Source organism: Mastomys coucha, unplaced genomic scaffold (genome assembly GCF_008632895.1).
Source record: "Mastomys coucha isolate ucsf_1 unplaced genomic scaffold, UCSF_Mcou_1 pScaffold20, whole genome shotgun sequence".
In the NCBI taxonomy this organism is placed as follows: Eukaryota; Metazoa; Chordata; class Mammalia; order Rodentia; family Muridae; genus Mastomys; species Mastomys coucha.
The window spans coordinates 106,185,244-106,237,478 of record NW_022196903.1 but is presented as its reverse complement, the minus strand read 5'-3'; the positions used below and the strand labels follow the sequence as shown (position 1 = coordinate 106,237,478).

At 41.6% G+C, this 52,235-nt stretch overlaps 1 protein-coding gene and 1 non-coding gene across 4 annotated transcripts; both read right to left on the bottom strand.

Moving 5' to 3' along the window:
- Window positions 1–6,891: 6,891 nt before the first annotated feature.
- Thumpd3 (THUMP domain containing 3) lies at window positions 6,892–29,480 on the bottom strand. Of its 3 annotated transcripts, none has more exons than XM_031382848.1 (10): window positions 29,414–29,480; window positions 28,101–28,385; window positions 26,375–26,452; window positions 18,354–18,830; window positions 14,804–14,934; window positions 11,733–11,802; window positions 9,174–9,289; window positions 8,210–8,320; window positions 7,686–7,809; window positions 6,892–7,403 (listed from the first exon to the last, which is right to left on the bottom strand). In XM_031382848.1, exons 2-10 carry the CDS (start codon window positions 28,353–28,355, stop codon window positions 7,254–7,256), a joined length of 1,512 nt encoding a protein of 503 aa, XP_031238708.1. In that variant the 5' UTR covers window positions 28,356–28,385; window positions 29,414–29,480; the 3' UTR covers window positions 6,892–7,253. The 3 variants fall into 3 exon arrangements, with proteins under 3 accessions (XP_031238708.1, XP_031238707.1, XP_031238709.1); XM_031382847.1 differs by having other exon boundaries at window positions 29,380–29,476; XM_031382849.1 differs by having other exon boundaries at window positions 29,397–29,437.
- Window positions 14,079–14,186, bottom strand: LOC116100104. Its single transcript, XR_004122466.1, has one exon. It is a non-coding gene; the product is annotated as a U6 spliceosomal RNA (small nuclear RNA).
- Window positions 29,481–52,235: the final 22,755 nt, after the last annotated feature.

The window sequence follows — 52,235 nt, the reverse complement described above, 5'->3', positions numbered from 1 at the left end:
CAAGTCAGATTGCAAGGGCAAGGCTGCAGGCGGCAAGAAAAGCAAAACTAAAGAGCAAATACCGGCGCCTGCCGAGCGAACCAAGTTTAGCAGACTGTATTAAAAACCTAAAAGAACTTAATGCCGCAGTCAGGACTTATGGGCCTAATGCCCCTTTCACCCTCTCTATTCTTGAGGCCATTCCAGGGGAAGGATATATGATACCTGGGGAATGGGTCAGAGTGGTCCAGTCCGTCCTGACACGTGGGCAATTCCTGTCATGGAAGGCTGACTTCTTTGATCGATGCGAGACCATCACAGCCATTAATCAAAAATCCCCCAGGTCACCCTCCGCGACCTGGACCTTTGAAAAACTTAGTGGCCAAGGCAAGTATGCGGCAGAGGCCCGCCAGCAGCGCTTTCCCATTGGTCTCTTGGCACAAACCGCTAGCGCTGCCCTCGGTGCTTGGTGAGCAATCCCTGCCAGAGGCTCGGTTATTACACCTCTAACCAAGATCATCCAGGGAGCTCAGGAAGAGTATAGCAAATTTTTGAGCCGCCTAATTGAGGCTGCAGAAAGATCCTTGGGCCCGGAAGAATCAGACAATAAGCTTATAAAACAGCTGGCTTATGAAAACACCAATTCCGCCTGCAAAGCTTAGCTATGCGGCAAGGTTAAGGACAAAAACCTTAATGAAATGATCCACCTCTGCTGTGATGTGGACACCTTTACCTATAAAGTATCACAAGCCGTCCACTCGCAGTTAGCACGGCTCTCCGACATGCCGGCCCTCAAAAGGGTTGCTTTAAATGCGGTCAACCTGGACACTACTTCACCCAACAGTGTCCCACTGTCTCCTCCTACTAATAACTTCTACCCCCCGCATCCCCCCCCCCACCCTGCCGCTCAGCAGGCCCATGATTTACATCATCTTAATGCCCATACCCTGTGACTTAAATTTTCCATTACCCGTGAACAGGCTCGACAAATTGTTTGTCAGTGCAAGGGTTGCTTGACCCTTTTACCCGAGCCACATGTAGAAGTCAGTCCCCACGGATTGATTCCGGGTGAATTATGGCAAATGGGTGTTACTCATTATGCCCACTTTGGGAAGCTAAAATATATTCATGTGTCCGTTGACACCTGCAGTGGCTTCACCTGTGCATTCTTACAAACAGGAAGAAGGCACCAAACATGTTATTGGCCATGTTCTCTCCTGTTTGGCGGTTACACCAAAACCCAAGATCCTTAAGAAAGATAATGGCCTAGGATATATTAGCTCCAGCTTTAAACAGTTTTGTGCTCAGATGAGTATCAGGCATATTACTGGCATCTCCAATAACCCCCAAGGCCAAGGTATTGTAGAAAGGACTCATCAAACCCTTAAAAATACGCTTTTTAAGTTACAGTCTGGCGGGGAAGAATTTTATATCCTCACTCTGGCAACTTTAGGATCCTCTTGAGTCATGCATTATTTGTTTTAAATTTTCTCACATACGATTCTGCAGGCAAATCTGCTGCAGATTGCCTTTGGTACCCTTCAACAGCTGATAATTATGTACAAGCCATGTAGAGAGATCCTTTGTCCAATAAATGGCAGGGTCCAGACCCGATCCTTATATGGGGCAAAGGACATGCTTGTATTTATGATTCAGAAGCACAAAATGCCAGATGGCCGCCAGAGCGTCTGATAAAACCATATAACCCACCCAGGGAAACCCCTGAGAAAAAAATCTCAATTGTACTGGCCCGCAGGAAAATGAAGTTGTTCCCGGTTTTCTGGGTCCTAACGCTGACGATTTCATCACAACCTGGGAAACACTGAGAGGGAGTGCCCTACCAACTTTACAACTACACCTGGCGGGTTATCAATGAGGCCGGTGATGTAGTCAGTGCCACATCATTAATCACATTTTCTATCCCTTGGACGCCCTTGGAGGTGGATCTATGCCAATTGGCTGTAGGGGCAGGGGAAGCCTGGGACACTCCCAACCACTATATGCCTCAAACTAAACTTGTCACCACTCAGACAAGGTATAGTACAGTCCCTGCATGTTATAATAAATGGGCCAGATCCTTTTTAAGTCTCACCTCAATTTATGTCTGCCCTGGTGATGATAGAGAACAATCCTTGGGGCAGAGGTGTGGATATAGACCCCAACACTTCTGTGCCTCTTGGGGCTATGAGACCACTGGAGACACTTACTGGAATCCCTCCTCGTCTTGGGACCTCATACAGGTCAAAAGACATGAACCACCTAGTGAGCAGACTTATTCTGGGCCCAGCGCTTATAATAAGTGTGATTCCTGGTGTAACACCTTAAAAATTACCTTTACTACTAAGGGACAAAGATATGATTGTGCGACTTCATGAGGGTGAGAGTGGGGCCTGCGCTTATGTATCAGGAAGAGACCCATTCCTCTCTTTTAAGATCCAGCTAATAAAGACCTTTCCAAATAGAAATTATGCAGCTATAGGGCCCAACCCCAGCCTTCACTGTCCAGCCGCCCCGGCCAAGTCTCCTGCACCACAGCCCTCCACTACCACCATGCCCTTGGTAACACAGTTCATTTTTCAGTCCACCCTCCCTGTACGACCCCCCCTAGCCTGTAGATTTGATTCTTACTATGATCAATGCCTCTATACGCACCCTTCATGAAGCCAATTCCTCCCAATATGAAGAATGCTGGCTATGCTATTCCCCACAACCCCCTTTTTATGACGGAATTGCCGTGTTTGGGACCATTGAGGTCACCAGTGATAGTAAGAAACCTAGATGGCATCCTGAATCCAATGAGGGACTGACCCTCAGTCGGTTGTAGGCATAGGCTTATGCCTCCTGGGACCCTCCATCCTTCCACCCGCCGCCCTACTTGAGGTTTGCATTCAGACCCTTATTGTTAATACCACATATCAATATTTTTTAGCACCTAACACCACTTATTTTGTCTGCTCCACTGGGCTTACCATTATGTAATTAGCAGCCCCTTCCTCGCTAACAAAGATTATTGTGTCCTAGTCTAGCTCCTCCCCAGGTTAAAGATTCACCTTCCGGTGGCCTTGCATACTGGGAGCGGGGCACAACCCTGCCCCGCAATAAGAGAGAACCTATTTCCGCCATTATTTTGGCAGTTATCCTGGGACTGGGGGCGGCCAGAGCCAGAACTTGCTCTGGTTATCTCCGGTCAACAGTACGCACAGCTAAGTCTAGCCATAGATAGGGATATCCAAGAGCTACAGTCCAGCCTACAAAATCTCAAAAGATTCAGTGTCCTCGCTGTCAGAAGTGGCCTTACAGAATCGAAGGGGCCTAGATTTAGTACTCCTCCAGGAAGTGGGGCTCTGTGTGGCCCTCAAAGAGGAGTGCTGCTTCTAGTCTGACAAGACAGGGCTCATACAAGATAGCCTAGACAAAGTCAGAGTCAGCCTGGAAGAGAGAAAAAGAAAACGTGAACAACAGGAATCTTGGTATCAAAATTGGTTCTCCACTTCCCCTTAGCTCTCCACCTTGCTTCCCAGCATTTTGGTACCCTTTGTGGGAATCTTGTTGCTTTTCTCCTTTGGCCCCTGGGCTTTTAATAAATTAACCAGTTTTGTTAAATCGCAGGTTGATTCTGCCTTACATAAGCCAGTTGCCGTCCATTACCATCAGCTAGACATCCGAGGCTCAGCCGAAGACCTCCCTTATGCCGACCTGGAAAGGGCAGCTGTTGGCCTTCAGTTCTCCACCCTTGCTACGGACATGGAGCCTTCACTTCATGATTCCATAAGCTGTGGAGAGGCCAATGACAGTGTCTTCTTAGCAGGTGTGCTCAGACACACTGCTGAGAAGTTTTTTTCTTTTTCTTTTCCTTTTCCTTTTTAGCTGACAGCCCTTTTCTGCCAGCTTTGAATGTGTTTTTTCCCATTTTACACGGAAAAACTGCTTATTCCCAGAGCAAAATGAACAATTCTATACATTGGCTCACGCCCAGAGCAAGGACGTTCTGGCAACCTCTACAATATTTGCATTCCAAAAGCCATCACCGCCTGCCTCTGCCTCCCAAGTGCTAGGATTGAAGGCATATGCCACCACCGCCCAGCGAGAAATAAAATTTTTGACCAGGTGTTGTTGAGCCATTGAGAATAATCTCAGAACGTCACTTCTTAAGGAACCTTCCCAGATTGCCCACAACCCTACACCACATTTGATCCCGCTTGAATATTATCATGGCTCTTAAAATCTTAATTAAGAATAATAATTGTTCCCGGGCAGTGGTGGCGCACGCCTTTAGTCTCAGCACTTGGGAGGCAGAGACAAGCAGATTTCTGAGTTCTAGGCCAGCCTGGTCTACAGAGTGAGTTCCAGGACAGCCAAGGCTACACAGAGAAACCCTGTCTCGGAAAAAAAAAAAAAAATTGTAATTGTATTTCCTCCTTTATATTGTTCCCTGAGGACAGGATAGTGCTTGTTCAAGGCTATATTCCTGCTGTCTGAGCAGCAACAGGTCTTCAAGGTCAACATGATTTTCATAATCCCAAGATGTTGTTGCCCTTTATGTTCTCAGAAGCAAGGAGAGGCATGATGGTCAGCGACAATACTGTCACTATGTTAAATGTTGCTGTGCAGTTTGGATTTTTCTAAGGTAGTTTAGGTAGGACATAAGTGTTTTGTATGAATTAAACTCTTCCTAAGTTACACCTTCCATAATCCATGCAGTGAGTTATGCAATCATCATTTTTAAGTCTTGTAGCTTTCTTCATACATGAGGATAAAGGTGTTTTATTGTCATAAAATGTTTTGAACATTTCCCAAAGTTCCAAATTATAAAACTACAACATTAGAACTTATTTATGAGTGATGGTTGTAGTTTTACTTTTTAAGGTGCTTAATTGTTCAGTTAACAGTTTTAAGATAATTTATAAAACTGATGTATGGAAGTGTTTGTCCAGAAACTTAGGAAATGTGTACTGTCTTTAGAGTGAGTTTAATAGAGCATGCCTTTTGCAACATACTTTAGTGTTGGCACCAGCAATATTGTGTAGTCATTTTGAAAGGAGTCATTCCAATGAGTGTCAGATTGTTTTGAATGCTATTGAGCATTTTAAATGCAGACTTGTCCATGTTTTATAAATCAAAACTGTCAGAAGCTTTGAACTAGAAATTAAAAAGCTTAAGTATTTCAGAAGGGAAACAAGCTACTTGCTGTATTAGTTGAAGAAAAATATAATAGCTAAAAAAATTTAAAACCATACAGTTGGGGCTGGTGAGATGGCTCAGCGGGTAAGAGCACTGACTGCTCTTCCGAAGGTCCTGAATTTGGATCCCAGCAACCACGTGGTGGCTCACAACCACCCATAATGAGATCTGACACCTTCTTCTGGTGTGTCTGAAAACAGCTGCAGTGAATTACACCGGAGCAAGCAGGCCGGCAGAGGTCCTGAGTTCAACAGCAGCCACACACATGATGATTCATGGCCATCTGTACAGCTACAGTGTAACTCATACACATAAAATAAATAAAATAAATCTTTAAAAAACAAAAAACCATACAGTTGACATCACATCACTGAATATCTGGCAGATGAAAAGAAATGCTCAGTGGTTCTTTTGAGCAATATAACAACTTGTTATATTAAAAATTTTCCCATAGATTAAAAACTAATCCATAACTCATAGATGTATGTCACAAATGGATGAAGCTTCCAAACCTGGCTGGACTTGTCACTGTGCTTGTATTTATTCATGTGAAAGCTTAGCAATAAACCTATGTCCTAAATAGTCAAAGTGTGGAATGACTTTTTAATCTATTGGTTTGTCCAGAACAGTTAATGTTGACATTTGTCCTAATGGTGAAAAACAAAGTGGGAATGCCTTGGCACTGTTCATTTGTGATGTGAATGGGGGGGGGGGGGCATGCACTCACACTTCAAAACATCCTTTTGAAAGACTGACAAGTCTGGGTATTCACAGTTGGAATTGGGCATCCCTTTGTCAGGGAGGTTAGCTTGTTACTCACTGACAAGTGTGATTAAATTCAGGCTTTGAAATAAGCCTTTCACCTGGCATAGTATTGCTTTTCTTTAATTCCCAACACTTGGGAGGCAGAGGCCAGCCAGGACTATGTGAGAAAACCTTGTCTAGAGGAAAAACTTCATGGCTTTTTTCCTATTTAACCAGATTAGCAAAATTTACCAACCAGACATGTTCAGTTAATATTAAATTCTTACTGGCAAAAATTATGTCAGGAACTTGGTAAATGGTGGTAAGACAATCATAGTTGTACATCTTGGTTCTGTGATCACCTTGGTTTGAAGTTTAAATGGTCTCTTTTGTTAAAGATGGAAATTTATGTTCAATCAATAATGTATTTTGCCAATTGCAAAATTGCCTATCTAGGGTATAAAACCTTTAAAATTTCATAATCCCAGTTCGTTCTCCAGTGAGTAGTTCCAAAAAGTCACTATGATGCCAATGTGGATTCTGTTCTCAAAGGAAGTACTGTCTGTGTCTAAATAGGAACATCACACTGAAAATCTAAGCTGAAAGAAGACAGACTCTCCTAAATAACTTTCTATAAAGTTCAAAAGGGATTGCTTTTGGAAGGCACTGTTAAGGAACTGATAAGTAATATTTCCCATAGGACTATCTAGAGAGGTGAGTGATTTTTAACTCTCCTGTGGTACCTTGGTAAAACATTTCTTGTCCTGAGTAAACAGTACTGCTTACATTTTCATTTAAAGATACATTAGCTGCCCCCACACCAAGACTGACAGGCACTTTAGAGGTGGGGAGGGCTTTGGAAAATAACACTTCCATATGCTAAAAGAGAAAGTCCTTTAATTAGGCTTGTTGGTCCCACACCTCAACTACTGGTGCTTCTACTCCTTTGTAGTATCTTATTACTAATAGTCACACAAAGCATCTTTGCCCTATTTAGGTTATATGCATTTATTTTAAGGCAGATGATAAACTGTAGGTCTTGAGGGATGCTTCTGTTTCTGAGATGATACAAAGAATTTTCACCATAGAACAGTAGGCTGCACAAGCAATAGAATATGGCCTAAAGTGTTCTAAAACTTAGAAGCCAAACAATGTAGGCTTCTTAAGAAATACCATTACAATCTCCTTGCTAAAAATAAAGCATTCTGGAGTAGTTAAGCAGTGTAACCTATAATACTTAGTTACTTTTCTGCTATTTTTCTCCCAAAGCAAGTTCTTTATGCTGACATTTCCAGTGTTAAGAACTACAAATCACAGTCTCTCTGGAAAATACTGTTGTCTTCATCTCTTTACCAAGGAGGGTCTCTTCCATCTTGATCTGAAGGATGAACAAAGGCTTGAGGAGTGCGTTTTAGAAGATAAACTGCAGCATGAAGGCCCCCGATGTTCACCCAGACTGTATGGACCTTTCGCCACACATGTCCCATTCCAGATAAGGCCTGGCACACACAAAAAGCATAAGTCATTAGGCTACCAGTCTGCTTCTAAAACAACCTGAAATCTTTCCACTTAAATGCTATAGGTGGTGGGGTGGAAAGTTGACTCAGAAGTTAAGAGCACTTGTTTTTGGAGAGGATCTGGATTCAGTTTCTAGGACATTGTGGCTTACAACTATAACTCCAGTTCTAGGGGGTCCAACAAGCTCTTCTGCTGAGGGCACCAAACATATGTATTGTGTACAAACAGGGAGGTGAGTGATTTTTAACTCTCATGTGTAGTACCTTGGTAAAACATTTCTTGTCCTGAGTAAGCAGTACAGCTCTACCTGTTCCTGGTCTACAGACTCGGCTCATTTCCCGAAGGCAAGCTGGATATAGATTCCAATTTCTCTTCTTGGAGCCCATCCTATAAAAGAAGGTCAAGTATAAACTACTGCAAAAGGTAAATATGTAGTTTCTTACATGAGAGGCAAACAAAGTCTAAGGTATGAAAAAGTCATCTTTTAGAGGCCAGAGCTTTAGTATTCTCTGGCAGTAAAAGAAACTGTTAGTCAAGTGTTTAGTTTTCTATCAGGATACTTTTTTTTTTATTATTATTTTTTAACAACTGTAACTTATTGAAAACAAACCACTGAGTAGAAATCTGTCCCAAGAAGCAAGTGCTCCTCAGGCTACAATGCGGAATAAGATCATGTAATAGCATAATGGATGAAATGAATTATGGTATGTTTTTCTGACTGAGAAGACAGTGTAATTAACAGGCAAACTCATGCTGTTTATTTAAAAAAGAAAAATCCAATTTCTACCTTTTTCCAAATGGCATATCTGTTACAATAATATCCACTGAAGCAGTTCGCAGTGGGAGGTTGCAGATATCCCACTGAACAGCATCAATGGGCAAACCCCAGGATGTTTTTCTGTGGAGACAAAGGTAAGATATTTTAATATATTCTCCCAGGCTAATGAAATGGCTCAGCAAATAAAGGTACTGGCCATTAAGTCATGACCTAACCTTGATACTCAGGGACCATGTGGTACAAGGAGAGACCTAAATCCTTCAGCTGGACCTCTAACCTCTACCCTCATGTCTACACACAAATAAATAAATGCAATAAAAAAATATTCTGTAGTCTGAATTTCTAAAGGTTGTTTTTCTAAAAAGAAATGGAGAGACCCAATTCCCACATGTCATCCTCTGACTTCCACACCATGACTCAGCTCCAGCACTCTCAGGCCCACACACATATACAGATATAAACAAGCCTTGTCCAACAGCCTTCAGAAGCAAAGCAATTTGAGGATTTAAAGAGGCCAGGCTACTAGTATAGATAACTGGTAATTTAGAAGTTATGGTAATGGCTTTCATGCTTCTTTCAACTCAATATTGTTCTAAATAATTAATTTGGTTTTTCAAGGCAGGGTTTCTCTGTGTAGTTCTGGCTGTCCTGGAACTCACTCTGTAGGCCAGGCTGACCTTGAACTCAGATCCATCTGCTTCTGCCTCTGGAATAAAGGCATACACCTTATCTAAATATCAAAACCTATACTATACTGTACCGTTTTGGGAAACGACACAAAATAATGAACAAAAAAGGAGAAATAAAATTGCAATGAAGTATAGAAATGGTAGTTAAATTAATTACAAATGTGACTTCTCACAGTGTCACTGGCTATAACAATGTCACAAAGCACTGGGGGTGAATGATAATTCCAAGTTAGTATGGAGAGAGACTTGAAAAGACAAAATGCAGTCTTTGAAGTTAAACTTACCCATCTTTAATCTGGCTCTTAGTCAATAGAGATGAGATGTTATTTGCTGCTCTGTTTACTGCCAGGGGGTTGTTGTCCCCAGCAATATGGTAACAGTGAGCCCACTCAGTAGCCCCCTACGAGACAGAAGTGTTGGTTAAACATGGTAAACATTGGTTAAATATGGTAAAAGTGAGCCCACTCAGTAGCCCCCTATGAGACAGGAGTGTTGGTTAAACATGCCACAAGAGAAAGGGGAAAGTCACTATGACCAACTCTCAGTAGCACAGCAATTTGTGCCATTCATTTCCTTGCCAGAAATGACCTCCCTCTTCTGCCTGCTGAACTTTCACCCACTAGAAATGTAGCTCCAATGCCACCCGCTATGACATCAATGTCAGCCCTAGATGCACTTTGTACACCTCTGTTGCTGACTTAGCCCATCTGAAACTATGTCTATCACCTCTGCCTTTGGTATTTTATTCTATCCCTACCCAGCAATGGCTGGCACATATAAGGGACTGCATTCTCTTAATTAACATGATTTTAAAAAATTTTACCAAACTAACCAGACCCATGCTGTCTTGGATTGTGAGTTTAGCTTTTAAAAGATAACCACTGTATTTCTGAAAAGATTTTGTAGTTAAGTAAAAAATGTCAGCAGCATATAAATGTGAAGTGACATACTATGGTACCGTTTCTGCCACAAAGACATGCATGCATGAATACAGCACTTCATAACTGTATTTTTGCCCAGACATTATGGTGTATTGTTCTACAATGACAGCAAACAAAAGGAATATTCAAGTATGTCAGAACCTGGGTGTGCAGGGATATAGAGAGAACCAACAGAGTCAAAGTCTCTCAGGAAATTTGTGCTTGCCAACATTTTTTTTATTATTATTTTAATGTTTAATCCAGTATGGATTTCCTACCTTGGGCTACATTTACAGTACTTCTAAATCTCAGTATATTCTAGGACAGGTATTAGATACTTTAGTGGAAACATCTGTATACAGACCCTTCACAGTTTCCGTCATGTCTCAGCTGAAGTTTCTACATTGGTACTCTCATGCCTACTTTTACATGGAAATGGCTTAGTCTGGTTTTCCCCCTCTTTTTATTCTGATGTCTACTTTGATTGCATGTTTCTTGATCCATGGTCACTTTACCTGCCATTTTGTAGATAAGTCATAGTTAAATGATAGAGAACTACAATTTTGTTTCCAGAATTCTTGACTATAATAACTCAGCTCCCTGTTCAGATCTCAAGAAGTAGTCACTCACTAGCCATCGATAGTTGAACATTCAAACTATTTGCATTTTCCTCTTGGATTTTAACTCCTGATCAAAGTCAGACCACAGATTTTCTAATTACATTCTAGATTATTTTTCCCTTTGTGGGTTGCTTTGGGCTTGCTCATTTGTCCAATTTTTGCCCACTCAACACAATCTGTGGAAATTTCTTTTCCCTGGATTTTGGTATAATCAGGAACATTTCACTGTGTTAAACACAAAAACTTGAAGTGACTTTACAGTGAGCTCCTGCATGGTCCCTTACACAGGTGTTGTGGTTCAACCTTGAAGGTTCTCTATCAGCTCCCTTTTCCACTGTGTATTGTGGCTCATGCTTAACACCAGCACTTGGGAGAGGCTCAGGTAAGAGGACTAACATGAATTCAAGGTAAGCCTGTGCTATATACCAAGACCCTGCCTAAAAAGGGTTTAAAAAAAAAGAAAAAGAAAACATCTTCCCATTTCATATTTTGCCTTCTGTAATGTTTTGTTTTTGTTTTGGTGACTAGCTTTCTCTGTGTAGCTCTGGCTGTTCTGGAACTCATAGAGAGATCTGCCTGCCTCTGCCTCTCAAGTACTTGGATAAAGGTATATGCCACCACCACCACCTTCTGTAGATTTTTATGAGTGTTGTAGCAATTCTGAAAATTGATAGTCACTGGGTATATAGCCTTGTCAGATTTCCTAAAATACGTTTAAAAAAAAAAGGTAAAATGGCCAGGTAGTTTGTGCCCTAGAGGAGATGAGTGATTCTCTGTAAGTTTGAGGACAGTCAGGGCTACATAATGAGACCCTGTCTCAAAACAAACAAACATAAAGAATACTTATAGGTATTCTCATGGGCTTGTTTCTGTTTTTGTTGTGCAGGACATCTGTTTTACATGCCAGGCAGGTACGCTAACACTGAGCTGCAATACTGTTGTTTCTCCTTTTCACTTGTTCACTCCAGTAACCTCTACTTATGTGGAGGTTTATGATCCCTCCAGTTATCCTCTGCTGTTCAATCTGGTGCCTCATCCATTTGTTACAGGAAAAAAAAGAGGGGGGAGGCTTATCAGTTTGTCATTCTCAGCTCCTCTGTGATCCAGAAAACAGATTTCACTATCTAATCATATGGTACTTGGCTGTTTGAAATAAATGGTTACAGTGCTTTGACAGAAGTTTTAACCTATGAGAATTTTTTTCAAACTGTTGTTTTTTTCTCATTGGATCCAATTTGCCCACTAGGTCTAGAACATTTTGAATAGATCACTTGCTTATGTAAAAATAAAAAGGTATTATTACCTCTATTGGTATTGCCCCTGTTCCACACATTGGATCCACTATTACATCAGTAAGTTTAGGTTCACAAAGCCTGGAGGGAGAAAACAATTCAGCACATGTGAAAACCAACCAAAAACTGAGGCTTCCACAATTGAAATTCCTAAAGGTTAAGATCAAGAGCCTAGTGGCATAGGATCAGCACACCATCATGAAGGACCAGCAGTTTATGGTTTGAAAGTCAGCCTGGCTGGCACTCAGTAGCAGCACTCAGCTATGTGGACAATGCTTCTAGGGGTCGGGGGAGAGAAAGAGAGAAAGATACTGATTTGTTGTCCAAGCACTGGGGAAGCTGAGGCAGGAACATTTTTAGTGGGCATTTGCTGACAAGCAGACATTTAGTATCCGTTCATTTTGGATTTAACTATGGAGATAGAGTCCTTGACATAAAATAACTGCTCTAACTTTATACACTTGTTATCTTACTAAATGCTTTAAGCAACCCTGTTACCATTTGACAGACAAAATAACCCAAAGAAACATTTTTCCTTGGACACAAAATAAGGAGAGTCAAGACTACAGGTGAATAGCTTTAAATGTTACTTACCAGTCCTCAGGTCACTAAGTTTCATCTAATCAAATCTTTTCTATTTTGTTTGAGACCTTGCACCATGCATGTTAATGATCTTCCTCATAAGACAGACTCTTGGGCAAGCCTGTAATGCCAGTCATTGTTAATGGGCCAGAATGGGCACTTGATCAAATTATGTCACTCAAATCCTCTTAGGAATGTGGAATAAAGAGCAAGTAACTCTGGGTTGTTTGAGCCAGTCATGTGCAACTGTAGGACAGGCAGCCACGTGCATAGGCGAGCTAAGCAGGAACACATAAGCTTTTAGGAGACAGGAAAGCATTCCTTTGCATTTTCTACCATCTAGTTTCTACACTTCTTGAGTTTTAGCCTTTAAGTACATGAATATTTTGCCGACATGTATATCTGCATCACACGAAGACGTCATCTGAACCGTTGAGGCAAGTTATTACCCACTGTGAGGCACCATGTCAGTGCTGGAATTGGCCCAGGTCCTCTGAAGGACAGCCATCTGCCCAGCCCCATTGCTCCTACCTTTCTTGAGATGCTTTCAAGGGTTTTGTGGATTTGGTGTAATCTTTGTTCATCTCTCCAATTACCCCAGTAATTATCACTTCATGTGTATGTGTATGTACATGTGTTTGCCACATGCATGTGAAGACCAGAAATCAGAAATCAACATTGGGCATCTTCACCCCTGTACCTCTCATTTTAGTTTTTTGAGAGAGGGTCTCTATAGAGCTCTGGCTGTCCTGGAACTCACTATGTAGGCAAAGCTGGCCTTGAATTCACAGAAATCTGAGATTAAAGGTATATGCCACCACACTCAGCGGGGCACCTTTCTCAATTGCTCTTTACCTCACAACTCGGAGCTCACAAGTTAGAGTGGCTGGCCAGAAACCCCAGGTATCCTCCTGTCTCAGCCTCCTCAGTGCTAGGATTACTGACAATAGTGATGCTGGGAGGTTGGGTTCAGGCTTGTGTGGAAATTGCACCAGGCTATCTCCTAAGCTCAACCATTATTTTTAATTCTATTTAGTTTTTTTAATGCCAGCACTCAAATAACTCTTTGTATGCTGGTTTCTATAATCATGGTTGGAGGCAGATAATATATGTTCAGTGAATGAAGCTTAGGAATGTTTCTCTTAAGTTTTCTGTTACTAACTTAATGTGTCCCAGTTGTGAGGAACTATGAAACCATACATGACCATGACAAAAGAGGAAGCAAAAATTGAAAAGGAAGAAAATATAATTATATAACTCACTAGAACATGCCAGGAACTGTACAGAGTAAGATAATCTATGTTTCTGCATTTAGTCCTTATGAACATAACTTTTAATAAATATTTTTATATTTTATTTATATATATGTGTTATTATCTGTGTGTGCATACACAAGTCGGAAGAGGATACTGGAAGAGGGTATGGAATTAAAGACGGTTGTAAGCTGCCAGACATGGGAGCCTAGAATTGAGCTCTGGTCATCTGGAAAAACAGCTTGAACTATTAACTGCTGAGCCATCTCTATAGCCCAAGTCAGTCACCACTTTTTTTTTAAGTATGTATATGTATGGGTGGAATTTTTAAAGTATGTATATGTGCTGGTGACTACAGAAGCCATGTGTTGAGTCCCCTGGAGCTGGAGCTGTTGCAGGCCGTCGTTGTTTACGAGCCTGAATGTTAGGAAGCACACTCAGGACCCCTGCCAGAGCAGCAGGCATTCTCCACCTCTGAGCCATCTCTCCAGCACGAGTAAGCCTTTTCTTTTTCTCCTTTTTGTTCATGTGGAACACGTCACAAATCTGTCTGTCATCTTTATGCAGGGGCCATACTAAATCTTCCCTGTATTGCTTTAGTTTTAGTGTATGTGCTGCCAAATTGAGCACATGAATAATCTTTGGCTTCCCATGCCAAGCCCATTTTGCGGTATTGAAATCTCAAGTGAAGGGGAGGAGGGGAAGACTTTTTTAAGAAAGAAAACACCAAGAATGGAAGATGTTGACAACAGTGGCAGGCTGCCTGCCTTGCACTTCTCAAAGTCCCAATAAAATCCCCAGGTTGCTGCCAGTGTAACATTTAAAAGTGTGAGTAAGTGGGGTGTGGTGCTATGTACCATGATCCCAGCACTCAGGCTACCAAGCTGCATGCCAGCACCGTCACTCAACATACAAGTTCTGTACTCACACATCTCATCTATTTCACTGCATAAAAATAAAGCACAGGAAAACTGACTCTGTTGCCTAAAGAAGTACATCCTTTCTCAACAGAAACAGGTCCTCACTGACACACACACAACCACCACTCTCACATTTATAATCAAGAATACTAATAAACCACCCACGTGGTATTTTCTGCATCAAAAGCTGACAACAGTGAATATTGAAGAGAAAACAGGTACTTTGTAATTCTAACCAAGAAATTTTTTTTAGTTTTAGAAAATGAGTGTTTGAATTCAGAGGAAAGTGTTCATTACAATATGGACAGCAAAATCCCCTTCTGTTACCTGAGCATCCCATAGGCAAGAGTTGACCTAAGAGTTGTAGGTCCAAAATGTGTAATATTTCTGCGATGGAGACTCTCTTCTGTCAGTGCAATAGCAACAATGACTTCATTATCATGGATGTTCAGGAGAACCTACATCAAATTAGAAACAACGAGAAAGTCAGAAAGTCACGGTCTTCAAACTGTACCTACTATCAAGACCCTTTTAAAAAAAAAAAAGCAGGGCCTTATCTGGCTGTGGTTCTACCTCCCAAGTACTCTAATCCCAGCACTTAGAGGGCAGAGGGAGGTGGGTCTTTATGGCCAGCCCAGACTACACAGTAAGTTTCAGGACAGCCAGGACTAGATAGAAAGACTAAGTAAAAGCCAAGTAAACGCCAGCCATGGCTTGTGCACACACCCATCACACAGAGAACTTTCTTTTTAGAAAATTTTTTAATTTTTATTTTAGGTACACAAATGTTTTGCCTGAATATATATACATATACATATATACATATATACATACATACACACATACACACACACACACACACACACACACACACACACACACACACACACACACATATATATATATCTGTGCACCACATGCATACTTGGTACCCATGGAAGAGGTGTGTGGTCCCTTGGAAATGGAGATACAGATGATTTCAAGCTACCTACCATATGGGTGCTGGGAATTAAACTTGTATCCTCTGAAAGAGCAGACAATTCTTTTAACTGCTAAGCCATCTTGCCAGTCCATAAAAACTTTCTGACTGAGTTATACTTTGCAAGTTTACTAAAACTTGCAAAGTTTTTTTGCAAGTTTTATTTTGATGGTATAGATTTAAAATATGTACGTGTGTGTGTGTTTTCCCTATCATTTTTTTTTTCTCAATACAGGGTTTCTCTGTATAACTCTGGCTGTCTTGGAACTCTCTCTGTAGACCAGGCTGGCCTCAGTTTGCAAGTACATAAAATTCACTTATTTATGTATTTATTTGTGTTGTGTATGGATTAGATGTGGGGATCAGAGGATAACTTCCACCACACATCCTAGGAATTGAACTCAGGTCAGCAGCCTTAGTGGTAAATCTAACTGCCATGATCCCAGAGGCATGTAAATCTTAAGTACATATACAGTTCAGTGAGCTCTGACCTATATTCAGTACCCTTTAGAAAGTTCCCTTGTCTCTCTCCTGGGGTGATCATTAATCTAACCACTACTATTATAAGTTAGTTATATCATTTTTAGGAGTTAACAAAAATGACATACTATGTATACTATTTTCATTTAATTTTAGAACTTTTTTTACACATTCTCTTTATATGTGTGTGTATATATATATGTATGTTTATGTATATACATACACACACATATGCTGACTATTAAGAAGTTATCTCCCAGTTTTTATTATATGAACATATTTTGATGGTATAGATTTAAAATATGTATGTGTGTGTGTTTTCCCTATCATTTTTTTTTTCTCAATACAGGGTTTCTCTGTATAACTCTGGCTGTCTTAGAACTCTCTCTGTAGACCAGGCTGGCCTCAAACTCAGAGATTCATCTGCCTCTGCCTCTCAAATGCTGGGATTAAAAGTGTGCATGCCTGGGGTTTTGTGTGTGTGTGTGTGTGTGTATTTTATTGTTGTTTTGTTTTAAGACAGTGTTTCACTGTGCCCTCTGGCTGGCATGGAACTCACTATGTAGACCAGGCTGGCCTTAAAATTAGAGATCTGATAGTCTCTGTCTTCTGAGAGTGGGATCCAAGGCATGTACCATCACACTTGGCCTCCATATATTTTTTAAATTACTACTTTTTTTGGAAAACACTCAAACACTTTTACAGTGGCCTCTCAAACATACCCTTTATCCAAAGCTGACACCATGTCATATTTGCTTTTACCTTGTTTTCCTAGTAGTTTTAAACAACATCTGATTATGACTACCTTTGTCCTAGTTTTCCTAACTCACAAATATTCTAAGAAGATAAAATGTTCCCCAGCCTTCCCCCTAGAATGTCCTCATCGTGGCCTTGCCAAAGGTAGAGGTCAAGAACTGACACATTCCAACATGCAAGGCCCTACCCTACACGTCTTATTCACATGGCCTCATTTCCTATGAAGCCCTCTGAGCCTGGGACACAGAGACATCAGTTCATATAGGATTTGTCTTCTATGCTACCTTGCAGACTTCTGGACATGGCCTTCGTTAGCCCCTTTGTTTTCACAGCTGTGTAAGAAAATATGGAATGGAGAATTGTTCTCATCTGACATTAAAGAAAAAAAAAAGTTACAAAGAGTGACATGCCCCAGATTTGAGTATCCCAAATGGAACAAAAATTACTTCTTGGTAAAAATGTCAACTGCCAAGAACCTACATAAACCACCCGAAATTTAAAGAACTCCAATTACCATTATCAATATAAGTCACCCAGTAGTCACAAGGACAATCAAGCTAACAGGAGGCATTTGGTTTTAAGAACCTAGCTGACTTTAAAAAGAGCAAAGCTGGCTCTGGGTGAACATTAGCCATAAAACCCTGGCACAAGTTTCTGAAAACTGTATTCTATTATTGTTTAGTAGCAGAACTCTCCAACTAAGATAGAAGTAAATTTATTTTAGGTAAAGTTACAATCTAGAAGTCCATATAATGTAGAAAAATACTAGATTAGAAATAAGACTGGGGATATAGCTTAGAAATACATTGCTTGTCCATTACGTGTAAGGCTGTGGGTATGAGTCCAGGACCAAAATTTGAAGAAAAAAAAAGGATTTACCTTTCTTCTGCTGGAAATGGTGACACCAAGATCAGAAACACACACAGAGACAGAGCATACCTGAGGGTTTTGCAAGACAGGGTCTTTACATAGCCCTGGCTGTTCTCGAACTCACTATGTAAGCCAGATTGCCTTGAAAACATCAGAGATCCTCTGCCTGTGAGTGCTAGGATTAAAGGTATGTACCACCAGTTCTGACAGCATCTATCCATTGAGCACTTACCATATACCAAGATACTATACCAAACACTTGAAACCATCTCATTTGCCTTCCATAGGCCTTAAAGATATACACTATTATTGGCTCCATTTGAAACAGAGGCTCAAAGAGACAATCTTGTCCAAGTCTAGAGAGTTACAGAGTAAAAATTTCAATCAATACCTATCCATCTATCTCCACAGGTCAGTGCTTTACTGCCACTGTTTAATGGCCCTTGTGCTAGGTTTGTCTGGAATTTTACAAATGTATGAGAACCCTTTTTTTCTTTTGTGGGAGACTGTGCATAAGTCAGAAGTTTACAGTGCCTTCCTACCATTCTACCTTATTTTTGAAACAGTCTCTCACTGAACCTGGGTCTTGCTGTTTCGGCTGGTCTGCTCCAGGGCACTCCCTGTCTCTATCAGTGCTAGGGTTAACATGCATACATCTGCTCTGGCTTTTATGTGGATACTAGGAATCCGAACTCAAGTACTCACGCTTGCTCAGCAAACACTTTACCCATTGAGCCATCTCTCCAGCCACATTACAGGTCTTTTTCATCATCAATAAAAGCTAATACCCACCTCTACATCAAAGTTGGTCATATCAGCCTTCCACTTAAAGTATTCTTGAATAGCACCCCCAAAATCTCTCGCAGCCTCATTGGAGGTAAAGCAATGTTTCTCTCCTGCTCTGTTGCAGGTGACTCGAAACTTGTGTACTTGTGGTTCAGTTTCTTCTCTTAAGCTTTGACCAGTTTCGTCTTTGCAAGATGCCAAGACATCACCTACTAAGGTTGATATCTCTTCTTTGATGGCTGGATTTTCATAATAGTCCAAGATATGTGAATCTGAAGTGCTGCTGGCATGCTTTTTCTTACCATCTTTCTCATCTGCTTTGTCTCCTTGTCCACAGTCAGCCTTCTCTTTACCTGCACTCTGATTCACCTTTCTGCGCTTTGCTTTCTTCTTCTTGAAGGTGGTGTTAATTTGCCAGACTTTTAAAGGGTCTGACCATGGGAGTTTTCCAGCCAGTTCTTCAAAGTCTCTTAGAACTTCTTCCTGCAAATGATGGAGAATGAAACCTTTTGTTTCTCACCATTTTAACTGAAAAACAAGTGCCTACTTTCCTTGTAGACAACTCTTGTCTTTATGATGGGGACGGTGGGAGAGTACAGATTAAAGGATAAACAAAATAATACCTGCAACAAAGGAAATTCCAGTTTCAACGTGAGGATATATAAACATTACGCTACTAAAGGGTAGGTCACATGCACAGCATTGGGGAACTACCTGTGAGGGGAAGCAGGTGAACAAAAGGTAGCAGACAGAAAGAAGACAACACATCTAAATGACTTCTTTTCAGACCTTCTGAATTTGGGCAAAAACTATAAGAAGTTTAAAAATGTCATCTGTCCAGATTTTAAATAGTATAAATAATTTTTTGTTTTGTTTTGTTTGAGACGGGATCTCTTCTTTATAGCTCCAACTGTGCTGGAACTCATCTATAGACCAGGCTTGCAAAGAACTCACCGAGATCCACCTGCCTCTGCCTCTTGAATGTCTGGATTAAAGGCATGTCCCACCACACCTGGCTCACATGACTATCTTTTTAAAAAGTAAATTTGGTGGTGTTCGCCTGTACAGTTCTTCTCTTCCACTTGGACTTTATTTACAGTACTAAGTACCATCTATGCTTACTACTAGGCTTATGCACTTGCTTACTAAAGGCCACTCCTTTAAGTCCACAGTGAAAACACCTTAACTACCTTGACCTTTGCTATAGACCACACATCTACAACAGCAGAAGCATAAAAAGGGTGGTTAATATATAGCTACCAGGCTGGGTTTTTTGGCACAGGTTTATAATCCCAGTTTCTAAGGAACCTAAGGCAAGGTGCAGTTGAGGCCTTCCTGAATTATAGAGTGGGTTCAGGGCCAATCGATAACATATTCACACCTATCTCAAAATAAAAAGTAAGAGAGCCAGGGACACAGCTCAGTAGGACAGTACTTGGGGCCCTAAACTCAACTACTCCAAGTACTAAATTCTAGTACTCCAAGAATAAACAACAAGAACAGTTACTGGATGGTGTGGTTAACTATTTAAATGTGAAGTATGAAGGACTGCTATCTACAGAACAAGCACTAGCCAAACAGAGTTATACAATCTATATAAACATCTACAGTACAGATGGTTAAATGACTTAAAGATCGAGAAGCCAGGTGTGGTGGTGCACAGCTTTAATTCCAAACAGAGACAAATGGATCTCTGTGAGCTGGAGGTCAGCTTGATCTACAAAGTGAGTTCCAGGCCAGGTGTGGAAGCAGTGAGACTGTTTCAAAACAAAACAAAAACTTTAGGAAATTAAAAACTCAGTTTCCCAGTCACTTCAGCCTCACTTTATTCTCTAACCCAGCATTAGCATGCTAGATAAATTCACTTTTTATGATGGGGAGCAGGGGGTAGCCACCGGTAAGTCCCAGATGCCAGAAAAGCAAGAGGCTTCCAGGACCCAACAGGGATGAGGTTATCTGCAATGCCCAACAAAGGGGAGGGAGAACCTGTAGAGACCATATCCAGAGGTTAGGCAAGGCCCCCGGTTAGTGGATAGGGCCACCCACTCATCTCAAGTGTGGACCAGAGACGGAAGGAAAGGTCATCTACTAGAAACTGCCCCACCTGGGGATCCATCCCATATACAGTCACCAAGTTCAGACACTACTGAGGATGCCAAGAAGTGCTTGCTGACAAGAGCCTGCTATAGCTGTCTTCTGAGAGGCTCTGCCAGAGTCTGACAAGTACAGAGGTGGATACTCACAGCCAACCACTGGACTGAGCACAGAGTCCCCAATGGAGGAGTTAAGAGAAGACTAAAGGAGCTGAAGGGGTTTGCAACCTCATAGGAAGGACAACAATATCAACCAACCCGACCCCCCAGAGCTCCTAGGGACTAAACCACCAACCAAAGAATACACGTGGAGGGATCCATGGCTCCAGCCACATATGTAGCAGAGTATGGCATCATCTGGCATCAGTAGGAGGAGAGGTCCTTGGTCCTGTGAAGGCTCAATGCCCCAGTGTAGGGGAATGCCAGGGTGGTGAGGTGGGAGTGGGTGGGAGGGAGGGGGAGTAACTTCACAGAAGCAGGGGGAGAGGGGATGGGATAGGGGGGTTCCAGAGAGGAGACCGGAAAGGGGATAACATTTGAAATGTAAATACATAAAATATCCAATATAAAAATCACTTTTTAAAAATATCTTTTGTCTATAGTTCATTTACAAAAGTGTGCTTTCCTCCATGACTAACTCCAAAGTCTCTGATGCCAAGTGGCCAGGGTGGAAGTAAAGATTATAACAATTCACTCAGTGGAATGAAAATTATACTTCAATAAAACAATAAAAAAAAAAGGACAAAGCAAGGAAGATAAGGCCTGATTATGCCCAGTCAGTCCAGGGAGAGCTCTTCCACATGGTCTCACCCTCAGGAGCCCAAGTTCCAAAGTTCAAAACTTTACCAACACAGAACTCACAAAATAAACAAAAGAATGCACAGGAAGGAAACACCTGCACAAAAGAATACTCACCAGAAAACTGGCCATAGAACACTGTTAAAAAAATATGATTTAGAGCCGGGCGGTGGTGGTGCACACCTTTAATCCCAGCCCTTGGGAGGCAGAGGCAGGCAGATTTCTGAGTTCAAGGCCAGCCTGGTCTGCTCCAGGCCAGGGCTATACAGAGAAACCCTGTCTCGGAAAAAAAACAAAACAAAACAAAAATATGATTTAGAGGCAAAACAAACAAAAGACGATGACATCAAAAATATGAGAAGATGTCTGGTAAATAAGACCTCAGAATAGACTTAGAAGCAGAAATGAAATGCAGTGAGTCACCAGAAGATGGAGTTTACAGAGTTTAAAGAAAATGTAAAATAAACAAGTAAGTACAGGGAGTTAGGCAGATGCTGCAGTTGGTAACACTACTGTTGCACAAGTATGAGGACCTGAGTTCAATTACTCAGTACTCATTTTAAAAAGCAGGAATGGAGGGTGGTGGTGGTGCACACTTTTTATCCCAGCACTTGGGAGGCAGAGGTGGGTGGATTTCTGAGTTTGAGGCCAGCCTGGTCTACAGAGTGAGTTCCAGGACAGCCAGGCTATACAGAGAAACCCTGTCTTGAAAAAAAAAAAAAAAAAAAGGCAAGAATGGTGCTTTGTGCCTCAGAGCCCAGTGTTGGGTCAGGGGAGACAGGAAAAAGGTCCCTGAAGTTTTCTCACCAACCAACCTAGGTGACTGTGAGTCCTAGTGTCACTGAGAAACCCTATCTTAAAACAATAAGGTGGAAGGGGCTAGAAAGTGATGCCGGGATTAAGGCTACTTATTGCTCCTGCAGGGGACCCCATTTTGGACCCCATCACCCACATAGTGGTTTACAATATCCGTAACTTCAGTTCTAGGAGATAGAGCTCTCTTAGTACACCAGGTACATGCACATATATACACACAGACAAAATACCCATACATTTAAAAAACAATCTAAAAATGAGAATAAAATGGGGTGTAAGTGCTCGAATATACAAGAATACCAGTGAAAACCACAGGGAGGCAAACCAGTATCTACAGATGCCTGTTGAAACACAGGGAAGGGTGTGGGAAAGCAAACGGCACGGCCGCAATGAGCAAAAAAGGTTAACTGGAAAGATAATGATAAATAAGGAAAATAGTTAACATGCACCTATTTACCTAAGAGATTTCAAATTTACAATAATTCAAGGTATTTTCCAGAAAACAACTGGACTGACATGTCCTGATAAGAAATTATCAACAATAAAAGACACTTGAACTTCAAAGACTTCCAAGAAAGCTGGAGATTTACTTGTTTTTTGGTCATCACACAGAAAAAAATCAGAAAGCAACAGTTAGCAAGATGAACTCAAATGAACAGAGTACTGTGCTCTTTCAGGCCGGGGACACTAGTTCTTTCCACTCCATCTACTAACAGCATACAAAAAGACAAACATCTCTCAACTCATGCCATTAAAAAAAAAATAACAAGAAATAGCCAGACATAATGGCTCATGCTCACAATCTCAGGAGGATCTCTTCAAACTTAAGCCCAGCCTGGGCTACAGAGTAACATAAGCAAAGTGCAAAGGACAAGAAGGACACCTTTTCCATTTGGCTTTAAGACTAAAATAAAAAGAAAGTGTAGGTCATGACTATAAAACAGAAGTAAAGTTACACATCAGCACATAATACGAAAGAGAATTTAAGAATACTTTAGTCTTTATCTCTTATAGTTACAGGTCCAAGGGTAGAAGCTGATAAAGAATATTTAAAGGGCCAAAACTAAAAAAGTCAGTATCAGAAGGCAGAGAGAAAATGAAGAAAAAATTGACAATTTCATCTACAATGATAGCAGAGATATAAAAAAATATGAAAATAGATTATGTAGGTAATACTAAGTTATATTTATAAAGCTAATAGCTATAGATATGTATATATGTAACATATGTATGTATATGTTACAAACACATATATAAAAGTTATAAACCATTAAAAAGCATAGCACAAGAGCCGGATGTGTTAGTTCACACCTTTAATCTCAGCATGCAGGAGACAGAGGCAGGTGAATTTCAGTGAATTCACCTTCTACGAAAGCGGATCTGTATAGGGTCTGCATAGTGAGATCCTGTCTCAAACAAAAAACTCTTAAAGCTCCAGAAGAGAAAACATCATGTATGAAAAATCGTTATATAAAGAGAAATATAGCCGGGCGGTAGTGGCGCACGCCTTTAATCCCAGCACTTGGGAGGCAGAGGCAGGCGGATTTCTGAGTTCGAGGCCAGCCTGGTCTACAGAGTGAGTTCCAAGACAGCCGGGGCTATACAGAGAAACCCTGTCTCGAAAAAAACAAAAACAAAAAAAAGAGAAGTATAAAAGAAAAAGAATGCATGATAGAAATATGACAAAACTAAGACCAAACAAACAGGAAACCATCCTGAAAACCCTTCCCTAAAACACAGCAAAAAACCAACAAATAAAATCACAAGACCAACCAAACTTTACCCTTTATTTTATATGCTAATTTAATAAGAAACAATTAAATTTTACTTGTATTATACATGTGCATACTTTAAAAAAAATAAGTAGAAATGAGATTTCACTGGGGGAGTGTGTGCAATTTACACTTATAACCTGAAGGGCTTAACAATTTTTCATAGTCAAGACGCAGAAATTTCCTCTGCATAGACTTGAAAATTGATCTTAGACCCTAGTCTTTCCTTTGAAATTTAGTATCAAAAATGTTGTGTGGGTGTGTGGTACACACACACTGCTGTGTACACATTTGTGTAAATGCATGTACAAGTGTGGTAGCAAGAGGTCAGAGTTAGCATCTTACTCTGCTTGCATCTCACTTTTTTTTTTTGACACAGAGTTTCTCTGTGTAGTGCTGCCTGTCCTAGAACTCACTCTGTAGTCAAGGCTGGCCCCTAACTCAGAGATCTTTCCTGCTTTTGCCTCCCTGTGCTGGGATCAAAGGTATGAACCACCATTGTCTGGCTGGACTCACTTTTTGAGCCAGGAATTCTGTCTGGTTGATGGTAGTGGCATCTGCCTTTAATCCCAGCACTGAAAGGCAGGCATAGATTTGATTTTGAGGATATCCCAGGCCACAAGACAGCCAAGGCTACACTGAAATTCATGTCTCAAACAAACAACAACAAAACAAAGAGATGAGACCTTTCATTCAATCTGAACCTCATTCAGCTAGGTTGGCTCTGCTATTCCCTTGGTGATGAAGTTACATCTTACATGCCTCCCTTAGTTTTTATGCAGATGCTAGGGACCGAACTCAGGTCCTGGTGCTTGTGGATCGGATACCTTACTAACAGTGATCTCCTTCCTCTGCCCTTCAAGAACCTGTTTTACAGTGATTTCTAAGAAACTCTAAAAGGTTAACTCATGTAGACTTGAATACATCAAATTCACCTCTTATTAGAGATCAGAACTGCCTCAACTATATGAATTTTTTTGTTTGTTTGTTTTTTTCGAGACAGGGTTTCTCTGTGTAGCTCTGGCTGTCCTGGAACTCACTCTGTAGACCAGGCTGGCCACGAACTCAGAAATCCGCCTGCCTCTGCCTCCCCCTCCCAAGTGCTGGGATTAAAGGCGTGTGCCACCACGTCCTGGCAACTATATGAATTTTAAGATGAACTGGGGGGTGGGGGTGGGTTACACACACCTTTAATCCCAGCACTCAGGAGGTAGAGACAGACAGAGCTCTGTGAGTTCAATGACAGCCTGGTTTACAGAGCAAGTTCCAGGACAGCTACATGAAGAAATCCAGTATCAAAAAAAAAAAAAAAAAAAAAAAAAAAAAACAAAAACAACAATAAAAAAATTAAAATGATAAAAATCCAAGAGTTTAATAATGTAATTTAAATGCAAGAGAATTTAAGATAGGATGCCCAGTAACATTTATTCATGTATAAAACTGACCTTCAAAATTCCCAAATACTAAGCAGTGTAGCTTTTCAAAAGACTTCCTCTAAAATTGTTTTAGGTATCATTCAGTTGGTAGTAACTATCAGAAATCTCGAGAATTAAGCCTGGGGATGTAGTTCGATCAGAGGGTTCACTTAGGATGCAAAGGTCAAGGGTTCAAACCACCATGACATTACTAAGGAAAAAAAAATGAGTCTGAAGAATTATAATACTGATGTTTCTACAGGCAATACAATTTTTAGCTATTTTCAATGGATATTCTTTTAGAGCCGTTTTGACTTTTTAGTATGCCATGGGTTCTATTAGCGTTTTAGTTACTGTTAATTGTTTTTACTAGGCTCTAATGACGAAAGTGCGCTATCATTAAGCCCCTGATCCCAGATCAGTTTGACTGATTTGGGGATACTTTGGCTTTCTAAAATAATCTGGAAAATTAATAAAGCACAGAGAATTAGACAGCATACCACAGTTCTTTTAAAAAGATTAGCTCTAAATTAGACATTAATTTAACATTGACAGGAAAAGTTTTAAGCACTTGATTCTGGAAACTTGGCCAGAAAGAATTATGGGGAAAAACCTAAAGTGTTACTGAGGACTGTTTGCAACCTTCAGATTAAATAGCAGCTGAATATTTAGGACTCGGATGATAAATACAGGCTGGAGAAAAAGCTGTTGCCCTAACAACTGACGGGGTATTAAGTGTTGCTTTGGCTTCATGTCAAAACACGAAGCTAAAACAGGACAAAAGCAGACCGGGAAGGGAACGCTATTTGTGTCCTCTGTCTTTTGTTCAAAGGCTGGAAGCAAGTCTAGTTTCAAACCATGTGTACTATCTGTTGAGCTAATCTAAGGCTTTTTCCCTATACCTCTGGGTTTTTCTGTAATAGTGACCTTTAAAAGCAGTTTCTGGGATGGGCTCTAAAGAGATTCCTGGATTTTAGTGAAAAGGTTTACTGTAGTCACATGCTTGGCTCTTGTTTTATTCTCAACACTGTAAACAAATAAACCAATAGCAAGGCTAAGTGACAGGGTGACAAGCAGGTAGTATACTGCAGAGAACAAGCTCTCTGGGAAAGACCATGCTTGGAAGAGCTCACCTTTGTAGCTTTGAACTGGTAATCTTTAAACTCCTGAACAACCACAAACAAGTTATCAACTGATCTCAGACAATGAACCTAGGGAAGAAAAACAAATGTTAGAAACAAACTTCTGAAAATACTTGTAAATAACACAAGCTATCTATAGTTAAACATTTAAAAGAATATAAGCACAAAATTGGTTCATTTTTATCTCTTTGAGATTGGGTCCTGCTATGTTGCTCTGGGTTGCCTCAAACTCACAATTCCTCTGACTCAGTGTCTCCAGTACTGACATTACAGGAGTAAGCTACCATGTTTAACTAAGTAAAATAGGTTTAAAGCAGCACCTCATGTCTGTATTTTATATTTAACATTTTTCCATCCCACGTGCTCCATTTCTTTGGTTACCGGCCACTTCCTTCTTTTCCCAGGAGAAGGGCCACTGAGGTAAAAGTATAACAGTTTGGTTTAGAGAGGGGAAAATACAAAGACAAAATTCTCCCATCCCGAGTGTTCCCTTTCTTTGGTAACCCACTCTTCTCCAGAGAAAGGGCCACTGAGATCAAAGTATATAGTCCAAAATGTCATGTAGGCAGTAACACTGGTCTGGGAAGGGAAAGAGGGAAACATAAGTGGGACTTTATCATTCTTCTCTCATTCCTTTTGGTTGTATACTGCAAGGGCAAAGACCATGGGTCTGAAAGCTGGATATACCAGTACATGCCTACAATCCCAGCTCTCTGGAGGTACAGCACGCTCGGCTGTAAAGTGAAATTTAGGCTAACTTGGCTACATCAGACTCTGTCTCAAACTCCTACCTCTCCCCTCCAAAAAAGAAACCACCTACGGTTTAAGCTCTAGTTCTGTGATAGCTGAATTACTACAGACAAACTACTTTTCTTCTTAAACCTAATGATTGATGACAATAGGGTCCAACCCTTACAAAACTGTTGAGGGCATCAAGAAAACACTTGCTTATTAACAAATACCATAAGTATTTTGTGGGTGTTTACTATATATTATATGCTACCAGCCTGGGATACACTAGCAAGACAAAAACAATCCATACCCTGTGTTACTTGTGTGGTAATGAGAAATTTGGTAGCTTTTGTTTCAATGGCATGACAGTTTGGTAACCTCTGCTTCTCACATGGAATCATGTACTTTTGATCAAGAATGTCTTTGAAAGGGCTGGAGAAATGGCTCACTGGTTAAGAGCACTGGCTGCTCTTCCAGAGGACCCAGGTTTAGTTCCCAGCACCTACACTGTAGCTCACAACTGTCCATAACTACAGTTCCAGGGGATCTGACTCTCTCACATAGACATGCATGTAAACACCAATGCACATAAAATAATAAAAATCGTTTAAAAAAACAATGTCTTTGACATGGATGAAAAGGAAAACCTCAGCTTTTGTATGTTCCCAAACTCGTTAAAGTAAATTTACATGTCATATATATTGGTATATGTTTCATTTCAGTGAATAAATCATCAGGAAATGCTATGATCACTTCTAAACCATAGTAAACTAATGCTAAAATGTACTAAACTGAATATACATTACAAAGACATTATAAACACTAACACAGTAAACTAGTCAATTTCACAAATTAGTACACAACAGAAAATGCAGACACTTTAAGCAGAACAAAGTAAAGGATTCTCAAGGGCATCTATAAACCAGAAAAGTAATCATAAAATAACAACATTAAAAGACTAATTTAAATACTATTTTGTTCAAACCTGAGCCAGACTTTCCACTGCAATATCAAAATATATCTTGCCCCGGTCTTTGCTGACCCTGCAAGATGACTTCAGTTTCTCTCTCACTTCATCTGCAGCTGTTTGTTCAAAGCCAGTAGGTACAGTGGCTCCAATAGTGACTTGGAGATGCTCAGACTCACTTCTGACGCCACTTTCTAACAGGGGCACAGACTTCTTGTTCTCATCAAGGTTCAAATCCAGGTGCTCTCTGCTAGTTTCTTGAATGTCAGACATGATGGAGATGTTTCTAAAAGGCCTACCAGTCTGTAATGGCAATACAGAATAGAAAAAGGGAAAAAAAGCAGTCTCTTTTTATATTTCAATGTACGTACCAGAGTTGTCATATAAATAAGGGCATGGATTACAGGCAGTGAAGCGTGATTAAACAATGAATATACAAGCTCATCAGGAGAAAAAACAAGTTAAGAGTATTTCCCTTGCATGCAGTAACTTGGCTTAGAGTCATCTGTGTTCGAAGGACCATTTTACATTTGCTAACATGACAAGAGAAGCTCCTATACTGTCCTTTCAGCTTAGAAGTTTAGAATGTGAGGCTGTAGTGGTTCAGAGTTATAAATTCTTGCTTCCCACATTCACAGGTCCAAATGACCGTAAAGCAAGTTAACCCTGCCTAGTTTCTAACTGGAAACTAAATATATCTCTTTCCCAAAGTTGAAAGATTTTAATGAGAATAACACAATTCTGGACTAATGATCAAAACTTTTAATGTGGGGGTGAGGTATCTATTTTCCGTACAGTCAAGTGGGCAGTGAATTTATTAAAGATTAACTCAACTTCCAATATCTAAACAATTACAAAGATCTGAAGGCCTACTACACGGTGATGTTGAGATCCAATGATATGCATCCAGATCAGATCTTGGAAACAGACTTCCTGTATGAGTGTTTATGTAGGTTGAAGGGGCTGGAGATGGGGTTCACACCTCCCACTAGATTTTCAAAAGCGTTGTGACTTCCGCCAACATCTTCCCTGTCCCGATGCTGTACCAAGGACAGGCCGCAGAGGTTAACGCGGTTACACTGCGTCACTGTTCACCACGGAGAACAGAACTCCTACAGACAGGTTGGAGAGCTGAAGGATGTTCGGACTGGAGGGAAATGTGTCTCTCACTCCCACCCTCTGTGAAGCCCAGCGAGACGCCAGACGCTCCGTGCTAGCACCAACCTACACAAAGCCGCCACTGTCCTCCCCTCCGTCCCACCCACCCGGCCACTCCCACCCGCGGCCAGTTAGTTACCGGCTGCAAGCACAGACCCTTCCGGTCGCCGCACCTGCGGGCTCGGCGCGCTCAGAGCACGCCGGCGGAAGCCGAGTTGTCACCCCGGAAACGGAAGCCAGGCCTTGGAGGTCACGATGCTCCCGCGCGGGGTGGGCAAGTGTGCGCGTGGAGCTGTGCGCGGTTGGTTGCACTCTAACCCGGAACAGGAAGAACTGCGGGCCGGTCACCTGGCCGGAGGTAACCTCTGTGGAGGGCGCTCTCCTAGCTACGTCACGACATCACTTGTTCAGTTATTCTACTTGCTTTGCCTTAAGTATCGAGCGTTTGGATGAGACTGGGACTTGATTCCAGTATTAAAGCTAGAGAAACCGAGGCTAAAGAGATTCTTGCCCCCCCACCCCATTCCCGTCTTGCACAGCACTTTTTACTTGGAATTTATTTTTGAGATGGGAGTCCCACTATGTAGCCCTGACTGGCCTGCTCGTTTTGTCGATCATTCTGCCCTGAAAATCACAGATAACCGCTGTCTCTGCCTCCGGAATGCTGGGATTACACGTGTGTGCTACAATACCCGGCTTGGTTTCTGCCAGGGCCAGCAAGCTGAGCTGTAACTGAAGTATAGTCCATAGTCTACCCTGGTTTTCAGACTGCCTTTCTTTGTTGGCTGCTCTTACCCTATTTCATGTTTTTCTATACACTTCAAGGGTTACATTTAATATATTTTAGTTACATTTATTTCATGTGTGTGTGGAGGGAGCTTGTGTGCCACACCTGAGGTCAGAGGACAACTTGTAAAAGTTGGTTCTCTTCCATCACGTGGGTTCCAATGATCCAGCTCAGGTAATCAGGATTGGTAGCAAAGTGCCTCTACCTTCTTAAGACTTCTCACCTGCCCCAAATGAAACATTTTAAAAGAGGAAGCTTAAAACTCAACAAAAAGAGACAACCGAATTTAAGGAGGGGGGGAGCGATCGATGGTGGAGAGAAGGCTCAGTGGTTAAGGCCTGCTCTTCCAGAGAATTCAAATTTGGTACCCAGCACCCACCCACCTCGGGCCTCTCATAATGCCTGTAACTTCCGGGGCTCTGACAGCTGAGTCTGGCTCCAAGGTCATTGTGGCACTGCATGCATGATGCATACATTCTCTCTCTGCCTCTCTCTTCACCCACACCAAAAAAAAAAAAAAAAGTTGTTTTAAAGTTTCAGTGGTGGCAGCAGCAACAGAGGCATGGAGCCACGCTGTCCTTAGCAGCAGCAGGGACAACGAGAAAGGTAAAAACCAGGTCTTTGCCTTGGATGCATCGAAGAGGTCTGGGACCAGCCAATATAATATAAAGCAGTGTTGTAGTTTAGTATAAAAAAATAAAAAAGAGGTCTGACATAGACTGCCCAGCAGGTAAAAGGCATAAGCCATTAAACCTGAGCATCTGGATTCCATCCCCAGGACCCACATTGTGGAATGAGAGAACAGACTCCCACGGGTTGCCCCCGACTTCCACAAGTGTGCTATGAGAGCCGTACTTCCATAAATAAATGTTTGGGGGTGGGGGGAGACAGATGGTGGAGCATACACCTTTAATCCCGGTACTTGGGAGGCAGGAGCAGGTGAATCTCCAAGTTTGAGGCCAGCCTGGTCTACAGAATGAGTTCCAGGACAGTCAAGGCTGTCTCAAAAAAAAAAAAAAAAAAAAAAAAAAAAAAAAAAAAAAAAAAAAAAAAAAAAAAAGCACTTGAAAGCATGGTGTAGGCCTCTCAAAAAAGAGCAAACTTTATTTAAAACAGTGTTAGCATGGATTTTAAGCCTAGGAATTAAGAATAACAACTCTTAGTGGCTCTGACATTAGATCTCAAATGGGAAAGAAAACTTTTTCCTTCTTTATTTTTCATAAATGAGATTATAGGATGTTTCAGAAGTACCTTGGATGGGATTACAATCTAATAAAACAGGAAGCCACTAGGGTTGTACAAGGGGGTCAGGACATGCCCTTTACTAAATGGAGTTTCTGATGAGAGTGCTAGAAAATTATAGGTGCTGAGATGGAAAAGGAGAAAGGCCTCAAGTAGTTGCTGAGTGTTTTGGAATCTGTGATTCTCAGCTGTTGAAAGAGAGGCTCCCATAGCTTCTCAGGTCCTTGTAATTTCTCCTTTCTTCAGCACTTTTGGAAAAGGTACATGAAAGACCAGTATAAGTACATGAATCAATGGTCACTATCACCAATCATTAGGGAAATGTAAACTAACACTAACTTTCTGATAACTATTCAAATGGCAAGTCTGAAAAGCAAAAATCACCTCTCATAGGAAGGATCTGGAGCAAATGAAATCTTGCTGCTGTCGATGCAAAATAGTACAGCCATGTTAGAACTCAGTTTAGCTTTTCTGAAAAAAAGTGTAACACTTATTATTACCCATTCTACCAGCAAGCATATACTCAGAAGTGGAAACACATTCAAACAAGTTGTTTACAGAGTGCATATAACCTCCAACTAGAAACAACTGAATATCCATGTGGTGTTTGCGCAACAGGTTAATATTTAGTCATTAAAAAGTACTGTTGAAACTTTTATTTTGTGGTGCCTGATTGCAAACCCAGTGCTTTACATGTGCTAGGTAAGAACTCTACCATAAGCTACCTCATAAAAAGTACTGAAGTACAGGTACATGCTACAATACAGACAAACCTGGGCAACATATTAACTGAAAGGAGCCAGATGCAAAAGACCACATATAGGCTAGGGATGTAGCTCAATGATAGTGTTCTTTTTATCCTAGCATGTGAGAAGCCATAGGTCCAATCTCCAATGACACAGATGCACACACACACACACACACACAGAGAGAGAGCGCGAGGCACAGGCACACACACACACACACAGAGAGAGAGAGAGAGAGAGAGAGAGAGAGAGAGAGAGAGAGAGAGAGAAGCACACAGCAAACCACAGGTTAAAATTCCACTTATATTCAGTGTCTAGAAAAAGGTCAATATGTAGAGTCAGAAAACAGGTTAGTATGGCTTAGGGTTAGAAGGAATTGGGGTGATGGGTAATGTTTCAGAAGATGTGAATGTTCTGTAGTTAGGTAGTGATGATAAGTTACATATTGTAAGTGTACTAAGAAACACTGAATTGTACACTTTAATAAAACTGCAAGTTTTATGTGGCTTTTATCTTGGTGGAGGAAGTTTTGGCTCTTATGGGAGATCCATTTACAGTTTCTTCATCTGTAAAATCATACTTCCCTCCTAGAATTGTTGGGAGGCAGTAGCTGATGAAATGGCTCAGCATGTAGGAGTCATAGCCACCAAGCCTAATGATCTGAGTTCCAGCCTCTGCTGGACTTATATGGTGTGAGGAGAGAACCAACTTCCACAGGTTGTCCTCTGACCTCCAGTGGTGATGGAGCTATGGCATGTGTGGGCATGTGTACACACACAAAATAATGAAAAAAATCAATGTAAATAAGATTGTTAAATTCTGGTCAAATACAATTCTATGTAAAGGGCTTTTATGTTTATTTTTTCCAAACGTATTCATTTGCTTATTTATTTTCATCTTAGGATGGTAAAAGGCTTCACTAGGTTGTGAATCTGAAGTTCCTTCCCAGTTGTGGAGATAAATGGCCAGGTCACAGAGACAGCTCAGCACTAACAGAGCCCTTAACATACTGAAGGACTAAAGTACTGCAGAGACATTCTCTGGATATCATTTAATGCCATCTCGTGTGCATCTAATGTGTGTCTTTATACTGTCTAATAAGGTTCCACCAGTTGTATGTTGGGCCTGTCAATTTAGCAACAATATATTGACCATTTATTATATGTCGGACACTTTTTAGGCTCTGGCTATACAGCAGTAGAGGACAAGGGAGAGATCCTTAGATGTCTCGATATATTCTAATGAAAAAAAGACAGTCATAAACGATATGCAGTAATAACATTCTTTGAGGATCAGTATTATGAAGAAAGCTATCAGGGTTCGAATGTTGGAGATGTAGGGAATAATTCAGTGTTACACCAGCAGGACAGGAAAGGCCTCTGATAAGGTCACAGAGCAGAGTCTGGAAGAAGAGAGCAGGTTGTTTAGCAACCTGGAAGAGGAGTACTCTAGAGCGGGTTTACAGTGCACACACATAGTCTAGATTTAACTGAGAGGCCCGTTAGGCTATAAGGCTGAGGAAAATGAAGGAGTCACATGTAAGATAAGATGAGCAATAGTCTACAAATTCCCACCATGGCTTACAATTAAAAGCACACCATCCTGGGACTAGAAAGCTGGCTTGGTGGTAAGGACTACTTGCTGCTATTATGGAAGCAGAGATCAGTTTCCAGTACCAACATTGGGTGGCTCACAGTCACTTACAGTTCCAAGGGACCTGATACAGTCTCCTGGTCTCCATACACAGCCACATACATTAGATACACACATGCACATACACATGTGTACAAAAAAATAAAATTCTAAGTATTTACCACTTTGGGACTGGGAGTGTAACCTAGTTGGCAAAGTGTTTGCTCTATATACAAACTGGAGTTCATCTCCAGTATGTGGTGATAATACAGGCATTTAATCTTAGCACTTGGGAGATAGAGGTTCAAGGTCATCCTCAGCTACAGGACAAGTTTGAGGCCAACCTGAACTATATGATACCTTGTTTCAAATCCAAAAAGCAAACAACAAAAACTACCACTCTGGAAAGCAGTATGATAGCAGTAACTAGGCCATTTCTGAGGTCTGAGTAAGAGGTGATGATGCTCCAACTAGAATGTTAGGGTTGGATATCCTGAGAGGTGCCAAGTTCTGATATGCTCTGAAGGAATAGCAGCCATTAACTGATAGACTGGATGTGGTTTTCAAAAGAAGATAAAAAAGGAAGTGTGCGGCCAGGCCTAACAAATTCACTGCTGTAGAACAACCACATTCTGCTGATAGGTCCAAATGCTAAGAAACTTGTACCAAAATGCCACCAATGAAGCCAACAGCACATTTTATCTCTACTAGCTTATTAGAAAGATGAATATAATTTTAGTTTGTAGCATAAAGAGCCCAAATACATGCTGTGAAAATATTGACAAAAAAAAAATGAATCCTTAGTAGAAAATGCCTATTTTGAGTAAGTTACATATAGGTATGAAAACTGTAGCCTCTAATTTGTAACTCACTGTAGTGATTCTATTAAGTTAAAGTCATCTCCAAGTAAACAAATGTGTCCTGAAATGTTTTACATCTGTGTGTGCGCATGCACACACGAGCTTGCTATGTCATACCTGTGGAGGTCAGGGAACAAATGGCAGGGATTTGTTCTCTCCTCCACCATGTGGGTCCCAGCAAAGAAACTCAGGTAACTAAAGTTGGCAGCTGGCCTTTACTCCCTGAGACATTTCTCTATCCTGCTTAAATGCTATATAGCTCATATTAGATGCAGAGCATCAACTTTAAAGCTCCAAGGAAGCTGTTCCCAGAAACTTGGAAATCTGTTTTACACTAATATCTTTTTGCCTTTTATTTTCCTTGAGTCCAGATTCTCATATATATGCTCTGCTCTGCTATTGAGCTACTTTTCTGCTCCAGGAAGTTTGGTCACACTGTGAATCCCAGATTATATTACTTGCTAGAAAAACTTTCTTAGCTTAGCCGTTAGTTTTAATTCCTTTGGCTGGAGTACAGACATGCCCTTAGTTCACACCTTTAATCCCAAAGGATGAAAGTAAAGTTACTTTTTAGAAGAAAGCAACCATAGTTGAAAGTGATGTTAACTGAGTGGCAGACAGTGATGAATCAGAGGAAGATTTGACAGGATAGGATATGCCCAACTCTCAAGAAGAGAGAGGAAAAAGAGGCAGCTTAAGAGAGCAGTACAGAGAAAGGAGGAGGAGGATGCAGTTTTCCCAGGAGTGTTTTTTTACAGGGACGAGTTGGAGAGAACAAGCTAGACACAGGTAAAGACTGAATAAGCCAGGGAACGAGAAGGAGCTAGAAGAGTAGAACAGATTGCAAGAGTTAGTATGAGGCCAAGCAAAGCAATTCAAGAGAAGCCAAGAGAAGTTAGATTGAATCAGTCATCTTGGAGAGGAGTTTGAGCCAGAGCAACTGAGTTGAACCTGCCAGTCAGAGATCAGAAAGACCAAGAAAGGGTAAGTTTATTTAGCAGCAAGTCTTAGAGGCTGAAAACATTCTAGGCCTCGATAAGATTGTACAGGAAGCTAGAAGCTTCCAGGACTAGGCCTAGGATAGCAGACAGAGGCAGTAAGTCTCAGAGACGACAATTTCTTCAAGCAAATAAAAGTTACTTCATACCAGCCTATTCTTTAAATAATTTATTATTATCAGAGAGGGAGAGGGAGAAGTCAGGTTTCTCCTTCCAGGGTAGATTCCAGGGATTGAACTCATGTTACTAGACTTGCTTGGCAAACATTCAGCCCCATAAACCATCTTTCCAGCCTTTAACCCATTCTGTCATTCTGTGATGATGATGGGGTGGTGGTGTGTGTGTATGCATCTTATGGGCTGTTTGGAGGGCTGAGGATCATTTTGTAGAGTTGGTTCATTTCACCTTTACATGGATTCCAGGGATCAAACTCAGATTGTGAAGCTTGAGGAGCAAGGACTTTAGCTTCCAAGCTATCTCATACCCCCAGCCCATTCTTAAGGTAAAACAAGATGGCGGGTAGGAAATCACACAGTACAGATACTCTATTGCCTAGTGCCTCCGTCCGTCTCTTGTGTGGACACAGAATTACTAGCTCTTTGTGTTTTCAGGGTTGTTGTTTGGTTGGATGGTTTTAGCTTAGTTTTGTTTTCCTATTACCTTCATGCCTCAAAATAACTTTTCATTGTTTATGAATACTATCCCTTACTTCGTTTGCTTTTCCATATTTTCTATGGATTGTGCTATGGTGCCTAAGTTTCCTTTATACTAGTTTGCCTCCCTTCTGTCCTTACAGCTACAGGCCCCAAGAACTTGTATCTTAATATTACATTTAACTTTAAATGATGTACATGTTAAAAACCTGTTTGTTAGCCGGGCAGTGGTGGCACACGCCTTTAATCCCAGCACTTGGGAGGCAGAGGCAGGCAGATTTTTGAGTTCGAGGCCAACCTAGTCTACAGAGTGAGTTCTAGGACAGCCAGGGCTACACAGAGAAACCCTGTCTGGGGGGAAAAAAAACCATACCTGTTTGTTTATTTATTTTTACAGTTTCATTAAGTAGCACTGGTTGGCCTATAACTCATGATCTTCCTGCTTCTGCCTCCCAGGTAATGGAATTGCAAATGTGCACTACCTCACCTAGCTGTATATCTCCTCCCATCAACAGTCTACAGCAGTTCTCTGTCCTTTGTGCTGTAAGGCGAGGGCTTTATTAGCATTCTTGGCCTCCGCTCCACTTCTCCTCCCTTCTCTGTCCCTCCCAGTCTATTTTGTTTAGAGATCCCACCTGACAGGATTCCTGTGGGGACGTAACTGAAGGAAGGATGTGCCTGCACCTGCTTCTGTCTCAGGAAGCAGCTGAAATTCCATCTCCTCCAAAGCAACCTTCTGGGAACCTCTCTGGGAAAGGAGCGATGCAGCCACAATCCTATTAATGAAACAACAGCCTAATAGTCCATGAACCTTAACCTAAAGACCTTTGTCCTGCTGGGCGTTGACAACTAGAGGGAAAACAATCAGCTCTGGCCGTGGGCTCAACAAGTGCTGGTTTATTTGCTTTTCCCACGCCCTTTCAAGCCTAAGGCAGTAAAACTTCTGTAGTAATCTGACCCCTGTGAGAACTCCGAAAGGAATTAGTGACATCACAGTGGATTTTCAGAGTAAAGTATGTGACTTTTCTTAGTTCTTCAGCAGTTGTGTAGCAGTAAGCAAGTTGATTTAAAAGCAACTGATTCATTTTAAAGAAACTGTATTTTTGCTGCAGTTGATGTATAGAAGGGAATAAAGAAAGTGATGAGTCGGGCAGTGAAACAGCCCTGCCACCTAGTGGATTCTCACGCTGTAACGTTTTTTTTTTTTTTTTTTTTTTTTTTTTTTTTTTTTTTTTTTTTTTTTGCTATTTCAAAGCACGAGGGGGCAGAAGGAGGGACTTGAGCTAGCAGTACAGGAAACCAATGCAGCGAATGACCTACGCGGGACACTTCCACTTCCTCTCCCAGTTGTCCAGCCAGAGCTGACAGAGACTGGTAAAGGGAATGGTTCAGGTAAACATGGATGGCCACCAGGTCTCTAGCACAAATAGTAGCTAGCTGCAAAGGGTATATGAGGTGTAACAAAAGAGCAGACACAGGGTCAGCCTGTGACAGAGTTCCTTGGGAGTAGCCCCTGCAGCAGAATTGGGGTCAGAGGCAAAGCTGACTGAGGCAGCATCCATAGAGATGATGGGACAATGATGAAGTCACAAGGACGTAGTGTCAGTAGGCCACAGGAGCTCATGACACAGTGGTCTTGAGGCTGCAGTACACTGCTTGGTTCAAGGCAAATAATCAGGACACTTGGGTTAACAACAATAGGCAGTCCTTTCCTTAGGTGTGGTGGTATATTCATTTCAAGTGCCTCAATAGATTCCCAAGTTCAAAGATATTGAAGTTTTTATACACAGTAGCACAGTACTTACTGACTTGTGAATATCTACTTGTATATTTTAAGACATCCCTAGATTGTCTTATAACTAATAGAATGTAAATTCTATGTAAGTAGTCTATACATGTGTAGTACAGGTGTAATTGAAAAACATCCTTTCTTTGTGGCTGAGTCAATGAATGTAGAACCCATGAAAAAAGAGAGCTGGATGCATGTGTCCAGGCAGGGTCTTATCTCACCATTGTTTTAACTGTACATATTGTTATCAATCCCATTATTAAGGTGGTGAAACTGAGGCTAACTAGCCCAAGTCATGGTGACAATGAGTCAGAACTAGCATTCAATTACAAACCAAAGTGATTTGCATCCAGGATCTGAACTCTTCAGTCCTTTGCTTTCTCATCTCTCTTAGAGAAGAGGGAACACTGGGTCCTATCCATCTAACACTGCCCTCTACTTTGAAAGTAAAGGGGAACTCTGCAGCAGTGAAGAGCCACTCCTAGATATGATGACTGCGTTTAGGGGCCTATTTAGTCAACCCAGACTGAGTTTTCCTTACTTATACAATGGGGTGGTGGTGGTGGTGAAATGGTGAATGTCTCATAAGTGGCTATGGATATTCATTGAAGTAATATAAAGGTTCTAAAAAAATGGCTTCAACAATTCTGGTATCCTTGCTCTCAACAAGGGCCATTGCCTGGGCTGGGTTTATGGCTTGCTTTGACCTCTGGATTTGATTTGGTTCTCTAGAATGTGGCAACATGTCATGACCAGTTCCAAGTGTGGGTCATGAGAGGCCTGGTAGCTTCTACTTTTATGCTTTGCATTGTTTTTGCTATTTACTATGTGAGGAAGCCAAGCCTAAAGAACCTGCCTTAAGACAGGGTCTAATTTCCATTCAATCCTCTTCCCTTGTGCTGATTGGATATTTGTCATGGTGGAACAAACTAGAGTCTTTTGGGAGGAGGGACCCTCATGGGGAATTCCCTCCATCAGATTGGCCTATAGCTACCTCTTTGGGCTCATTTTCTTGATTACTGATAGATGTTGGATGAGTTCAAACCACTGTAGGTAGCACTACCCCCGCACAGCTAGGCCTGGACTGTATAAGAAAGCAGGCTGAGCAAATCATGGAGAGCAGGCCAGTAAGCAGCACCCCTCCATGGTCTCTTCTTCATTTCCTGACTCCAGGTTCCCTCCTTGAGTTTCTGCCTTAGCTTCTCTCAGTGATAGACAAGGAGCCTTAAGATGAAATAAACTGGGGCTGGAGAGATGGCTCAGTGGTTAAGAGCACTGACTGCTCTTCCAGAGGTCCCGAGTGCAATTCCCAGCAACCACATGGTGGCTCACAACCATCTGTAATGGGATCTGATGTGCTCTTCTGGTGTGTCTGAAGACAGCTACAGTGTACTTGTATAAATAAAAGAAAATCTTTTTTTTAAAAAAAAAATGATGAAATAAACTGTTTCCTCCCCAAGTCATTGTATTATTACAGCAACTGAAGCAAAATTCAAAGATCCCTCAAAGTTTTTTTCTCTCCTATATATTTGTCCCTGTCTTTTTGTTCCTGTATATAGTTTTCCTCTTCTCTTCTTACTTTTCATTCTTCACTCTCTTTTCTGCTGCCAGGGATCAGATCAGGGCTCTGTGTATGCTGAGCACACATTCTGCCACTGGACTGGACCTTAGACATTCCTGACTTTCCAATCTCCATTTCTTATTAGGATAACTAAATAAACTATCCCTCCTGAGAGCTAAACTCCAAGAAGGAGGAAATTTTCTTGTCTTTTGTTCTCTAGAAAGGACTCCTTCTTTAGAACCATGACTAACGTATAGAACACGTGTAATGACGCGTTAAATTAGACATTGGGTGTAGAGCAATGTTTAACATAGATTATGCTCACTAGCTGAAACAATTCAGCACTGGAATAAATCATTCACATTATCTCTTAAAACATTTGCTTACTTTTAGCCTGATTTCATTTAGTCTCTTCCTCTTCCTCCTCTTTCTCCTCTTCTTCCTCCTCCTCTTCCTCTTCCTCCTCCTCCTCCTCTTCCTCCTCCTTCTCCTCCTCCTCCTCCTCCTCCTCCTCCTTTTTCTCTTTCCTATCTCCCTTCACAAGGTCTTGCTATGTAGAACAGGGTGGCCTCAGATTCATTGCCTCACCCAACTCGGCCTCCTCTTTGCCGCTCTCTGTCACCCTCTGAATACTGGGATTAGAGGCATGCACAGCTATGCTTGACTCCCTTTCTTTTCTCTCTCCCTCTGTCTTTGAGTATTCTATCTATTCTGTGATCCAAGAAAAAAAATGCTGTAAATATATCTGTAAATCATGGTTGCTTGTAATTTGATTACATATAAAACTATATAAAACTCTGCTGTTTGGAGCCAGTGAGATGGCTCAGTGGTTAAGAGCACTGGCTGCTCTTCCAGAGGACCCAGATTTGATCCCCGGCACCCACATGGTGGCTCACAACTATCTGTAACTCCATTTTTAGGGGATATGACACCCTCATCTGGCCATGTGGTACACAGACATATATGCAGACAAAACATCTATACACAAAAAAGAAAATACAAAATTAAAACAACAACAAACTCTCTGCTAATGAGGTGAGGAGAGGCCTGTTCTGGTGCTTGGGAATATTTCAACCAGAGGTCTCTGTGAGTGGAATGGCAAGCTGGGAAAGCCCGACAAGGACCTGACTGTACATGTCTGTTAGCGTGTGGGTGTTTCTAGTGTCTGTTAGTGTCTGCTCCTCTTGGCAGTAGAAATGTGAACAGTCAAGTAGGATTAATTAGCCAATCTTCTCTGCTTTTTCTAAATTAAAGAGTGGAAATGCACTGATGTGCAGTACAGCAGTCCTTTCTCAGGCAGTTTCTGTTAAGAACCTCTTGAAATGCAAGCTGGGTTTTCTGAAGTCTGACTTTATGCGCTCTCCTAGGCTGTCTGTCAAGGTCATCATATTCATTGTAGAAGCATGACTTCCCAGGGCTAGATGGGAAAAGCTGGATTGACCTGATAGCTGGAACAAACTGCGCAGGTACCTCTATTTCCTTAGGTAGTCACTGAGATAGGAAGGCCTTGCTTCTCTTCTACTTGTCTTTCATCTTCAGAGCCACACTATAGTGACTCTGCAGGCCAGTGGCTACAGATAGCTCATTCCAGTACCAAGCAGTATTATTACAGTTCTCAACTCAGCCAGATTAGTCCTGATAATGTTAAACAGATATATTCTTCTGTCACCTAACTGTGTTTTTTAAGTCAAGGTAGAATAAAGGACAAGTCTCTGACCTTTCCTGTCACCTTCTCAAAAGATTTCTTTTGGGTCCTTCCTTCCCCAAAACATCTGATCATCTTAGGGGTCAGGCTTCTTTATAAATAAACTGACCTAATTTCAGGGAAGGGATATTTTGAGTCATTCAGACAATTGGTTCCAACTTGTTGGAGTCAAAGGACCCTAAACTATACCTGCTGCCTCCATTCTCCCTAGGCTGGCTCAGAACTTGGTAATAACAGAAGACAAGAGAGGAGCCAGGCCTGGTCTACATAGTGAGTTCCAGGACAGCCAGGATTACACACACACACACACACACACACACACACACACACAGAGAGAGAGAGAGAGAGAGAGAGAGAGAGAGAGAGAGAGAGAGAGAGAGAGAGAATGACTGAGACCTAAGGAAGAATATCATAGCATTCATGCATGAACAGAATGATCAAAAACAGGAAAACAAAATTATTTGACATGTGAAATAACACAGAAGAGAGCTGTGCTGGATACTCACAATGCTGTGAAGTACTAAAGGAGGAGGAGGAGGAAGAGGGGGAGGAGGAGGAGGAAGAGAAACACCAGTGGACAAGGTATAAAGATTCTTCTGAAATACTGGAAACTCCTACAACCCATGTTCTCACATGTGCAACAGAAAATTAGCATCGTTGCCAAACTTCCTGAGTAATCCAGATTTTAAACACTTGGCAGTACTTTTTTCCCTGTGAACATAAACGCTTAATCACCCTTAATAATTAATGAAGGAAGCTATTAAATACTTAGTCATGTGTGGAAAATGAAAGTCCTTGGTCTTACATGCTGTTTGCTTTAAGAATCAAAATTTGATTATTTTAATCTGGGTGGGGGCCTTAATCACAGGGACTCATGCATACATATAGGCAAACACTATTGAGCTATATCCCACCCCCTTTAAATTTTTTTCTTTTGAGATAGATATCACTAAGTGGTTGAGACTGGACTAAAAGTCCTCTTTATTCCAGACAGGTCTTGAATTTTCAATCATCTTGCCTTAGCTTCCCAAGTAGGTGGGATTATAGGCCTGTACCACTAAACTTGGCTGTATTGTCTCATTAAAATGTATGTGTGTTTGCCTGCCTGCCTCTGTATGTCCCACTAAGGATTACTGTTTCTGTGATGGAACACTATAACCAAAGCAACTTGCGAAAGAGAGGGTTTATTTGGCTTATACCTCCACATCACAATTCATTATCAAAGGAAGTCAGAACTGGAACATAAGCAAGGCAGGAACCTGGAGGTAGGAGCTGATGCAGAGGCCATGGAGTAGTGCTACTCACTGGCTTGTTTTTCATGGCTTGCTCAACCAGGACCACCAGCTCAGGGATGGCTGATATCACCCAACATGAATTGAGCCCTCCCCCGCCCCATCACTAAGTAAGAAAATGCTTCCAGTAGGGCATTTTTCTTAATTGAGGTTCCCTCCTCTCAGGTGAATTTAGCTTATGTCAAGTTGACATACAACTTCCCAGCAATGTGTTTATACATGCAGGTGTCCAAAGAGGCCAGAAGAAGGCATTGGATGCCCCTGGAACTGGAGTAACAGGCAGTCATGTGCTGCCTTATGTGAATGTTGGGAACTGAGCTATATAATCGGAGACATTGGCCTGAAAGTATGTGAATGCCTTAGTTCTGAGCCTTCTCTGCTTTTTTGTACTTGAACCTATAACTTTCTTCCCAGTTTTCAGCAATAGTCTAAGTTGCACATTACAGTGATCACCCTCAGTAGGAATGTAGTAGTGATCCTCTGTCAGAGTGTTTCATGACAGCTTCAGAGTTTTAAAAATATGTAGCATCGGGCTGGTGAGATGGCTCAGTGGGTAAGAGCACTGACTGCTCTTCCAAAGGTCCTGAGTTCAAATCCCAGCAACCACATGGTGGCTCACAACCACCCATAATGAGAGCTGATGCCCTCTTCTGGTGCAGCTGAAGACAGCTACAATGTACTTTAAATAAATAATAAATAAATGAAAAAAAATATGTAGCATCTTTGGTTTTTCTAATCCCATAGAGGAAAAACATGAATATGATCATGATCTATGCATAAAGATGTTTATTACAGTGTATTTTTGTAAGATTAGGAAATACAGAAACTTAATGGTACTAATAAGATGGTACATTTTCATTAATAATGAAAACAAAGAGATCTACTGACATAAAAATTATTCACAAGATTAATTTTAAAAATAGGACATACAAGGCTGGAGAGATGGCTCAGCGGGTAAGAGCACTGACTGCTCTTCCAAAGGTTCTGAGTTCAAATTCCAGCAACCACATGGTGGCTCACACCCACCCATATATGAGATCTGACGCCCTCTTCTGGTGTGTCTGAAGACAGCTACAGTGTACTTATTTATAATAATAAATAAGTCTTTAAAAAAAATAAGACATATAAGAATGTATGGAATATAAGCCTTTCCATATAAAGAGGTATGCTCATTGAGGGAAAATGGCTGGAATGCATACATACATACATACATACATACATACATACATACACTAACAGCAAACATCTGTAACAATATTTTCCCAAGATGTCTACAGCAGATGTTTATTACTTCAACAAAAATTTAAAAAAATGTTTATATTACTAGGAACAAAAAAAAACCCCAATGAAACAAAAAATACCTTCGAGGAAGATGAAGAAGGGATGCTGGATTACAGCAGTTCAGGTGAGAAGCACTACAAGTGAGAAATAAGGATTTGCTGGTGTGGATGACTCAGAAAGCTGATGTGGACATAGCCAGTACTCCTACCTATGAGATCAGTACTCCAGTGAGAACAATAAACATAGGCCACACCTGTAAGCCAGTGATAAAGTTAGTCTTTCAAAAGAGGGAGCATGATTCATAGTCATCCCTGCAGTGCTCCAAAGAAGTGTTTAAAGAAACGTAGGTACCTTTGATGATTTTGGCTTTCAAGCTTGTTTAAGTGAACTGATGGAGGTCCGGGTGATAACCAGAACATATGAGGAAGGTGGGGCTAGATGGAAGTAATAATTCAGTTTTAGAAACATACGGTGTAAGGGGTTTGTAGGGCCTGTCCTAAGCTGTCACTGTCTGCTCTGTAGGCACAGAACACAGAATCTGCAGTCTACCTAATCGGTGCAAATCCTAGTTAAAATAGTTAACACGGGGTGATGCTCAGGCTTCTTGGAAGTACAATAAAAGGAGCTGTGCAGAAGGAGTGCTCCTGCTGAGTGGTAGGTGCTTAGGGCAAGACAGAGAAGGTCACGAGAAGGCCAAACAGAAGTAGGAAGCTAGGCCAGCCTGGAGCGAGCTACTGGAGCTAAAGCTTGGTAAGACCAGCTGAGCCAACTCAATGTTATTTTCCTTTCAACTCATTAAGACACCTTCAGGTTAGCTATACAGCAGGCACAGGGACCAGTGCTCAGTGAGAACTGGAGGGTCTCCACATGGAGCTGTCACCACAGTCTGGGGCCAGTGCAGCCCCTTCTGTGTCTGACCTTTATTCACAGCTTTTCAGGGTGGGGATGGCTCAAGTGTCTAAGTGCTTAGGACAGTTCCTGGTAGTGCCACGGGTACATGTGTGGTTTTAAAAATTCCTGCCTTTCTATGTGTGCCTGGCCAGAGAGTTGAGAAGGAAAAGGAGGTCAGCAGAGGAGAGAGGGATAGGGAAATGTCCACATAGCACAGATGTTGGAGAGGTCAAGTGCCACAAAGATGAAAATTCCCGACTTGGCCACCTGGAGGCTGATGATAGTTGTTTACACAGGGCCCCACCAAGTCTTTTTCATGTGTGTTTATAGTGTACATATATGTGCTGGTACACATTTTGCATATATGTATAAACACCTGCACATGATCATGGTGAGGCCGGAGAGTGGAGTATCATTCTCTTCTACCCTATTTATTGAATTTAAGTCTCTCAGTCAAACCCAAAATTGACCTATATGGCTCATTTTTTTTTTAAGATTTATTTTATTTATTTTGTGTGTATGAGTACACTGTAACTGTACAGATGGCTGTAAGCTATCATGTGTGTGGCTGCTGGGAATTAAACTTAGGACCTCTGCCGGGCATTCACTCCTGCCCCGCTGGCTCTGCCCCGCTCGCTCAGGCAGTCCGTGTAATTCACTGTAGATGTCTTCAGACACACCAGAAGAAGGCGTCAGATCTCATTACGGGTGGTTGTGAGCCACCATGTGGTTGCTGGGATCCAAACTCAGGACCTTCGGAAGAGCAGTGAGTGCTCTTACCCACTGAGCCATCTTGCCAGTTAAATCAGTTTTTTGTTTTGTTTTGTTTTTGGTCTTTTTGAGACAGGGTTTCTCTGTATAGCCCTGGCTGTCCTGGAACTCACTCTGTAGACCAGGCTGGCCTTGAACTCAGAAATCCGCCTGCCTCTGCCTCCCAAGTGCTGGGATTAAAGGTGTGCGCCACCACTGCCCAGCTATATAGCTCTTCTTGATAGCCAGTTTGCTCTGGGGATCTCTGTCCCCACCTTTCACAACTGCAATTACAAGCAGGCCACCATTCCTTCCTGATAGTCATTTGGGTTCTAGACATCCAAATGCTGGTCCTCACACTTGTAGAGCAAGCACTTAACCACAGAGCTGTCTCCACAGCACCAGTTTTCATTTTTATAAAAGAGAAACACAATATTTATTTTAGCTTCTCAACTTAACATTAAATTTAGACAGAGCAAAAGCTACTATTATTAGCAAAGTGTTGAGAAAAATCTGTATTTAGAGGCTTGAGCAGTTTGGGAAAAGGACTCCACCAGTGTGTGCTCTATAGGTTGACAGGAAAACTTAGCACACATCTTTTGGGCTCACTGGTGAATATAAGTGCAACATCTGTAGCCATACTTCAATTTATGATTAGCAGAAAGCTTGGTGTTCATTCTTCTTTTCTCAAAGAATTCTGTGAATGGGGAAGGCATGTGTTAGAAGTGCTGAGAGAAGACTGATGGGTATGATTGGAACAGTAGACTTTCTGCTTGGCTTCTCCCACTTCTGCCATTTGAGATTTCCCTTGACTACAGGCATAGGTACTCCATTTGCTCCCACTGTCATTCTCAGCTTTCACTGGGCCACTGATCCAGACTTCTCATTACTCACTGACCACACTGTCTGCTAGCCTCCTCTACATGCTGATCAGCACACAGCTCAGTGGCTCCAGCCTGTGTTGGTGGCAGCCTCTTCCCTCAGAAGACTACTCTCGAATCTCTTTTGTGCACTCAAGCATTTGAAAGACACTTCCACTTTCTCATGGGTATGCCTTGTAGCTGAGCTCTGAGTCCTAGTGACATAGCTTCCTGTTTTATGCTTTTCTTTCATAGAGTTTAAGAACACTTGAACATGGGGGCAGGGGAAGGGAAACTATACTGGGTTGAGGAATAACCAGACAATGTCCCTTTAACATTAACAGCATGCTGCTCTGACTAGCTCGCTACTATGACTAGTCTGTCTCTCTCCATGTTTCCATTCATATGGTAAAGTCCTAACCCCCAATATAACTCTCTCTGGAGAGAGTGTTTGTTTTTTTTTTTAAGAAGGTAATTGTTAAGTGACATGAAATGAGGTACTAATTGTGTGGATCCCTAATCCTATAGAACTCCTGCTTTAAGACAATGATTCATATTCTGTCTATCTATCTATCTACCTATCTATCTATCTATCTATCTATCTATCTATCTATCTATCTATCTATCTATCTCCTATCTATCTATCCTTTGCAAGCCAGAAGAGAGCCCTCACAAAAAACTATTCTCCAGAATTGTGAGAAAATAATCTTCTCTCACTTAAGCCATTTGGTCTATGGTGCTTGGTTATGGCAGCCCAGGCTGAGTGATACATTCATTTGCAAAACTTTTTCATTCATGATTGGTCCCTTTGATTTTTCTGACAGCCTTGACTTTTGCAGAACTACTCAGTCCATCACCTAAGGTTATATATTCCAATTGTGACTGCATTCAGCATGTTCTTTTATAGGACTCATGTGTCTCATGCATGTCAAGGAATCTGGCTGGGTACCAGTGTTATTGTTCCCATACTCTCCCAGTATATGAGAAACATGTGCTATCTCAAGTCACGCAATAGAATCTGGGAGAGGTGAATGACACTCGGGTGTACAGGATGACAAGGTCTTATAGAATATCCAGTTAATCTTACATGGGTTGAATACAAAGAAAAGTTTGAACCAGGTTATATGAACACAGAAGTATACTTATTGGGTTCCTATGAAGCCAAATGAAAGCATTAGGAATTCTTAGATTCTTGTAGAAAGGATAAAGCTGCTATATTCTTGTCTGTTAAGTTAGCTTCATTTAGGTCTCCACACTGAAGCAACACAAATATTCTGATCTTCTCACGTCTGCCATTGTTTATTGTGGATTTTCCATCTGCCCTGCTCTGAAGCAGGAGGAGGAAGAGAGGACAGAGGGGAATCACGAGCTCTTTTAAAGGATGGAACCAGATATTAAATCTGTAAAATGGAAAGAGTGAGTCAGAGATGATGAAAGCAATGAGCGTCACCCCGGTGGAGGACACCTTGCAGGCACCAACTGAGTGCTGGGATATATATGTGGCTGTCCCTCAGTGGATACCTTCAAATCCAGTCAGCGTGATTGGATTCTTGAACTGCTTGTGCTTCACTGCTCTCTGCTGTGCCCTCTTCCATTGTTTGCTCCCATCTAGCCCTTATAGTCATTTGCACAATGCAAGCTGATGACCCGTGGTGAGATTTCCCTTTCCTCTGGTGATAATGACCCTGTCACTCCAGGTTCCTGTTTCAGTGGAGCATGAAGAGGGTTAGGCTGATTGATTGAGATTGAGCTGGAGTGAAATAGGATTTCACTCGAGGGTCCATTAGCTTTTCAACATAATGTCTCAGAGAGAATGAGAGTTCCTTGAGGACGTGGCCTTCTCAGAGTCAGCTTGCAAACCAGAGATATTGCATTTGGCCCACACTAGGCTTGAAACATCTAAAATAGGGATTTTTCCCCCCTGCTTTTCTTTAAAATCAAAAGAACCCTGGATCCATATCTGTTCCTGGGACAGTGGGCTGGTGTTGAGTCGCCTGTTTTCCTTTGGTGAGGACGTGGCCACTACATATATGCTTGCCATAGTTTTATTGCTTCTCAGGCTCATGTTGGCTACCACAAACACTTGGATCTGTGTGCTTTGATTTATCAAAAATAAAGAAACCAGCATTTATTGAGGGCCTTCTACACATGAACCATGTGCCTTGTAATTTGCACAAATTATCTCTAATTCTTCTTAAGAATCCAGTGAGCTTTTTTGGGGGGAGGGCATGTTTTGTTTTGTTTTGTTGTTTTTTTGTTTTTTGTTTTTTGTTTTTTGTTTGTGAGACAGGATTTCCCTGTGTAGCCCTGGCTGCCCTGGAATTTGCTCTGTAGACTAGTCAGGCCTCTAACTATCAGAGATCTCCCTGCCTTTGCCTCCTGAGAGCTGAAATCAAAGGTGTGCATCATCACTTTCCCACTGAATCCAGTGATATTTAGTCTCCATACCTCCAGGGTTTATCTTTTGCCACTGTGAGAGGTCACTATGCCTAGCATAAGTGGAGCTACAAGGCAGGAGCTCAGAAGCATTTGTTGCATAAATGCATAAATAATCAAAAAAGACCTTTTCATAAATAAGGAAGCCAAGGCCCAAAGTAATTAAACAAGTTGATCAGAATTCAGACAGCCAGTGGGGAAGAGGAGCACAGCTCGGATTCAGACAGAATGGTGTGGAGGAGGGGAAAGGCCCTGGACCACCATGGCCATGCACACAGAAGGCACATAGTAAGGACTTACTGAACTGATTGACAGTGATGCCCAGCATATTCTCATTAGTACATTGAGAAGATTGCAATGTTTTGTTTTAGTTTATAAAATCCATCTGAAAGCTGATGGTTTGATATTCCCCAAAGCAAACATTATGTTTTACATGGAACAGGAAGAATGTAATGTTTCTGTCCACAATCAACATGGGCTGCATACATGGAGTCCGAGGCTTCCTTCCTTTTGAGGGCTAGTGCTTCCTACTGCCACAGTACACAGAGATGTTATTAGAAAGCTTCCTTGTACAATTCACAAGAAGACCCAAGGCTGGCTGAAACAGCATGGCCTTTTCAAAAGAGAAGGGATTGTTCTGGCTGAAGGAAAGAGGGTGACTTAGTTTCCAGCTCTATGCCGATGAGAATTCAGATAACTGCTGTATACTTCTTACAGCCCTCTGTCTACTGTAATCCTAAAACTGCTTATCAAAAATTGAACTTATCTTGTGTGTGTGCATATATGCAGCTGTGCATGTATGTTGGGGATGTTGGGGCCCAATCAAGGCCTCCCTCAGATAGGCACATTCTCTACCACTAAGCTATACCCCTAGCCTAATATGCCTTACTTTTGTTTCCAAACCAAATTTTTTTCCTTCCCCCCACCCCCATCTGTGGCTATTTATTCTTTCATAAGCTCCAAAGGTTGGTATTTTCTATTATTTTTTCTCTTTATAAACTATATATTCAAATACTTTTCCATTAAATATCTCATCATATTCCTTTTCTCCCTCTTCTCACTCAAGAGCAGCCTCTACCACTTCAGCTATGGCTGGGCTCTTTGTTTCTAGACTCTTTCCTTTAATATCACTATATACTACCATCAGACTCCTCTAAAACATCACGCCCCAACCCACGTTCCAAAGCTGTGTTATCTTCTCATGGCTTGGCATAGCATTTCCCAATATGTGCTGTGCAACACTTTAGTTCCGTGGGAAATGAATAGGTGTTAAGTAAAAAACAGATTCTGGGATCAAACGCTAACATTGAGAAAGTTATGAGTCACTTCTTTCCCGAGGGATGATTCAGAGCTTTGATATGTTAATGTGTCTTATTACACAGCCTCCTCAAGACTTGTGCTTTCACAGAGGCCTTTTCGGTAGAGAAGTTCACTGGCCTAGATCCTCATGAAGAGCATTTGGGAAACACTGGTCCATCAATTCAAGTCCATACTCCCTGTGATGGTTAATCTTATGTGTCAACTTGACTGGGCCGTGGAATGCCTAAATATTATATTTGTCCAGCCATTATTTGAGATATGTTTCTAGATGGTATTAGCATTGAAATTGGTATACTTAGTAGAGCATATCCTTCTGCCTAAGTTGAACAAAAAGACTAACAGGCAACTTTACTTGCCTGGCTACCTTTGGACTGAGATTTTTTTTTTCTTCTTTTTTCTCTGTGAACATCTGCTCTTCTTGGGCCACCAACTCCTCTTACAGATCTTTTATTATTTATTATTATTGTGTTTTTTTTGTGCAGGTGTGCATGCTGCAGCATGCATGTGGAGGTTTGAGGACAGCTGTGTGGAGTGCTCCTCTCCTTCCACCTTTATATAGATGCCAGAGATTGTACTCAGGTCATTAGTCTTGCATGGCAAGCCCTTTGCCTGCTGAGCCATCTCCCTAGCCCTCACCTTGCAGATCCTGAGCCTTGGTGATCATGCAAGCTAATTTTCGTGAGTATGTATACACACATAGATAGTCTCTGATTTATGAGAATAAGCCTTGTGATTGTTTGACCTTAAGATGGATTTATCAGGATGGAACTCCCATTGTGCTTCTATGGAAGATAACTGGAAATGAGCTGTTGCAAGAATGAATCTCTGGCTGGCATGTAGCTCAGGCCTTGAGTAGCCTGTGGGAGGCCTTGAGTAAGATTCACAGCACCGGGGCAGCGAGGATGGGATGGGGAGCTGGGTGTTTCCTAGCCTTCTAATCTCTCTGTACTTTCCCCTGAGACATCCCTAGCTCCCTAAACCCCTTGGATTCAACCTTGAATTCAAGGTCCAAGTGAAGTCCAATCACTGCAGCTTAGAGTCATTTGCAGAGCACTTAGGATCTTTCAGGGAGCCGGGGGGTGGTGGTGCACACCTTGAATCCCAGCACTTGGGAGGCAGAGGCAGGCGGATTTCTGAGTTCGAGGCCAGCCTGGTCTACAGAGTGAGTTTCAGGACAGCCAGGACTACACAGAGAAACCCCGTCTCAAAAAACCAAATAAATAAATAAATAAATAAATAAATAAATAAATAAATAATCTTGCAGGGACTGTAGTCAGATTCTCCGAGAGTGGGGGCTCTGGCATTGGTAGTCTAAGTTCTCCAGATGTCTCCAGGACATAAACATGGTTTAGAACCAGCCCAGATTGTCCAGATGCCTGAACCCTGTCCTCAGCATCTGCATCAGTAGATTTGGGGTGGGCCCCAAAATTTGCATTTCTGACAGTTCTCTGGTGCTGCTGGTCTTGGGGCTCTCACCTTGAGAGGTTCTGTTCAGAAGGATCAGGGACCCAGGTCACTGATGTAGACTCTGTGGACTGAGGAAAACCTGATAGGATACACACTAAAGGAGTAGCCAAAAGCATTACTATGCATAGTGGCTACCAGTTGGTGGCCAGGCTTGATGGCAGGTGCCCTTACCCATTGGGTCAGCTCCACACAATGTTTTCTGCTAAAAACTAATCTTTTAAGATCAGAGATTTATCTCTACATAGGTCTTGGATTGTAGCTCAGTGGGCAGAGTGCCTGTGTACCATGCCAGAAACCCTAGTTTTTATCCCTAGCCATACAATGGATGTAGTGGTACATTCAGGAATACCAGCGCCTGAGAAGTAAAGGCAGGAGGTTTAGGACCTCACTGTCATCCATGGCTACAAAGCAAGTAGGAAGTCACCCTTGCCCACATGAGGCAGTGTCCCAGTAATTAGTAAATAAACAAATAAATAACACCAAAAAAGGCCTAGGTCCTAATAAACCTTCCAAATAAAGGCAGTCATGTCACTTAATACAGAAAAACTATCTAAGCAACTAGTAAAATAGTGGAAAGTGAAAGAAAAATTTTGGCTCAGGACCGCCAAAACCAAATTCTCAGCACAAAGGATATTTCTTTGCCCTAGAAGGACAGAGGGCAGGGAATCAGAGACAGACACAGGAGACAGAGGACAAGGGAGAACAGAAAGGGAACAAGGGAGAAG

Coding starts and splice junctions, on each gene's coding strand:
- Thumpd3 (XM_031382848.1), bottom strand. CDS start 28,355: ATGTCTGACATTCAAGAAACTAGCAGAGAGCACCTGGATTTGAACCTT. Junction 26,453..28,100: donor CAGTGGAAAGTCTGGCTCAG/GTTTGAACAAAA, acceptor TTTCTTCCCTAG/GTTCATTGTCTGAGATCAGT. Junction 8,321..9,173: donor AAGAGCCAGATTAAAGATGG/GTAAGTTTAACT, acceptor TTGTCTCCACAG/AAAAACATCCTGGGGTTTGC.